Source organism: Ranitomeya imitator, chromosome 2, assembly GCF_032444005.1.
Source record: "Ranitomeya imitator isolate aRanImi1 chromosome 2, aRanImi1.pri, whole genome shotgun sequence".
Classification (NCBI taxonomy): Eukaryota; Metazoa; Chordata; class Amphibia; order Anura; family Dendrobatidae; genus Ranitomeya; species Ranitomeya imitator.
Genome location: NC_091283.1, coordinates 509,762,538 through 509,834,626, shown reverse-complemented (window position 1 = coordinate 509,834,626; position 72,089 = coordinate 509,762,538). Strand labels below are relative to the sequence as shown.

At 45.7% G+C, this 72,089-nt stretch overlaps 1 protein-coding gene across 1 annotated transcript; it reads left to right on the top strand.

The window, feature by feature from the left end:
• Positions 1-59,379: 59,379 nt before the first annotated feature.
• On the top strand, positions 59,380-69,573 carry RPL19 (ribosomal protein L19). The gene is made up of 6 exons (XM_069751673.1): positions 59,380-59,453; positions 60,819-60,925; positions 61,013-61,135; positions 63,466-63,586; positions 65,998-66,108; positions 69,378-69,573. Exons 1-6 carry the CDS (start codon positions 59,449-59,451, stop codon positions 69,502-69,504), a joined length of 594 nt encoding a protein of 197 aa, XP_069607774.1. The 5' UTR covers positions 59,380-59,448; the 3' UTR covers positions 69,505-69,573.
• The last annotated feature ends 2,516 nt before the right edge of the window (positions 69,574-72,089 follow it).

The following is a 72,089-nucleotide window of genomic DNA, read 5'->3' as shown; positions in this document are numbered from 1 at the left end:
AACACAACTTGTCGTGTTTGGAGGAAAAAGAATACTGGGTTGCATCCATCAAACACCATACCTACTGTAAAGCATGGTGGTGGAAACATCATGCTTTGGGGCTGTTTCTCTGCAAAGGGGCCAGGACGACTGATCCAGGTACATGAAAGAATGAATGGGGCCATGTATCGTGATATTTTGAGTGCAAACCTCCTTCTATCAGCAAGGGCATTGAAGATGAAACGTGGCTTGGTCTTTCAACATGACAATGATCCAAAGCACACCGCCAGGGCAACGAAGGAGTGGCTTCGTAAGAAGCATTTCAAGGTCCTGGAGTGGCCTAGCCAGTCTCCAGATTTCAACCCTATAGAAAACCTTTGGAGGGAGTTGAAAGTCCGTGTTGCCAAGCGAAAAGCCAAAAACATCACTGCTCTAGAGGAGATCTGCATGGAGGAATGGGCCAACATACCAACAACAGTGTGTGGCAACCTTGTGAAGACTTACAGAAAACGTTTGACCTCTGTCATTGCCAACAAAGGATATATTACAAAGTATTGAGATGAAATTTTGTTTCTGACCAAATACTTATTTTCCACCATAATATGAAAATAAAATGATAAAAAAACAGACAATGTGATTTTCTGGATTTTTTTTTCTCAGTTTGCCTCCCATAGTTGAGGTCTACCTATGATGTAAATTACAGACGCCTCTCATCTTTTTAAGTGGTGGAACTTGCACTATTGCTGACTGACTAAATACTTTTTTGCCCCACTGTATATATATAATATGGGCTGAAAGTGCACACTCCCAGCTGCAATATGATAGTTTCCACATCCAAATCGGAGAAAGGGTTTAGGAATCATAGCTCTGTAATGCATAGCGTCCTCTTTTTCAAGGGACCAAAAGTAATTGGACAATGGACTCTAAGGGCTGCAATTAACTCTGAAGGCGTCTCCCTCGTTAACCTGTAATCAATGAAGTAGTTAAAAGGTCAGGGGTGGATTCCAGGTGTGTGGTTTTGCATTTGGAAGCTGTTGCTGTGAGCAGACAACATGCTGTCAAAGGAACTCTCAATTGAGGTGAAGCAGAACATCCTGAGGCTGAGAAAAAAAAAAAACCATCAGAGAGATAGCAGACATGCTTGGAGTAGCAAAATCAACAGTTGGGTACATTCTGAGAAAAAAGGAATTGACTGGTGAGCTTGGGAACTCAAAAAGGCCTGGGCGTCCACGGATGACAACAGTGGTGGATGATCGCCGCATACTTAATTTGGTGAAGAAGAACCCGTTCACAACATCAACTGAAGTCCAGAACACTCTCAGTGAAGTAGGTGTATCTGCCTCTAAGTCAACAGTAAAGAGAAGACTCCATGACAGTAAATACAAAGGGTTCACATCTAGATGCAAACCATTCATCAATACCAAAAATAGACAGGCCAGAGTTAAATTTGCATAAAAACACCTCAAGAAGCCAGCTCAGTTCTGGAAAAGTATTCTATGGACAGATGAGACAAAGATCAACCTGTACCAGAATGATGGGAAGAAAAAAGTTTGGAGAAGAAAGGGAACGGCACATGATCCAAGGCACACCACATCCTCTGTAAAACATGGTGGAGGCAACGTGATGGCATGGGCATGCATGGCTTTCAATGGCACTGGGTCACTTGTGTTTATTGATGACATAAGAGCAGACAAGAGTAGCCGGATGAATTCTGAAGTGTACCGGGATATACTTTCAGCCCAGATTCAGCCAAATGCTGCAAAGTTGATTGGACGGCGCTTCATAGAACAGATGGACAATGACCCCAAGCATACATCCAAAGCTACCCAGGAGTTCATGAGTGCCAAAAAGTGGAACATTCTGCAATGGCCAAGTCAATCTCCAGATCTAAACCCAATTGAGCATGCATTTCACTTGCTCAAATCCAGACTTAAGACGGAAAGACCCACAAACAAGCAAGACCTGAAGGCTGCGGCTGTAAAGGCCTGGCAAAGCATTAAGAAGGAGGAAACCCAGCGTTTGGTGATGTCCATGGGTTCCAGACTTAAGGCAGTGATTGCCTCCAAAGGATTTGCAACAAAATATTGAAAATAAAAATATTTTGTTTGGGTTATGTTTATTTGTCCAATTACTTTTGACCTCCTAAAATGTGGAGTGTTTGTAAAGAAATGTGTACAATTCCTACATTTTCTATCAGATATTTTTGTTCAACCCTTCAAATTAAACGTTACAAGCTGCACTTGAATTCTGTTGTAGAGGTTTCATTTCAAATCCAATGTGGTGGCATGCAGAGCCCAACTCGCGAAAATTGTGTCACTGTCCAAATATTTCTGGCCCTAACTGTATTAGACTCTAGATGGTATATGCCAAGGTGGAAAGATAATGTCACGGACGAATATTATCTTATTGAACGCGGAGTAGGTTCAGGAATAGACCTTGCATATTCAGAGTCTAGTGAGGACTCAGATCCAGATGTATGAGGAGTATATAGCGCTTGTGGTTGGAACTGCATTGTTCATAGTGATCTACTTTTTCAGGACAGTGTGCATCGGCATCAGGACAGAACAGTGAGTTGCGGTTCAGCTTATTGCTTTGGAAGCAGGATTGCTGGCTATCATAGTAGACCAGTGGGATCCAGCTTATACATAGCAAGGCTGAAGATAGGGGTCCCTACCTTTGACAGCTGTTATGGGTGATACATTAACCAGGTCAGGATAGATTACGGATCCGAGATATAAGATAAAGGACCTGGTGGGAAATAAAGCAGATAAGGATACCGCTAATAATTCTAGAAAAGGCAGGAATGCCAAAGGAATGGATGTTTGGATGCTGAGAGATGGAAGCATTTATGTAAGAAGCATGCCACATGGACTGATAAATATGACTATGGTATGCAAGTTGCAGTATGGATCAGAACCTCTGAACGACATGATTCATATTTTAATACTGAGATGAATGAGGAACGTGATGAAGTTACAATGTGAGCATATATGAGAGGCGATTTGCAGCATTCCCCCCGCAGGCACAGGCAGCCCCCTTACTGAGTTCAGTGTCTGTGCAGCTCTTTCCGCCCCTGTAACAGGGGGGGATGAGATCAGCCCCCTTCCAGCAGCAGCCCAGTAAAGAGTGAGACTGCATGGGAAAAGGAAGGTTGATTCCAGCGTCAGTCGCAATGCAAATGCAGGCAGGCTTCCCAGCATACGTTTCCTCTCCTCCTATGCATTTAACTACAAACCAATACCCTGGGCTGCCAAAAGGATCCCCGGATAGTTTTTCCACTCCAGTAAATAGTCCTAGACAGCAGCAGGAAGCCCTTACCTAAGGAAGTGAGGACAGGTTTCACTTACAGACTACCCCATACACCTCCTCCGGGTGACAATAAAGCAGAGTAGACAGTGAATGGAGGTGTATAGGAGATGACCAGTCCAGTGAGGGGTTGATGGGGCTACAGAAAGTAGTCCCACACACCCACAACCCCCAGTACATGCAGGCAAGCCACAGGATAGGCAGAGGGATAAAAGAGCCATGGGATCCACTACCTGGATCTGTAATAAAACAAGCCACAAGATAAAGGAAAAACCCAATGTGACTTCTGTGCTATGACAGAGGGGTGACACTGCAATAGCACTCCCTGTAATAACACAGATCACTAGTAAATCACAGGGGAACAGGTGGAGAGAAAAGGAAAGATGGTTGGAGTTCGCCAAGAGAAGAGTAAACAAAAATAGTGGTCCCCACAGGATGGCAATCACTTTCACACAATTATAATGCCTGATTGATACATGGGCGAGTCATACTGATATAAGAAAATGGATATGCCACAACGATTCATGACAGTGAAAACAGTCCAGGGTGTAGGGACAGATGGGGCAGTCCATCCCTTGCATGAAACAGAACCCAAGAATGTGTGAATAGCATGTACCACAGACTTGTGTGCCCAATTGCTGGTCTCAGATAAATGTCCTAAGCTCGATAGGTGCTGATATCCTGAGTGCAATGAATGCAGTTATTAATTGTTTGGAAGAAGAATATTACTGTTACAGGCCCATTGTCTGGAGCAACCCTCTCCACTATGATGTTGCTAATTTAGCTACATGATGAAAAACTGCAAATTGACAAAGATGAGGACATTCAGCAAATGATCGAGCAAACAGCTGCAGTATGGGTAAAGGATAAGAGAGATGTTGGTTTGTTAAGGATAACACAAGTATCCATCAAATTCAAGCCAGGTACTGTACCGGTGTGTATTAGACAATATCCCCTGAGCAGAGAGCAACCAGGTATGTCTAATTGAAAATAGATTCTTTGCTAATCTTTTTGTACCACGAAGGATGTAAGGTTTAAAAAAAAAAAAAAAAAGAGGAAAAAGGTGGTTTTCTTGGGTCGCTAAGTGGGTGGGGGGCCATGGGTACACTGGGACCATCGCTAGGGCTGATCGGTTACTGTAGAGAATGGATTCCCTCTGCATCATAAATCATGCACCCTCTATTTGATGTGTTATCAATGTGAAACAAGGGTCAGCCATACCAACTGACCACAGAAGCAAAAGAGGGGTTTAGGGACCGGAAGGAAGCCATTCTCTCAGCCCCAGTGCAGCGCCCCAGAGACCTGGTCGTTGCAGTAATGTTGCTCTGCCGCTAAGGAGGGTGATGTTATGTCTGATTGCACTAAAGGAGTTCACCTGACCAGGTATCACAAGCACACATTACACTTCACACTCCGGCCACTAGGGGGAGCAAAAGGCACTATGCATTAGGCCACTCCTCACACTGGTAAAACTAGGGGTCGGATAGGACGTTAGAACAGAAAGCAGCCTGGGAGAGTCCAGGGAGGACCTGTCAGGGGTGGGTTCCTGACAGGGGCCTAGCAGAACGATTAGAAAGCAACAGAACCGCGCCTGCACTACCTTGCGGCGGTATCCTAAGAAAGGACAAGAAGAGAATGATATTGTGGACAGTGTGAAACGAGATCAAGCACAAAGGACAGCCAGTAGGAGTCGTGCCCCGAGAACGGCAAGTTCCTACTGAGGCGCGTAGCCGGTGACCGGAACACCGAGGAAGTAACTGACTTTATGCCTTACTTCAAATACCGCAGGACAGTTAATTATAGGTTGGCTGTCTACCATACATCACCTAAGCAGACATAGGGGGCAAGCGTGGAGAGGGGCGTCTCTAGGTCCCAGAATAGCTCCGAGCCTTCCCGTCAAAGGGGTGCGTCCTATCCAGATAAACTTGGGGGACGGAGAGAGAACGACAAAGAACGAGAACAGAAGTTGTGAGGACTATCCCGAATGCTCAGCAGGGAAGAACTACAACACACAGGCGCTAGTGGTAGGCAACGATTTCAGCCTGCAAAGGGAACTCTGGATGTGCCTTCGGACCGGCCGGTCTCAGACAGCCCAGTTGACAGTGCTCTGGATTAAGGATCGCGAAGCCTTCAGTAAAAGGTAAAGAGACTGCAACCCTGTGTCCTCGTTATTGACTGCGCCACACACCATCGCCACCTACGCTACCGGGAAGCCCTGGGGATATACTTCACCTGTGGGAAGGTATACCATCTAGCTGCCATCACATCACCCCAGTGAACCCCAAGCAGCGTCGGTCACCCTGACCGAATACCACAGGTGGCGTCACGAAACCTTAGCCGACTTTCACCACCCCTTTTATTGGATGCCCCTTAGCAGGGTCACGGACCGGGTCCAGCCACCGTGACAACCCTAGAACCGAGACAGAGAGGACCGGTACCGCGTAACCCGCGGCCCTGCGTCTGGGGGCGCTCCAACTTGGCGTCACGAACAGGATCCTACTTAAGCCTGAAGAAACAGGTCATGTGTGCCTTGGAACTGTGTTGGAATTGTGCTTGAACTGTGATTTATTGCAAAGACTGTGCATTGCTGATTGCCGCAGAGATTCCTGCCAAAACCACCGCCATTGCCGCGCCACGAGGAGCGCAGGAGAAGAAGGAGGGCGTGCCATGGGAGGAGATCGCGAAAGCAGCGCCAAAAGCAGCATCCGCCCCCTCCGACTACGGCTGCAGGATGACAAGCTCAGGAATGCAGGAGCTCACACCCCAGAAGATGGAGGAACCTCGTGTGTGTGCCGCCGCAGATCAAGAAGTAGAGACGGCGACCAACGAGTGCCTGAACCGCGACGAAGTAGCCCAGGACCCTCTCAGCCCACCGAAGGCGAGTCAGAGCCTGCCGCTACTGGAGGCGTCCGACCTCCCGACTCCGGACGTGGGGTTGGCGACGGCGAAGAAATGGAAGTCGGAGCTGTGCAAGAAGATCGCACAGGGAGAGCCATGGTCAGAGCCGCCGCAGACTCCAGTGTCCTCGTCAGTGGAGCCGATTGACATCGGTGGAACCACATCAGACGCAGGTACCAAAAGCGACCCTGCCCCACCGACCGATCCTGCTCCAGTGACCGTTCCCCGTCCCATCTATGACTGGTCTGCCGAGATTGTGGTGGCAGCCCTTTACACCATGAAGGGAATACTGCCCCAGCTACCGGCATCTATGGGCGAGCCATTAGACGTGAGTCACAAGGGGGTGATCTTTGAATAGGATGCTCCAAGGATCCAACTAGACGGGTCCAGACAGGAGGGCTCTTATGTCGTTGGGCTCACCTGGGAGCAGTATCGATGAAGCTTAATTTCACAGTGGAAAGACCGAGAACGAACAGAACAGACTGCCCGACCAGAGGTACGGATGCCCCTCATCAACTGCTGCCCTGAGAGTTTGGTGAAACGGGATAGTGCTGGCCTTCCACCTGAGAAGGGGTTGTGGCTTTATACTGGAGCCAGGGCTGCCGACTGAAGTCTTTGTGACTAGCTGTAATGTAGAACCCCAGTCCTACAGTGTACCTCCTACCCGGAACTTGTACAGAGGGGACCATGTGACTTACATTCGCCGCTGGAGTGAGCGAGGATGGTATGCCAAGAGAGTCCAACGATGCGCGCTTGTGGTCGCGCCATCTACGATCACGACCGAAACTGGTGACGGTACTCCGCCGACCCTCGACACCGCAGGACCCAGCACTACTACTCCGGCGTGTGGTGTCCTGCTTGCGGAATCTGCCACCGGCACCGCCGTTCGTACCCAGACCACTACTGACTTGATGCCTGAGAGACAATCCAAAGACGTTAAGACAGTGTTGGACGACAGCACGGAGCCAGACCTTCCCGGGTCAGGAAGTGGTCACTACCGGCTGATGTCTTGTCACCTGCTATAGAAATAAACCTCGAAACCCTGAAACCTGTATATAGTTAACTAACTCTTCCCTCCTCCTTTTGCTACTTGAACCCATCTAGGGTTAATCCCTAAAGGGGTCCCTTCGTTTACCCGGGATCCCTATTGTTTTACTTTGCACAAGTTATCATTGCTTTCAAGGACTGCCGAATCATGGACGGTGAATGATTCACAAACTGTATTGTAAATAGTTTGCACCTTCTTAAAGGTGCCCTCTACTGGTTTTACAAGGAAAGAAGACTTTGCGAAGAGACACTCCTGATGACGACGTGGAGGTTTCTTGTGTCTTGCAGTTCCTTAAGTGACTTGATGAATGTTTGAACTACCTCAGAGAAGACTGATTCTCCCTCTTAAAGGGAATATTATTTGTTGCCTTTTGATAATGATGCCTTAGATAGTAAGATAGTGATAATGTTTGCATAGTAGATGTCATGTAGCTAGAAGAGCTAGAAAGTGAACCCGTAGGGGTTAGTGAGTCTGAGAACCATAGAAAGATGGTTGCTGTGGACTTAGAAGAAGAGAGGCAGTAGGCCCAGATGAGTAGCCAGGCGGTCCTGCATCTGAGTGAAGTTAGAAGTAAAGAAAACGTTAGATTTGTACTGTAATGTTTTATAGTAAGCCTTTAGTGGGTTCAGCTTATACGCCCTTAAAGGAGAAGTTAAATTATTGTTCCAAAGATTTGCACTTAGTAGAATACCCGGCTGGGTAATAGGAATTATTTATAGTCAGTAAGATAGAATGTTATTTAAAATATTTAAACCTGTTTCTGTTTGTAACATTCAAGTGACCTCACCTCCCATAAAGGGAAGTATTGTAATGTTTACATTGTTCAAAGCATTTAAAAAATGTAGTATGTCCTTTTCTAATAACTATTGTTGTTCTTCTTTTCCCAGTCCGGGAGTACTGGATTTAACCGGGGGGGTGTGCAGCGCCCCAGAGACCTGGTCGTTGCAGTAATGTCGCTTTGCCGCTAAGGAGGGTGATGTTATATCTGATTGCACTAAAGGAGTTCACCTGACCAGGTATCACAAGCACACATTACACTTCACACTCCGGCCACTAGGGGGAGCAAAAGGCTCTATGTATTAGGCCACTCCTCACACTGGTAAAACTAGGGGTCGGATAGGAAGTTAGAACAGAACGCAGCCTGGGAGAGTCCAGGGAGGACCTGTCAGGGGTGGGTTCCTGACAGGGGCCTAGCAGAAGAATTAGAAAGCAACAGAACCGTGCCTGCACTACCTTGCGGCGGTATCCTAAGAAAGGTCGAGAAGGATATTGTGGACAGTGTGAAACGAGATCAAGCATAAAGGAGAGCCAGTAGGAGTCATGCCCCGAAAACGGCAACTTCCTACTGAGGCGCGTAGCCGGTGACCGAACACCGAGGAAGCAACTGACTTTATGCCTTACTTCAAATACCGCAGGACAGTTAATTATAGGTTGGCTGTCTACCATACATCACCTAAGCAGACATAGGGGCAAGCGTGGAGAGGGGCGTCTCTAGGGTCCCAGAATAGCTCCGAGCCTTCCCGTCAAACGGGTGCGTCCTATCCAGATAAACTTGGGGGACGGAGAGAGAGAGAGAACGAGAAAGAATGAGAACAGAAGTTGTGAGGACTATCCCGAATGCTCAGCAGGGAAGAACTACAACACACAGGCGCTAGTGGTAGGCAACAATTTCCGCCTGCAAAGGGAACTCTGGATGTGCCTTCGGACTGGCCGGTCTCACACAGCCCAGTTGACAGTGCTCTGGATTGAGGATCCCGAAGCCTTCAGTAAAAGGTAAAGAGACTGCAACCCTGTGTCCTCGTTATTGACTGCGCCACACACCATCGCCACCTACACTACCGGGAAGCCCTGGGGATATATTTCACCTGTGGGAAGGTATACCATCTAGCTGCCATCACATCACCCCAGTGGACCCCAAGCAGCGTCGGTCACTCTGACCGAATACCACAGGTAGCGTCACGAAACCTTAGCCGACTTTCACCACCCCTTTTATTGGACGCCCCTTGGACCGGGTCCAGCCACTGTGACAACCCTAGAACCGAGACAGAGAGGACCGGTACCGAGTAACCCGCGGCCCTGCGTCTGGGGGCGCTCCACCAGCACTAGGAATCCCAAGTTGTGACCTCCCTTTCCGTTTGTACTGTCATAAATCCGGGGGGACATGCTATGGATGTACTGTTTTAACACAAATACTTGCCAATATGCAAGAGCCACCAATCCCTAATGTAAATCTAGAGCTTTATGTAAATGGGTCACAGGTTTTTTTTTTTCAAAAAAGACATAGTACCTCATAGAGGTTGTGCAATAGTTGATCAACATGAGGTGGTAAAAAGTGAAGCTATATGTTCTAGGATGTCTGCTCGGGAAGCTTAATTGAGAGCACTCGCTGAGGCATGTATAATGGCAGAGCATTTACTGATAGTGCCACGCATTCGGCATTTTCCATGATTGCGGTCCCATGTGGAAGAGCAGAAAGTTTATTGGTTCTTCTGGTAAACCCGTTAAAAAAAGCAGAGTTGGTAGCTCAGCTTCTAAGAGCACTGGAACTGCCCAAGAGAGTTGCAATAATTAAAGTGCAGGCTCATACTAAGGAGCGCACTAGAGAAGCTGAAGGCAATAATAGAGCTGACATTGCGGCAAAGGCTGCTGTGCTGCTACCTCTCCCCGCAGAGATATACACGGTGCAGGTGTCCGGAGGGATGGACCTATAACTACTCCAGAGCCTGTAGATCAGGCCTCTGCAGCAGAAAAAGAAGGATGGCAAAGGCACTCAGGTGCGAAGGAAGAAGATGGACTGAGGAGAGCGGACAGTAAGTACTGCCTTCCTAGGGCACTGTTCCCCATTATGTGCGCGCTCTCTCATGGACTATCCCATCAGTCCAAAGACGAAATGGTAAGTCAGGTAAAAGCTAATTGGGTGACCCAGAATTCCGTTGTGCTGCTGCTAGATTTGTATAGGGATGCGTAGTCTGTGTATGCCTAAATGTGGGAAAAGTGCACCGCCTGACCATTGTACCTGTTCCAGCTACCTCAAATTAATTTCATACAGCTTCTAGAGGTAGGCATCTATGAATATGTGTTGGTATGTACCGACTAGGTGACATTTTTGATAGTATAACTGATTATTTATTTGATGCTCTAAATGTTGAATCAGCCTACATGAAACATCTTATAGTTATTATTAATCATCATTCGGTAGTACATAATTATCTCACAGCCTCTCAAGGAGGATTCTGTCAGGTGGTAGGACTTGCCTGTTGCCGCTATATAGATCCTTCCGGACTAATGAGAGTTACTCCTGATACAGAATAACTTGAAATGATAAAGGGAAGGGGTGAGAAAAGCTAATTCACTGGATGATTTACCCCTCCATGAATGGCTCTTATGGATAAACCCTGTGAACCAGTTCAAAGGAATAAGTTGATGGATATCCGGTGTAATTCATGTCCTAATTCAAGCAGTTTTAGTGATACTAATCATTGCAGGGATGATAAAGTTATTTGTTATGCAATAAAGAAAATTCTTAGTTCTAATTACAAATGTTTTCCAGGTAAACGTAAAGCTAAAATCGATACTGACTCTGAGATAAGGCAAACTCAAGTGATGACTACCTCAATAACTGCACTCCAACCTGAATGCATATTCTGCAACAAGCAAACTTCAGTAGACTGGGCGGATTGTATTTCAGAAGACCAAAGGTCTGATAAAAGACAAAGAACCCACAGAGAACTTACAAAGACACATTGACAATATGGACTCTATGAATTATACTAACAAACAAAAACTATATTCTATTTTCTAACACATATTTTAATATATTAATATAAATGTCTATATTTCTCTGTCATAAAAATGTATCTATATCATCCCCTTATAATAATCCCTCAATAGAAATAGGGTTAGAAGAAACAGAAGGTCTGACCCACAAGAATAATTTGAATGGATACACAGCATGTCGGTATCCCATGATATACACTGGATAAGCCATGTATTTCGTGAAGTAGGGTTATCTTGCAGACCTGAGTAATAGGAAGGGATCAGCTAGGGCAAGGTAGATCAGATGATAAAAAGAAATGGTTAATCTTCATTTTGTTAAATATCAGAAAGAATGGCCGAAAAACAAAGTATTGCACAAGATTATCATCTGAGTCTCATTTCCCTGATATCTTACATAGTAGTGGTCAGAATTTCCCAAAATCCAGAATGTTCAGCCAAAATCTAATAAAACTGCAGACATGCGCAACAACTCCCCGCATTCTTTCACCTCATCCATCTTGTATCCCAGGATGTTTTTTTCAACTTATTGTATAAGACATTCATTTGTGCCAATTTATTATGTAACTCTACATTTCCTTTTGATCTTGAGCCTTTATAAGCCCAGCCCGAAAAATAAAAGACCAGAGACTATTTGGACAGACAACGAGTGTGTGTCTCTCTGATTATTGCTTCATTGCGTAGGTACCTAAAGACAGAACACCTGAGTAGGTTGGAAATCCCTTCTCTAACATAGGTGAATGCAGAGAGACAAAGAAAACCCTATATTAAGGGTCACCAATCTAGCCCAAAAAGAGGTGCAAAACCGGCTAAATAAGATTAAAAGAGATAAATCTCCCGGTCCGGATGGCATGCAACCACGAGTACTAAGAGAACTAAGTAATGTAATAGACAAACCATTATTTCTTATGTTTAAGGACTCTATAGCGACGGGGTCTGTTCCACAGGACTGGCGGATAGCAAATGTGGTACCAATATTCAAAAAGGGCTCTAAAAGTGAACCTGGACAATATAGCCCAATAAGTCTAACCTCTATTGGTGGTAAAATATTTGAAATGTTTCTGAGGGATGTTATACTGGGCTATCTCAATGAGAATAACTGTTTAACTCAATATCAGCATGGGTTTATGAGGAATTGCTCCTGTCAAACCAATCTAATCAGTTTGTATGAAGAGGTAAGCTATAGACTGCACCAAGGTGAGTCATTGGACGTGGTATATCTCGATTTTTCCAAAGCGTTCGATACCATGCCACACAAGAGGTTGGCACACAAAATGAGGATCCTGGGTCTGGGGGAAAATGTGTGCAAACGGGTAACTGGCTTAGTGATAGAAAGCAGAGGGTGGTTATAAATGGTAAATTCTCTAACTGGGTCGCTGTGACCAGAGGGGTACCGCAGGGGTCGGTGTTGGGACCTATTCTCTTCAACACATTTATTAATGATCTGGTAGAATGTTTACACAGTAAAAATATCAATATTTGCAGACAGGTTCGGACTGCCCACAGGGTAACAGGGGATTCCCCCGGTGGGCCCATGTGTAGATCTGGGCCCACAACCCCAAAGTATGGGCAGTACTTGGCATAATTCACTTGATTCACTCTGTACAGAAAAAAACAGCATCTCATCATTCATTAAGCACTCTACCCAGTTTATTATTATATAGAGATATACTGTAGGTAAATTTGTGAATGAAGGTAGCATAATATTTGCATGTAGGTGAAAAGTTGGTCCCCCCAAAGTCAATGTTATTGGTGGGCCCTTGTCACCCCGGTCCGACACTGGTTGTACGGCTTGCACAAGTGCTGTGACTCATTCTAACAGCACTTGTGCTGATCTTTATGGGGTGTGAAGAGTCCCACTGATCTGATAATACTGGCCTATTCTAAGTATCAATAATCTAAACCTCAAGGCACCAAGTCAGAAATTACTACTGGCAGATAACTGCTATTTATTCTGTAAAATTGTGAATGCAGCTGTTGGCTATTAACAGCCTGTAATCGAAGATGAGTATAAGATAGAGTAAAGAAATATTAGATCATTTTCACTCATCCAATATTCTCATTGTTCTATCCATTAAAAACAAGTACTCATTATTGTCTATGGGCATGCTCACAAGTCCAGCTTTTTTATACATACTGTAAATTGACGCTATCCGTGTGGCATCATAATGCTGTCCACTTTTCACTGTCAAATAGGTAGAAATTGGAAAATGTTGATCTTTTTCAATCCTTTCAAACAAAAGCCACACTAATGGTAAAAATGTACATCGTGACCAAAAAAATGACAAAAATCATTGACCAAAATGTATCCATATAAGGGGTGTGAGATAGCGCTCACTAGCGTATTGGGGAATACTCGCTTGTCAGCAGGATAAACGTAGACAGGCACGGTTTTTCACATAAATAGTCCATGTGGTTTATTATCCACTCAGCATAAACCACAGAAGGCCATGTTCCACATCACAGACCTCACATAATACTTAGCACTTCACAATATACGGTTTTGAAGCACAGTCAGTAAACCTGCAGGACCTTACTTTGTCCAGTTGTCCTGGGTGACTGCATGCCACACAGTTCAGTAACTGACCTTCATTTAAGGCCCCTTCACATTAAGCGACGCTGCAGCGATACCGACAACGATCCGGATCGCTGCAGCGTCGCTGTTTGGTCGCTGGAGAGCTGTCACACAGACCGCTCTCCAGCGACCAACGATGCCGGTAACCAGGGTAAACATCGAGTAACTAAGCGCAGGGCCGCGCTTAGTAACCCGATGTTTACCCTGGTTACCATCCTAAAAGTAAAAAAAACAAACAGTACATACTTACCTACCGCTGTCTGTCCTCCAGCGCTGTGCTCTGCACTCCTCCTGCACTGACTGTGTGAGCACAGCGGCCGGAAAGCAGAGCTGTGACGTCACCGCTCTGCTTTCCGGCTGACCGACGCTCACAGCCAGTACAGGAGGAGTGCAGAGCACAGCGCTGGAGGACAGACAGCGGTAGGTAAGTATGTACTGTTTGTTTTTTTTACTTTTAGGATGGTAACCAGGGTAAACATCGGGTTACTAAGCGCGGCCCTGCGCTTAGTTACCCGATGTTTACACTGGTTACCAGCGAAGACATCGCTGAATGGGTGTCACACACGCCGATTCAGCAATGTCAGCGGGAGAGCCAGCGACCAAAGAAAGGTCTGGCCCTCTAGCCCCGACCAACGACATCACAGCAGGATTCTGATCGCTGCTGTGTGTCAAACTAAACGATATCGCTAGCGAGGACGCTGCAACGTCACGGATTGCTAGCGATATCGTTTAGTGTGAAGGTACCTTAAGGCACATAATCCTTTCCCCAGACCCAGGGTTACCTCGTAGGAGCTCCTACTCCACAGGCTGACTCCTCGTCAGTCCATGGTAATCACCACAGGTGACCTGTCCGGGTGATCTTCAGGATGTCTGTCACCCGGCTGGGACCGTCCAACACCCCAGGCCACCGGTACCAGAGTCCCACCATGTGCTCTCCAGGGAATCAACACTCCCAACACTTAGGCTTCCAGGACTTTCCAGCACAGCACTCAGGTCCACACTCAGAGAGCATACAGGAATGCTCTGTAGTGTCCTGCCTGGACACATGGAAGTCTGTCCATCCTGACAGACTCACCGACACTCACTCCATGTGCTAACACACCTCCTTTAGGTAGCCTCTAACCACACCCACAGGTGAGGTAGCATCACATGCACTGGTCACAAGATCAAGACATCACTGCAGGGAAAAAGATACAGTGAGCACCCCCACTCAGAGAGAGGTACAGTATGTGGGTAGCCAGACCCTCCCATCTCTCATAGCTACCCGCAACCCGGACCCAGGTGCACTAAATGACATCTTCAGTGCTCACGTGCTCTAAAGACAAGATACTCCAGGTTGCATCGCAGGAAGCATCCATCCCTGTGACACATACTTCCCATTAACCACAATGCCAGACACTGTCTCACTATCACATCCATGCACACAACTGCCACGCACTCTCACGGCCTCAATACGCCTCCGTGCGCATACTGGGGAGACCATCAGTGGCGTAGGAAGGGGGGTGCGGGGGGGGGGGCGGTCCGCCCCGGGCGGCACAATGCGGGGGGCGGCCGGCGCTGCAGGAGAAGAAAAAAAAAAAAAAAAGACGCCCCTTTAAATCTTCGGGCGGCGCCGTCCGCCGCCACGACCAGGGCCAGCTCCCCCCACCACCGGGCCCCGCCCCCGCCCCCCGCTCTAAGGCCGGCGTCACACTTGCGAGTTTTACGGACGTAAGAGCGCAGAATCTACGTCCGTAAAACTCGCAAAAAATACGGCACAATTATTCTCTATGCCCCTGCTCCTATTTGCCGTATTTTACTGATCAGTATTATACGGCTTTCTACGGCCGTACAAAATCGCAGCATGCTGCGTTTGTCACCGTACTGCGCAAGAAATACGCCAATGAAAGTCTATGGAAGCGTGAAAAATACGGATTACACACGGACAAGCAGTGTGACTTGCGAGAAATACGCAGCACTGTTAGAGAGAAAAGCCGGCAATTCAGTGCGGTGTACAGTAAAATCACACTGACAGCTTACAGTCCAATAGGTAGAATAAATGTGTACACATAGAATAGGTATATATATATATATATATATATATATATATATGTCAGTGAGACACATATATGTATATATATTAATATTTATTCCAGCGCTATACAGCTTGAAAGCCGGTAATTCAATTACCGGCTTTTTCTTTCTCCTTCCTAAAACCCGACATGATTTGAGACATGGTTTACATACAGTAAACCATGTCTTCTCTCCATTTTTTTTGCAGATTCCACACTACTAATGTCAGTAGTGTGTATCTGCAAAATTTGGCCGTTCTAGCTCTTAAAATAAAGGGTTAAATGGCGGAAAAAATTGGCGTGGGCTCCCGCGCAATTTTCTCCGCCAGAGTAGTAAAGCCAGTGACTGAGGGCAGATATTAATAGCCTGGAGAGGGTCCACGGTTATTGGCCCCCCCCTGGCTAAAAATATCTGCCCCCAGCCACCCCAGAAAAGGCACATCTGGAAGATGCGCCTATTCTGGCACTTGGCCACTCTCTTCCCATTCCCGTGTAGCGGTGGGATATGGGGTAATGAAGGGTTAATGCCACCTTGCTATTGTAAGGTGACATTAAGCCTAATTAATAATGGAGAGGTGTCAATTATGACACCTATCCATTATTAATCCAATTGTAGTGAAGGGTTAAATAAAACACAAACACATTATTTAAAATTATTTTAATGAAATAAAAACAATGGTTGTTGCAGTATTTTATTCAACGCCCAATCCAGTCACTGAAGACCCTCGTTCTGTGAGTAAAAAAACATAATAAACCAACAATATACTTACCCTCCGCAGATCTGTAACGTCCAACGATGTAAATCCTTCTGAAGGGGTTAAAACATTTTGCAGCAAGGAGCTGTGCTAATGCAGGCTGCTCCTCGCTGCAAAACCCCAGGGAATGAGGCTAAAAATAGATCAATGATCTATATTTAGCTTCATTTGCGGTGAGGCGCCCTCTGCTGGATGTTCATAGATCGTGGGAAATTACCTAGAAAGCTCCCTGGCTTTCTAGATAATTTCCCACGATCTATGAACAGCCAGCAGAGGGCGCCTCACCGCAAATGAAGCTAAATATAGATCATTGATCTATATTTAGACTCATTCCCTGGGGTTTCGCAGCGAGGAGCAGCCTGCATTAGCACAGCTCCTTGCTGCAAAATGTTTTAACCCCTTCAGAAGGATTTACATCGTTGGACGTTACAGATCTGCGGAGGGTAAGTATATTGTTGGTTTATTATGTTTTTTTACTCACAGAACGAGGGTCTTCAGTGACTGGATTGGGCGTTGAATAAAATACTGCAACAACCATTGTTTTTATTTCATTAAAATAATTTTAAATAATGTGTTTGTGTTTTATTTAACCCTTCACTACAATTGGATTAATAATGGATAGGTGTCATAATTGACGCCTCTCCATTATTAATTAGGCTTAATGTCACCTTACAATAGCAAGGTGGCATTAACCCTTCATTACCCCATATCCCACCGCTACACGGGAATGGGAAGAGAGTGGCCAAGTGCCAGAATAGGCGCATCTTCCAGATGTGCCTTTTCTGGGGTGGCTGGGGGCAGATATTTTTAGCCAGGGGGGGGCCAATAACCGTGGACCCTCTCCAGGCTATTAATATCTGCCCTCAGTCACTGGCTTTACTACTCTGGCGGAGAAAATTGCGCGGGAGCCCACGCCAATTTTTTCCGCCATTTAACCCTTTATTTTAAGAGCTAGAACGGCCAAATTTTGCAGATACACACTACTGACATTAGTAGTGTGGAATCTGCAAAAAAAATGGAGAGAAGACATGGTTTACTGTATGTAAACCATGTCTCAAATCATGTCGGGTTTTAGGAAGGAGAAAGAAAAAGCCGGTAATTGAATTACCGGCTTTCAAGCTGTATAGCGCTGGAATAAATATTAATATATATACATATATGTGTCTCACTGACATATATATATATATATATACCTATTCTGTGTGTACACATTTATTCTACCTATTCTACTGTAAGCTGTCAGTGTGATTTTACTGTACACCGCACTGAATTACCGGCTTTTCTCTCTAATATATGTGTCTACTGACATATATATATATATATATATATATATATATATATATATAGACAGTATATATATATTTTCTTTTCTTTTTGGGACACATGGATCATTTCTATAGCGGTATGTTGGTTTTGCTAGCCTGCGAGAAAACCACGCAGTACGGATGTCATACGGATTACATACGGAGGATGCCATGCGCAAAAAACGCTGACACACCCTGCCTACGGAGGAGCTACGGACCACTTTTTTCGGGACTTTTCAGCGTATTACGGCCGTAATATACGGACCGTATTGTTTTACGCTGTGTGTGATGCCGGCCTAATACTCACCTCTCCTGGTTCCTGCGGCTTCTGCGTCCTCTGACTCTGCGACGTCTCAGGGCAGAGGGTGCGATGACGTCACTACTGTGCGCGCCGCTCTGCCTCTCTGTCCTGAGCGTCGCAGAGCCAGAGACGCTGACTGGCTGCACCGGACCTGCGCTAGGAACGGGAGAGGTGAGGATTTTACTTTTTTTTTTTTTTCTTTATGTCTGACTGTCTGGGGGCAATGCTGGACACACTGGGGCAATACTGGAGACCATGGGGCAGATTGCTGGACACACTGGGGCAGTACTGGAGACCATGGGGCAGAATGCTGGACACACTGGGGCAGTACAGGAGACTATGGGGCAGATTGCTGGACACACTGGGGCAATACAGGAGACCATGGGGCAGATTGCTGGACACACTGGGGCAATACAGGAGACTATGGGGCAGATTGCTGGACACACTGGGGCAATACTGGAGACCATGGGGCAGAATGCTGGACACACTGGGGCAATACAGGAGACCATGTGGCAGAATGCTGGACACACTGGGGCAATACAGGAGACCATGGGGCAGATTGCTGGACACACTGGGGCAATACAGGAGACTATGGGGCAGATTGCTGGACACACTGGGGCAATACTGGAGACCATGGGGCAGAATGCTGGACACACTGGGGCAATACTGGAGACCATGGGGCAGAATGCTGGACACACTGGGGCAGTACAGGAGACTATGGGGCAGATTGCTGGACACACTGAATACTGGAGACCATGGGGCAGATTTCAGGACACATTGAGGCAATGCTGGAGACCCTGGGGCAGACTTCTGGACATACTGGGGCAATACTGGAGACCATGGGGCAGATTGCTGGACACACTGGAGCAATACTGGAGACCATGGGGCAGAATGCTGGACACACTGGTTCAATACTGGAGACCATGGGGCAGAATGCTGGAAACACTGGGGCAATACAGGAGACTATGGGGCAGATTGCTGGACACACTGAATACTGGAGACCATGGGGCAGATTTCAGGACACATTGAGGCAATGCTGGAGACCCTGGGGCAGACTTCTGGACATACTGGGGCAATACTGGAGACCATGGGGCAGATTGCTGGACACACCGGGGCAATACTGGAGACCATGGGGCAGATTGCTGGACACACGGGGGCAATACTGGAGACCATGGGGCAGAATGCTGGACACACTGGGGCAATACAGGAGACCATGGGGCAGATTGCTGGACACACCGGGGCAATACTGGAGACCATGGGGCAGAATGCTGGACACACTGGGGCAATACAGGAGACCATGGGGCAGATTGCTGGACACACTGGGGCAATACTGGAGACCCTGGGGCAGATTTCTGGACACATTGAGGCAATGCTGGAGACCCTGGGGCAGACTTCTGGACACACTGGGGCAATGCTGGAAACTGGGGCGGATTGCTGGACACACTGGGGGTAATATGCTGGACACACTGGAGCAATGCTGGACACTGGGGGTAATATGCTGGACACACTGGGGCAGACTGCTGGACACACTGGGGAAAGGCTGGACACTGGGGCAGATTGCTGGACACACTGGGGGCAGTGCTGGACATACTGGGGCAGATTGCTGGACAACATGGGGGTAATATGCTGGACACACTGGGGCAGATTGCTGGACAACATGGGGGTAATATGCTGGACACACTGGGGGCAGGACTTGAGGCATGGGCAGAATGTAGATACGGGGCATGATTGGAGACACGGGGCAGGATTGGATCATGGGGCAGGACGGATACGATGGAGGCTGGTGGGGCAGGATGGGGAGATCATATGGGGTAGAATGGATACTCATGAGGGCAGGATGCGAGAACATATGGCTGGAGCCAGGAATGAGATAAACGGGGCCAGGGTGGGGAATAGTGTTACCATAGGGGATAATTAAGGGATATTATTACTGCAGTGATGTATTTATTTTATTTTTTGAGTATACTGTTTTAAATGGGGGGGCGGTCCTGTTACTGTGCAGAGTGACACTATATCACCTTTTTTTCTTCATGTGATGTAATGTAGAAGTTGTGAAAAATTAAGTAATGAGTTCTGCAAGCGGAGCTCGAGATAACTGTGTTATTTCCTGCAGAAACGAGTCCTGGCTGGAAGGAATGATGGCGATCTGTGCTGGATGAAAGATGAAGGACTTCACCTAGAGACGTCATTGGTGAGTCAGTGTTACCTATACACTGACACTATACACTGTATACTATATAGAGGTCCTGTGTATAATGTCACCAGTGATCTCTGTATTACCTCTACACAGACACTGCATACTAAGTACAGATCTCCTGTGAATACTGGCACTTATGGTGATAGTATTGTGTTTTTTTTTTTTATTACTGATCAGTATTGTAGTATTCAGTCACTATGTGGTGGTAATATGTGGTCTGGAAATGGTGCGGTGGTATTTGTCCCTTGTATGTAGTATTATTCGGTCACTATGTGGCCTGGTCATGGTGTGGTGGTATTAAGTCACAGGTGTGGCATGTGGGGGTGACACCATTAGGCCCAGTTTAAGTTCTACAAAACAGGAAAACCATTTTTGGTAACCTTTGTGTGTATTGAGCCGGGGGGGGGCGCCAAACTCGGGAACAGCCCCGGGCGGCAAAAGCTCTAGCTACGCCTCTGGAGACCATGCAGCGCCCCCTACCTGTTACAGGGGTCACTGCATCACAGGGGATAGATATGATTTCTCATTCCAGTTCTTGAAGAGAAACACATCTTATGAGCCCAGTTTCCTACATGAACCAGACATCTAAATAAACTCTAGAAGAAAAGCTATAATATCTGACGGCATCACAAAATGTGTCAACTGAAGGAAACTAAATTTTAAAACGCACTCCTCTTAATATATTGCAATCATTATATTATACGGCACTGTGTACTTACAATTGCTCATTTTCCCCTTCTGCCCTTCATTTTCCCTTCTTCCCAGTTAATTATTTTCTTTTCTATTAGGTTTATGACATCACGTGAGTAAAACAGACTAGCTGAATCCTTCTAAGCTCTATGTAGAAACAGGAAGCCTCTCTTCGTTGCATGAGTCATCATTAGAACTACAATTCTACATCACGTGATATAGAGCTAATGGAAAAGAGAAGAATTAGCTGGGTAGAAAAGCAAAATGAGCAATTGTAAGTACACAGTGATATGCAATATGATGTATTAGGATTTGGAAGAGAGAAACCCAAGAAGTGGACCCTCTGGGTCACAGCTACAGAGCTTCCGAGGACGAGCGGACCAGATAGAGCCACCCCCTATACAGGGAGTGTTTGGAACAGGCCCAAGGAGAATGAAGCCACAACTGCTGGAGCCAAAGGGGCGACTAAGGACTAGCCAAGGAAGAGGAGAAGACGGGATGATGTCAGGGCCTCAAAGGTGACAGAAACAGCAGAGGCACAGGACCGACAGGGACAGTAGAGAACACGGAGGTGGCAGGAGCGGCAGAGACACTGGACTGGCAGGGACGGCAGAGACACTGGACTGGCAGGGACGGCAGAGACACTGGACTGGCAGGGATGGCAGAGACACTGGACTGGCAGGGACGGCAGAGACACAGGACTGGCAGGGACAGCAGAGACACAGGATTGGCATGTACGACAGAGACACAGGACTGGCAGAGACAGCAGAGACGCTGGACTGGCAGGGACGGCAGAGATGCTGGACTGGCAGAGATGGCAGAGACACGGGCTGAAAGGAATGGCAGAGACAATCAGTATGGAACCAAAGCAGAGTCACAGCAGAGAAAACAGAGACAGGGAGCCAAAGGAACCTAAAGAAGCGCAAGCCAAAACTAGCGACAATAATACACACTAAGGCGTCTTACCTGGTAGATGCAGGGAAGAAGTACCCGACGGGCGCTGCCATATTGGGGCGGAGCCACCGGGTCACGACCTCCCAGAAGCCCCAGCGGTGAGAGGAGCACGTCTGCGCATGTGCGGACCGCTGAAAGGGACGAGCACCAGTGAATTTGGACAGAGGAGAGCGAGGAGGGGCGTCAGGAGCGCGCCGGCCGGATGATATTCTCTAGGGGTTTTGTTATGAACTGGTGGTTTAGGAGCAACATGGGACGAGCTCTGAAGGAGGTGGTACCTGTACTGATCGCAGTCCCTAAGCTCAACACAACACTAGAAGTAGCCGTGGGATGCTCCTGTCACTCCCTAGGCACCTCGTCACAGCCTGAGAACTAACTACCCCTAAAGATAGAAACAGGAAAACTATCTTGCCTCAGAGAAAATCCCCAAAGGATAGATAGCCCCCCACAAGTAATGACTGTGAGTGGAGAGGGAAAAGACATACACAGAATGAAACCAGGATGTAGCACAGGAGGTCAGTCTAGCTAGATAGATAAGACAGGATAGAATACTGTGCGGTCAGTATTAAAAACTACAAAAATCCACACAGAGTTTACAAAAATCTCCACACCTGACTAAAGGTGTGGAGGGTAAATCTGCTTCCCAGAGCTTCCAGCTAAACTGAATTAATCCATACTAACAAGCTGGACAAAACATAGAATGCACAGAACGAATAAGTCCACAACATGTGGACAGAAAAGAGCAAAGCAAGGACTTAACTTTGCTGAACTGGTCAGGATATCAGGGAAATCCAAGAGAGATGTGAATCCAACCAGGAACCATTGACAAGTGGCACTGCCGAAGGGAAGAGCCAGGCATAAATAGCCGAGCAGAAAGACAACCAGTGGAAGCAGCTGCAGACTGCTAACTCCAAGGAGCAGCCATACCACCCAAAACCACCGGAGGGAGCCCAAGAGCAGAACCCACAAAAGTGCCACTTACAACCACCGGAGGGAGCCCAAGAGCGGAATTCACAACAGTACCCCCCCTTGAGGAGGGGTCACCGAACCCTCACCAGAGCCCCCAGGCTGATCAGGACGAGCCAAGTGAAAAGCACGAACCAAATCAGCGGCATGGACATCGGAGGCAACAACCCAAGAATTATCCTCCTGGCCATAACCCTTCCACTTGACAAGATACTGAAGCCTCCGCCTCGAAAAATGAGAATCCAAAATTTTCTCAACCTCATATTCCAACTCTCCCTCAACCAACATCGGGGCAGGAGGGTCAACCGAGGGAACAACGGGCACCACATATCTCCGCAACAAAGATCTATGGAAAACATTATGAATGGCAAAAGAGGCTGGAAGAGCCAAACGAAAAGACACAGGATTGATAATTTCAGAAATCTTATAAGGACCAATAAACCGAGGCTTAAACTTAGGGGAAGAAACCTTCATAGGAACATGACGAGAAGACAACCAAACCAAATCCCCCACACGAAGCCGGGGACCAACACACCGACGGCGGTTAGCAAAACGTTGAGCCTTTTCCTGAGACAACGTCAAATTGTCCACCACATGAGTCCAAATCTGCTGCAGCCTGTCCACCACAGAATCCACACCAGGACAATCAGAAGGCTCAACCTGCCCCGAAGAAAAACGAGGATGAAAACCAAAATTACAAAAGAAAGGTGAAACCAAAGTAGCCGAACTAGCCCTATTATTAAGGGCAAACTCGGCCAACGGCAAGAAAGCCACCCAATCATCCTGATCAGCAGACACAAAGCATCTCAAATAGGTTTCCAAGGTCTGATTAGTTTGCTCAGTTTGGCCATTAGTCTGAGGATGAAACGCCGAAGAAAAAGACAAATCAATGCCCATCCTAGCACAAAAGGCCCGCCAAAACCTAGAGACAAACTGAGAACCTCTGTCAGACACAATATTCTTCCGGAATGCCATGCAAACGAACCACATGCTGAAAAAACAATGGAACCAAATCTGAGGAGGAAGGCAACTTAGGCAAAGGTACCAGATGGACCATTTTAGAGAACCGGTCACAAACAACCCAGATAACAGACATCTTCTGGGAAACAGGAAGATCCGAAATAAAATCCATGGAAATATGCGTCCAGGGCCTCTCAGAGACCGGCAAAGGCAAAAGCAACCCACTAGCGCGGGAACAGCAAGGCTTGGCCCGGGCGCAAGTCCCACAGGACTGCACAAAAGCATGCACATCGCGCGACAAGGAAGGCCACCAAAAGGACCTAGCAACCAAATCTCTGGTACCAAAAATCCCAGGATGACCAGCCAACACTGAACAATGAACCTCAGAAATTACCTTACTTGTCCATCTATCAGGAACAAACAGCTTCCCCACTGGACAGCGGTCAGGCTTATCAGCCTGAAATTCCCGAAGCACCCGCCGCAAATCAGGGGAGATGGCAGAAAGAATCACCCCTTCCTTAAGAATGCCAACCGGCTCAGGGACTCCAGGAGAATCAGGCAAAAAACTCCTAGAGAGGGCATCAGCCTTAACATTCTTAGATCCCGGAAGATACGAGACCACAAAATCAAAACGGGAGAAAAACAGGGACCATCGAGCCTGTCTATGATTCAGCCGCTTGGCCGACTCGAGGTAAATCAAATTCTTATGATCAGTCAAGACCACAACGCGGTGCTTAGCTCCGTCAAGCCAATGTCGCCACTCCTCAAACGCCCACTTCATAGCCAACAACTCCCGATTGCCGACATCATAATTGCGTTCCGCAGGCGAAAACTTTCTGGGGAAAAAAACCCCACGGTTTCATCAAAGAACCATCAGAATCCCTCTGAGACAAAATGGCCCCTGCCCCAATCTCAGAAGCGTCAACCTCAACCTGAAAAGGAAGAGAAACATCCGGCTGACGCAACACAGGGGCAGAAGTAAATCGGCGTTTAAGCTCCCGAAAGGCATCAACAGCCGCAGAGGACCAATTCGCCACATCAGCGCCTTTCTTAGTCAAATCAGTAAGGGGCTTAACTGTTATGGACCTGGTGGTTAGGAGCACCCGGCACAACCTGATAGTTAAACTGACACAGGACAAGCTCTGGGATGTGGGAGCTCTGCTGACCGCAACCCCTAATCCTATCACAACACCTAGAAATAGCCGTGGAGCGTTCCTGACTCTCCCTAGACGCCTCTTCACAGCCTAAGAGCTAGCTAGCCCTAGAGATAGAAAATAAAGCCTACCTTGCCTAAGAGAAATTCCCCAAAGGAAAAGGCAGCCCCCCACATATATTGACTGTGAGTAAAGATGAAAGTCACAAACGCAGAAATGAAACAGGTTTCAGCAAAGGGAGGCCAGACTTACTAAACAGACAGAGGATAGGAAAGGTATCTTTGCGGTCAGCACAAAAAACTACAAAAGACCACGCAGAGTGTGCAAAAAGACCTCCGCACCGACTAACGGTGCGGAGATGCCACTCTGCATCCCAGAGCTTCCAGCTAGTAAGGCAAAATCAAGATATCCAGCTGGACAAGGCAACAATGAACAAATAATAACTGGCAGGAACTTAGCTTCTGCTTGAGTAGACAGGTCACCAGAAAGATCCAAGAGTGAACTGAACAAATGCAGGAACATTGACAGCTGGCATGGAGTAACGATCTGAGTGGAGTTAAATAGAGCAGCCAACCAAAGGATAAATCACGTCACCTGTGGAAGGAACCTCAGAAGCAGCAGCTCCACTCACAGCCACCAGAGGGAGTCCATGGACATAACTCACCTAAGGCTACGTTCACATTAGCGTCATGCGACGCAGCGTCGCCGACGCAACGCACGACGCATCGGAAACGCACGCAAAAACGCACCTTTTTTGACGCAAGCGTCGGACGGATGCGTCGTAAAACGCAGCGTTTTTGGTGCGTTTTTGTTGCGTTTTTACAAAAAACGCAGCGTTTTACGACACATGCGTTGTCAAACACTGATTAGATCTTTACACACAATTTAGTGTCTAGACACTAGATAACACCACCAATGAATAGAAGAGGGTGGGTCTAGTGTCTAGACAATCGATAATGCCACCAATGGGTAAATGGGGGTGGGTATTAATGTAATATTGGTATATATACCCTGGCATAGATTATTTCCAACCATAGAGCATCAAGATGGATCGTTCCATGGAGAGTATCTACCTCAATTTTCAGCTGGAATTAGCCCTTGCTATTGCTTATGCTATTGCCTGTCATGAACAGAGGAAAAGAGACAAACTACGGAGAAGGAGTCGTCGGCGTTTTCCCTATAGTGGAAGTCCGAGAGAGTCGTGGAGCCTACCATTGTCTGTTTGACGAATTAAATGAGAACCAGGACAAATACTTTGAATACACCAGGATACCAAAAGACAGCTTCCGATATCTGCTGCGTCTGGTGGAAGGAACCATTTCCAGGCAGGACACGCAGCTCCGTAAATCGATTTCCCCTGAGGAACGTCTGCTGGTGACTCTACGGTACGTAATGGAATGTGAAGGATTTATATGTTCTTGCAATTTTTTAAAGTAACGTGTTTTTGTTTTGTGGGGTGGGGGGATTGTTATTAAAAATGAAAAATTCTTTCATAACAATTTTATTAATTATATTTATTTATTTTTCTTCTTGTCAGTTTCCTGGCTACCGGAGAGACATTGAGATCACTGCATTTCCAGTTTCGGATTGGAGTCTCAACACTGTCGGGTATTATTGCCGACACTTGCCGCGCATTGTGGGACAACCTCCGGGAGGAATTTTTTTAAATTATAAAAAATACTTTTCCACCGTGCTGATGGCAATTGCAGGTGCGGACTGCAGGTTTCTCGCTGTGGACATTGGAGCGTTTGGTCGTGCAAATGATTCACGGACATTTAAGGAGTCTGATATGGGCCGAAGATTGTACAATAACAATTTTAATTTCCCCCATCCACGACCTCTTCCCAACACCGACGGCCCGGCCCTGCCATTTGTTGTTGTTGGTGATGAGGCTTTTCAAATGAGTGGCAACCTACTTAAACCTTACTCAAGTCGTGGGTTGGACCGCACCAAAACTATATTTAATTATAGACTGTCCAGGGCCAGAAGAACTGTGGAGTGCGCCTTTGGCATCCTGGTCTCCAAATGGCGTATCTTAGGATCCGCCATAAATTTGAAAATTGAGACAGTGGATGAGGTGGTGAAGGCGTGTGTGGTTCTCCACAATTTTATTATTGATAAAGAAAGAGTCAACGTGGAACTCGATGAACCCATACCAAATCCATTGCCTGATTATCAAGCTCATCCTCTGCGGACAACTTTGGAGATTGCTCATATGAGGGACCAATTTGCTGCATACTTTGTTTCTGATGTTGGCCGTGTTTCATGGCAAGATCAAATGGTTTAATTCTTCGTGTTATTATGATGTCATGTAAACACTGTGTAGTCCATGTCATTTAACCATACTATGTATGGTTATTATTAAAATGTCCCCTGATTGTATAATGCGTTGTGTTTTCAAATAAAGTTCTTGTGCCTTTCCGTTTTCACCAAACAAATCTCCCATACGTTTTTCCATAGTAATAGAATTGTAAAATCCAATTTTATTGAAAGTAATGTGTGTCACACAAAAATTGTGTGTTCCATAGTTTTGACGTATAATTACATAATCGGCTCCCACCTTGTCAACCATTTTTAATCCTGCAGACTATTTGCATATGGAACCAGGCTAGACAAGGAGGGAGACGATCATGTTTGCAAAACTCTACAGAGTTAACACTATTGCACTCAGGATGATAGAATTTGTCCAGAGTCAAATAGTGGCGACACTGTGAACATTGCTTCCACCTCACCTGACCAATATTCTTAAGGTACATTAACCCCTTCCCGACCCATGACGCCACGTAGGCGTCATGAAAGTCGGTGCCAATCCGACCCATGACGCCTATGTGGCGTCATGGAAAGATCGCGTCCCTGCAGGCCGGGTGAAAGGGTTAACTCCCATTTCACCCGATCTGCAGGGACAGGGGGAGTGGTAGTTTAGCCCAGGGGGGGTGGCTTCACCCCCTCGTGGCTACGATCGCTCTGATTGGCTGTTGAAAGTGAAACTGCCAATCAGAGCGATTTGTAATATTTCACCTATTATAACTGGTGAAATATTACAATCCAGCCATGGCCGATGCTGCAATATCATCGGCCATGGCTGGAAATACTAATGTGCCCCCACCCCACCCCTCCGATCGCCCCCCCAGCCCTCCGATCTGCCCGGTACACTGCCCCGCTCCCCTCCGTCCTGTGCTCCGCTCCCCCCCGTGCTCTTGTCCGCTCACCCCCGTGCTCCAATCACCCCCCCGTGCTCCAATCACCCCCCCTGCACTCCGATCCACCCCCCCCCGGTGCTCCGTTCCACCCCCCCGTGCTCCATTCCAGCCCCCCCGTGCTCCGTTCCACGCCCCCCGTGCTCCGTTCCACCCCTCCCGCGCTCCGATTCCCCCCCCGTGCTCCGATCTCCCCCCCCGTGGTCCCCCCCACCCCATCATACTTACCGATCCAGCCAGGGTCCCGTCCGTCTTCTCCCTGGGCGCCGCCATCTTCCAAAATGGCGGGCGCATGCGCAGTGCGCCCGCCGAATCTGCCAGCCGGCAGATTCGTTCCAAAGTGCATTTTGATCACTGAGATAGATTATATCTCAGTGATCAAAATAAAAAAAAAATAATAAATGACCCCCCCCCCCCCTTTGTCACCCCCATAGGTAGGGACAATAAAAAAAATAAAGAATTTTTTTTTTTTTACACTAATGTTAGAATAGGGTTAGGGTTAGGGGTAGGGTTAGGGTTAGGGGTAGGGTTAGGGTTAGGGTTAGGGGTAGGGTTAGGGGTAGGGTTAGGGCTAGGGGTAGGGTTAGGGTTTCGGTATGTGCACACGTATTCTGGTCCTCTGCGGATTTTTCCGCTGCGGATTTGATAAATCCGCAGTGCTAAACCGCTGCGGATTTATGGCGGATTTACCACGTTTTTTTCTGCGCATTTCACTGCGGTTTTACAACTGCCATTTTCTATTGGAGCAGTTGTAAAACCGCTGCGGAATCCGCACAAAGAAGTGACATGCTGCGGAATGTAAACCGCTGCGTTTCCGTGCAGTTTTTCCGCAGCATGTGTACAGCGATTTTTGTTTCCCGTAGGTTTACATTGAACTGTAAACTCATGGGAAACTGCTGCGGATCCGCAGCGTTTTCCGCAGCGTGTGCACATACCTTTAGAATTAGGCTATGTGCACACGGTGCGGATTTGGCTGCGGATCTGCAGCGGATTGGCCGCTGCGGATTCGCAGCAGTGTTCCATCAGGTTTACAGTACCATGTAAACCTATGGAAAACCAAATCCGCTGTGCCCATGGTGCGGAAAATACCGCGCGGAAACGCTGTGCGGATTCCGCAGCGTTTTACACCTGTTCCTCAATAGGAATCCGCAGGTGAAATCCGCACAAAAAACACTGGAAATCCGCGGAAAATCCGCAGGTAAAACGCAGTGCCTTTTACCCGCGGATTTTTCAAAAATGGTGCGGAAATATCTCACACGAATCCGCAACGTGGGCACATAGCCTTAGGGTTAGGGTTGGAATTAGGGTTGTGGTTAGGGGTGTGATTAGGGTTATGGCTACAGTTGGGATTAGGGTTAGGGGTGTGTTGGGGTTAGTGTTGGAGTTAGAATTGAGGGGTTACCACTGTTTAGGCACATCAGGGGTCTCCAAACGCAACATGGCGCCACCATTGATTCCAGCCAATCTCGTATTCAAAAAGTCAAATGGTGCTCCCTCACTTCCGAGCCCTGACGTGTGCCCAAACAGTGGTTTACCCCCACATATGGGGTACCAGCATACTCAGGACAAACTGCGCAACAATTACTGGGGTCCAATTTCTCCTGTTACCCTTGTGAATCTAAAAAAATGCTTGCTAAAACATAATTTTTGAGGAAAGAAAAATGATTTTTTATTTTCACGGCTCTGCGTTGTAAACGTCTGTGAAGCACTTGGGGGTTCAAAGTGCTCACCACATATCTAGATAAGTTCCTTGGGGGGTCTAGTTTCTAAAATGGGGTCACTTGTGGGGGTTTCTACTGTTTAGGCACACCAGGGGCTCTGCAAACGCAACGTGACACCCGCAGACCATTCCATCAAAGTCTGCATTTCAAAAGTCACTACTTCCCTTCTGAGCCCCGACGTGTGCCCAAACAGTGGTTTACCCCCACTCATGGGGTATCAGCGTACTCAGGAGAAACTGGACAACAACTTTTGGGGTCCAATTTCTCCTGTAACCCTTGGGAAAATAAAAAATTCTGGGCTAAATAATTATTTTTGAGGAAAGAAAACGTATTTATTATTTTCACGGCTCTGCATTATAAACTTCTATGAAGCACTTGGGGGTTCAAAGTGCTCACCACACATCTAGATAAGTTCCTTTCGGGGTCTAGTTTCCAAAATGGGGTCACTTGTGGGGGGTTTCTACTGTTTAGGCACATCAGGGGCTCTGCAAACGCAACGTGACGCCCGCAGAGCATTCCATCAAAGTCTGCATTTCAAAACGTCACTACTTCAATTCCAAGCCCCAGCATGTGCCCAAACAGTAGTTTACCCCCACATATGGGGTATCACCGTACTCAGGAGAAACTGGACAACAAATATTGGGGTCAAATTTCTCCTGTTACCCTTGGGAAAATTAAAAAATTCTGGGCTAAATAATTATTTTTGAGGAAAGAAAACGTATTTATTATTTTCACGGCTCTGCATTATAAACTTCTATGAAGCGCTTGGGGGTTCAAAGTGCTCACCACACATCTAGATAAGTTCCTTTCGGGGTCTAGTTTCCAAAATGGGGTCACTTGTGGGGGGTTTCTACTGTTAAGCCACATCAGGGGCTCTGCAAACGCAACGTGACGCCCACAGAGCATTCCATCAAAGTCTGCATTTCAAAACGTCACTACTTCACTTCCGAGCCCCGGCATGTGCCCAAACAGTGGTTTACCCCCACATATGGGGTATCAGCGTACTCAGGAGAAACTGGACAACAACTTTGGGGTCAAATTTCTCCTGTTACCCTTGGGAAAATAAAAAATTGCAGGCTAAAAGATCATTTTTGAGAAAATATTTTTTTTTTTTTTTTCATGGCTCTGCGTTATAAACTTCTGTGAAGCACTTGGGGGTTCAAAGTCCTCACCACACATCTAGATTAGTTCCTTTGGGGGTCTAGTTTCCAAAATGGGGTCATTTCTGGGGGATCTCCAATGTTTAGGCACACAGGGGCTCTCCAAACGTGACATGGTGTCCGCTAATGATTGGAGCTAATTTTCCATTTAAAAAGCCAAATGGTGTGCCATCCCTTCCGAGCCCTGCCGTGCGCCCAAACAGTGGTTTACCCCCACATATGGGGTATCAGCGTACTCAGGACAAACTGGACAACAATATTTGTGGTCCAATTTCTCCTATTATCCTTGGCAAAATAGGAAATTCCAGGCTAAAAAATCATTTTTGAGGAAAGAAAAATTATTTTTTATTTTCATGGCTCTGCGTTATAAACTTCTGTGAAGCACCTGGGGGTTTAAAGTGCTCAATATGCATCTAGATAAGTTCATTGTGGGGTCTAGTTTCCAAAATGGGGTCACTTGTGGGGGAGCTCCAATGTTTAGGCACACAGGGGCTCTCCAAACGCGACATGGTGTCCGCTAACAATTGGAGCTAATTTTCCATTCAAAAAGTCAAATGGCGCGCCTTCCCTTCCGAGCCTTACCATGTGCCCAAACAGTGGTTTACCCCCACATATGAGGTATCGACGTACTCGGGAGAAATTGCCCAACAAATTTTATGATCCATTTTATCCTACTGCCCATGTGAAAATGAAAAAATTGAGGCGAAAAGAATTTTTTTGTGAAAAAAAAGTACTTTTTCATTTTTACAGATCAATTTGTGAAGCACCTGAGGGTTTAAAGTGCTCACTAGGCATCTAAATAAGTTCCTTGGGGGGTCTAGTTTCCAAAATGGGGTCACTTGTGGGGGAGCGCCAATGTTTAGGCACACAGGAGCTATCCAAACGCGACATGGTGTCCGCTAACGATGGAAATAATTTTTCATTCAAAAAGTCAAATGGCGCTCCTTCCCTTCCGAGCCTTACCATGTGCCCAAACAGTGGTTTACCCCCACATGTGAGGTATTGGTGTACTCTGGAGAAATTGCCCAACACATTTTAGGATCCATTTTATCCTGTTGCCCATGTGAAAATGAAAAAATTTAGGCTAAAAGAATTTTTTTGTGAAAAAAAAGTACTTTTTCATTTTTACGGATCAATTTGTGAAGCACCTGGGGGTTCAAAGTGCTCACTATGCATCTAGATAAGTTCCTTGGGGCGTCTAGTTTCCAAAATGGGGTCACTTGTGGGGGAGCTCCAATTTTTAGGCACACGGGGGCTCTCCAAACGTGACATGGTGTCCGCTAAAGAGTGGAGCCAATTTTTAATTCAAAAAGTCAAATGGCGCTCCTTCCCTTCCAAGCCCTGCCGTGCGCCCAAACAGTGGTTTACCCCCACATATGAGGTATCAGCGTACTCAGGACAAATTGGACAACAACCTTCGTGGTTCAGTTTCTCCTTTTACCATTGGGAAAATAAAAAAATTGTTGCTAAAAGATAATTTTTGTGACTAAAAAGTTAAATGTTCATTTTTTCCTTCCATGTTGCTTCTGCTGCTGTGAAGCACCTGAAGGGTTAATAATCTTCTTGAATGTGGTTTTGAGTACCTTGAGGGGTGCAGTTTTTAGAATGGTGTCACTTTTGGGTATTTTCAGCCATATAGACCCCTCAAACTGACTTCAAATGTGAGGTGGTCCCTAAAAAAAATGGTTTTGTAAATTTCGTTGTAAAAATGACAAATCGCTGGTCAAATTTTAACCCTTATAACTTCCTAACAAAAAAAAATTTTGTTTCCAAAATTGTGCTGATGTAAAGTAAACATGTGGGAAATGTTATTTATTAACTATTTTGTGTCACATATCTCTCTGGTTTAACAGAATAAAAATTCAAAATGTGAAAATTGCGAAATTTTCAAAATTTTCTCCAAATTTCCGTTTTTATCACAAATAAACGCAGAATTTATTGACCTAAATTTACCACTAACATGAAGCCCAATATGTCACGAAAAAACAATCTCAGAACCGCTAGGATCCGTTGAAGCGTTCCTGAGTTATTACCTCATAAAGGGACACTGGTCAGAATTGCAAAAAACGGCAAGGTCTTTAAGGTCAAAATAGGCTGGGTCATGAAGGGGTTAATAAAACTATTACCCAACGATACCGACCAGTGATACGACTGGACCGAGATCGTTGTTTAGTTGTCGCGTGGTTGCTGGAGAGCTGTCACACAGACAGCTCTCCAGCGACCAAAAAAGAGCAAGTCCCGTGTAATCTGGGTAATGTTATGAAGCGCTTTGCCACACTCACGATGTTTACCATTGTAAATGTAATTTAAAAAAATACAAAAAACCCTCACACTCCGGTGTGTGAAACGTCCATCGCCGTCAACTTCCCGTACTGTGGCAGCCCTAAAGCACAGCACAGCGTTTATTATTAAGTCAACAGTGTGCTCAGCTTTACGGGCGGGAATCACAGTGTCAGTGCGGAAAGATGACGGCGAGGGACGTGGTAGACACCTTTTTATATTTGTGGGGTATTGTTCACTTTTTATTTGACTGTTTAAAACAGTGCGCTAGTAACCCAATATTCCCTTGTTTAAAACAAAGACATCGCTGGATCGGTCGAAACTCGCCGATCCAACAATGACAGCGTCTGATCAGTTACCCAAAAAAAATTCAAAATCATTCGCTGACACCAAAAAACTCACAGCAGGGGCTCAATCGTTTTACGATTTCAGAAAAGATAACGTTGGTTACACACAAAAACCAACTTTATACTGAAATTGTGGTGTGATGGTACATTGTAAACTTGACATATTGAGCAATGCTGTTTGTGTTTGTAACATCTGAGTACAATGAGCGACAGCCCTATAAAACAATGAAAAAAACAAATTGATAAATATTGTCAGACATTGCACATCAGGTGTTACAAAGACAAGATTTGTGTATACGGCGCAAGGTGTGATTTGGTGCAAACTTTATTTGAGACAATAAAAACTAATTTAAAAAAAAAAAAAAAAACATTTATTTAGGGTACAAAAAAAAAAAATTGGGAAATGTTATTAGGGGGTACCAACATCCGCAATTAAAGGGGATTGATATCCCACACTTTTTGGGGGTGTTGAGGAGACCGAGGAGGAGGACGAGGGGGAGGAAGCAGCATACTCTATCACACTAGACGGGATGCCGACATCAATCCAGGTAGTGGATGGTGGCGAGATTAGCAAAGCAGGAGGTGAGGGAGGAGGAGGGACGACCAGTGTCCTTGGCTGGCTACTCCGGCTCCGGGTAGACCCAGGCTGTGATGGTGTACTCCTTGTAGACCCAGGCTGGGTACTGGGTGTACTCCGTGTAGACCCAGCCTGGGTACTTGGTGTGCTCCGGGTCGACCCGGGGTGTTTTCTGGTGGTACTTTTGGGAGCAGCCATAGCCAAGGTCGTAGTACTTGTCGTCGTCGTCTTCTTCTTCTTTTTCCTCCTCTCTCCCTCTGGGTGTGGGTCGGCATCCCGTCTGTGTCCCCTTGAAGGCCTGTCAGGCTCTGAACTTTGGGGCTCTGTTCTGTGGTGGCGGTGGCGGTGGCCCTCGGCACGCGGAGCTCTGTGGTGGTGCTCTGCAGCAGGAGTCGGAGTCATGGCAGCCAGCGATGGTACTGCGGGCATATTTGTCGCTGACTGCATGACCCGAGCCTGCTGCAGAGCACTGACATATACATTGTTGCAGCCCTGCATGACCGAAATCTGGAGTTCCGGCGTAAGATGTTCAACCATGCCGTTGTGAATGGCAGTAAAAAAATGTTTGGCCGGCCTCGAGAGATCCGTTTCGATGTTTTCAAGACGCCGTTCGATATTGCACATTTTATCGCACAGCGCCTTGAAACCATTCTGAAATACGGTGCTCAGATGTAAAAATTCGGGCATGGGCGCCCTGTCCGAGGCCCGCTGACGCTGTCGGGAAGACCCAAAGGAAGGAGCGACAGAGGCCTCGGCCAGGGGAACATCTGATGGACCGGCTGCCGGTTCGCCAGATTGTGGTGGTGCAGACCTGCTCTCGCTGTGGGATGGCTGCGACTGTGCAGATGGCGCTTCACAAAGGACCGCTCCAGAGGGTCGGACAGTCTCGCGGGTGCTGCTGTGTGTTCTGTGAAAACATAAGGAAACCATTAGTATACTAAATATCACATTTCACATGCGTCATTAATTAACTTTACCGCCAGGTATCCATTGCCGCCATTAATATTAACCTATTTTTAATATTGACACTGCATATGCACCATAAATATTAAAAAAAAAGGTATTTATTTAATTCACAATAGTCACCCATGGTTGTGGTTTGCAACGCCAGACAATTATGCTTACGTTGGAACTGCCATGACGTCACGGTCATGTGACCGAGACGTCATCACAGGTCCTGCGAGCTGATCAACCATGGGAACATAACCTGCTTTGCAGTGGAATGTATGCCGTATCTATTATATTTTACTTTTTTGTGTATAAAAAATCTGGGATACACCTGGATAGCCACTATACTATTACACTATTAAATATTGGCTGGGCATGGCCAATCTACTATCTTTCTGTGTTCTGTATACTTCAGATTTCAGTGAAATTGCTAGTAAGTCAAGCTCAACATTGTAGTAATCCCAGAAGGCTCGGAGCACAGAGCCGCTGTGTCAAGTGTGAGAAGACCAGAAATGAATAAAAAATTCTAGGTCAACGAGGCGTGAAAAGTAAAAACAAAATACTTTATTCACTTCAATCATAAGCAGAGGATGAAACATCTGCACAATACAATAAAAACACTATCTACGCGTTTCAGGTCTGATGTTCCCTGTCACCTGAAACGCGTAGATAGTGTCTATCGTATTGTGCTGATGTTTCATCCTCTGCTTATGATTGAAGAGGATAAAAGTATGTATTTTTTATTTTTCACGCCTCGGTGAGCTTTCCTTTTTTTCTTCATTTCTATACTTTGTACTTGCCAAAATAAATGGCTGGGCAATAAGCTACGTGGCTGGAATGTAGTATGTGAATATGCATGTTGTAAAAACTAGGTGTGTGCATAGGTACTATACTTACTCTCTGCTTTCAAGGACCGGTCGCAGGAACTGCAGTATACGGTTATACTTGTACACCGAGGTCCTTGAAGCGGCAGCACCACTACGAGTCTGTCCCTCCTTTTTCAGGCCCCTCCGGAAGCGGTCCTTCATGGAGCGCCATCTGGTCTTCAATTGTTTAACTGTGTATAAATTGAAAAAATAAAAAAGGTTTTAGATAATATATTGAAAACGATTACGCAACCGTGTGCAATCCCAATAGAAGACATCACTGACGGTTGTGTAATCCTGGCATGATGGGTCACAGCAGCATTTTGTAAATACTTACGGAAACTAGTTTTGGCCTTTGGTGAAGCGCTGTCGAAGCCATCCCACAGCGATTGTGCCACCTCTATCCACAGACGCCGCAATATGCCCTGGTCCGCGTGCCGGGGGTCACGGCTGTCCCACAACGGGCCCCGTGCTTCAATGGATGCCACCATCATGTCAATATTGAGTGGTTCATCCAGGGCCCGTTGTGAAACCTAGAAAAAATGGGAAATATTAATGTTTGAAAGATAAAAACAATGGTCCCTACCTCCTCCACCGCCACCTACTACACACAACACCACAACCTCCCACCACCCCCCATAACCGCAAAAACAAAAAAAAAAAAAAAAAGAAAAGGTTTGAAATAAATACTTACTCTCCGTCCTGCAGCCACAGCTTGGCCCCGTGGTCCCTGCTGCTGCTCCCTCTCTTCCTCCTGGTTCTCCTCCTCACTTGAAGAAGCCTGCAAAATAGTTGACCAAAAAGTTGAGTGACCCATCTACAAATGACAGCGAATATAGTAAGCAATAGTAGATCATGTACTCACCGGACTCCTCAGCGGTGGGGTGTGACTCGAGTCGCTGCCGCTGGCCATGACTAATGCAATTCTGAAATAAAGAACAAAATAACATTGATACTATGCTCCTATGCACAATCCAGCAATAAATAAAAATAAAAAAAATCATTTAAACCACAAAGAACATTGCACTCAAACTGAACTAAGGGTACCGTCACACTATAACATTTCGATCGCTACGACAGTACGATTCGTGACGTTCCAGCGATATCGTTACGATATCGCTGTGTCTGACACGCAGCAGCGATCAGGGATCCTGCTGAGAATCGTACGTCGTAGCAGATCGTTTAGAACTTTCTTTCATCGCTGGATCTCCCGCTGTCATCGCTAGATCGGTGTGTGTGACACCGATCTAGCGATCTAGCGATGCGATCCAGCGATGCGTTCGCTTGTAACCAGGGTAAACATCGGGTAACTAAGCGCAGGACCGCGCTTAGTTACCCGATGTTTACCCTGGTTACAAGCGTTAAACTAAAAAAAAAAAAACAGCACATACTTACATTCTGGTGTCCGTCAGGTCCCTTGCCGTCTGCTTCCAGCACTGTGACTGCCGGCCGTAAAGTGAAAGCAGAGCACAGCGGCTGTGCTTTCACTTTCACTTTACGGCCGGCAATCACAGTGCGGGAAGCAGAGACTGCAAGGGACCTGCCGGACACCAGAATGTAAGTATGTGCTGTTTGTTTTTTTTTAGTTTTACGCTTGTAACCAGGGTAAACATCGGGTAACTAAGCGCGGTCCTGCGCTTAGTTACCCGATGTTTACCCTGGTTACCCAGGGACCTCGGCATCGTTGGTCGATGGAGAGCTGTCTGTGTGACAGCTCCCCAGCGACCACACTACGATTTACTTACGATCACGGCCAGGTCATATCGCTGGTCGTGATCGTAGGTAAATCGTATAGTGTGACGGTACCCTAACGCTGAGCAAACAACACTGCCACATTGATTAAATTAAAGAAACAATGGCAGAGACAACCCAATGGCAGAGTACAAAAGCCTAAAGATTTGAAAACTAATCTACAACAGACCCTATGTAGTAATCCCAAAAGAGTGTTTTTTTTTTGTTTTTTTTAAAGTACAGTATGCATGGAGCAACCCAAAAAACACAATAGTTTTTTGAAAGTAAAAAATTAACAACCCCCAAAAATTTAGGGCAGAAACATTAATAACACACCATACTTTACAATAAAACCGACAGGGACGGAGACAATAAAAGGGCCATACAACGCCATACAGCACAACCAGAAACATACAACGATGTCTTTACACAACCACAGTGCTGAACATAATACACAACTTGCAATATAAATTATTACATTTAATAACAGGGCGCAGAATCATTCTATACCATAATTTACAATAAAACCGACAGGGACGGAGACAATAAAAGGGCCATACAACGCCATACAGCACAACCAGAAACATACAACAATGTCTTTACACAACCACAGTGCTGAACATAATACACAACTTGCAATAAAAAATTAATAAATGTAATAAAAGGGCGAAGAATCATTCTATACTACCATACTTTACAATAAAATCGACAGGGCCGGAGACTATTAAACGCCATCATATAACGCAAGAATAAAACATCACAACTGAATACAAAAAACACCACCAAACCAAAAAATGGAAACGAAAAATCTATCCTGTAACAGTAATCAAGGCCGCAGACAATGAAACGCCATCCTATACAACGCCATACATCACAACCAGACTAAAAATACCACAATATCTTTAACCACAGTGCAGAATATAATACACAACTTGCAAAAATAATTTTAAAAAACATGGAGAAAATGCACAGAATCATTCTATACTTACATCTCTGGACAGAGGATGAATAGTAGAAGTCGTCTGGTTTTCTGGTGTGATGCCTCTAGATATTCTGGAGATGTGCCTCTGGTGTCTTGCCTCGAGATGCTGCAGCAGAAGTGACAAACAATCCAACATTTTCTTTATATATGGGGGATGTTTTTCTCACTGTTTGCACTGTCTAGACACTGTCTAGACACTTTTTTGTTTCATTTTATCTAACGACGCATGCGTCGCACAACGCACGCACGACGCACACCCGCGACGCAAGTGCGTTGTCAATAGGTTTCAATGGGAAATTGAACGCATTGACGACGCACGAGCGACGCAAGTGCGACGCGTGCGTTTTTTGGATTCTAGAAAAATGCAACAAGGTAGCGTCTCCGACGCCACCCAGGTGCGGTGAAACGACGCATGCGTCGTGCGTTTTACCGAAAACGCACGACAACGCAACGCATGCGTCCCCAATGATAAAGATAGGGGCGCATGACGCATGCGTTGTCGTGCGTCGGCGACGCTGCGTCGCATGACGCTAATGTGAACGTAGCCTTAGTACGATTCACGACCACAGGAGGGAGTTCGACAACAGAATTCACAACACTTAACCACACTGGAAAAGTTGGCAATGAAACGGCGATAGAAATTAGCAAAGCCCAAACATTTTTGAAGGCTCTTCACAGATGTGGGTTGAATCCAGTCATGAATAGCTTGGTCACAGAAAAAAGCAGAGATGTTTTACCTGCTGAAGCCTCCAACCAAATGCACCAGCAGGGCACAGCGGACCCGATAAATGATGGCAAACACACAGGTGCAAAAAATACCGATGAAACAACCACTTTCAATCCAGTGTTGGCTGTTTGGCATTAGTGCACAAAAAGATAAAAGATACTAGTCTGTATATGGCATAATTCACACAAACAATGCAGAGCATCTGGTTTACAGCCTATTAGTAACGCACATACAGGCGGTGCATTTGGTTGGAGGCTTCAGCAGGTAAAACATCTCTGCTTTTTTCTGTGACTTTTTTTGAATTTTTTGGAGGATTTTTAAGTCCTCTTTTTGTGTCGGTGAGCTTTTATTCAATGTTTAGCGTTAGGACTGGCAAATTGTAAGGACCCTTGACGTGGGTTGCCAGCTTACGTATTGAGGCCCCAATATAAACTAATACCTTACATACATTGATATGTGGTTTTCTTTTTGCACTTTATCTTGCAGGGCGCAGTCGGACCAAGATGGCTCTGTAAACTATTGGCCCCTGTTCGCACAGCATGCATTTTGTAGCACTGGGCAGCCCGCCTGTATGTGCGTTACTAATACGCTGTAAACCAGATGCTCTGCATTGTTTGTGTGAATTATGCCATATACAGACTAGTATCTTTTATCTTTTTGTGCACTAATGCCAAACAGCCAACACTGGATTGAAAGTGGTTGTTTCATCGGTATTTTTTGCACCTGTGTGTTTGCCATCATTTATCGGGTCCGCTGCGCCCTGCTGGTGCATTTGGTTGGAGGCTTCAGCAGGTAAAACATCTCTGCTTTTTTCTGTGACTTTTTTTTAAATTTTTTGGAGGATTTTTAAGTCCTCTTTTTGTGTCGGTGAGCTTTTATTCAATGTTTAGCGTTAGGACTGGCAAATTGTAAGGACCCTTGACGTGGGTTGCCAGCTTACGTATTGAGGCCCCAATATAAACTAATACCTTACATACATTGATATGTGGTTTTCTTTTTGCACTTTATCTTGCAGGGCGCAGTCGGACCAAGATGGCTCTGTAAACTATTGGCCCCTGTTCGCACAGCATGCATTTTGTAGCACTGGGCAGCCCGCCTGTATGTGCATTACTAATACGCTGTAAACCAGATGCTCTGCATTGTTTGTGTGAATTATGCCATATACAGACTAGTATCTTTTATCTTTTTGTGCACTAATGCCAAACAGCCAACACTGGATTGAAAGTGGTTGTTTCATCGGTATTTTTTGCACCTGTGTGTTTGCCATCATTTATCGGGTCCGCTGTGCCCTGCTGGTGCATTTGGTTGGAGGCTTCAGCAGGTAAAACATCTCTGCTTTTTTCTGTGACTTTATTTGAAATTTTTGGAGGATTTTTAAGTCCTCTTTTTGTGTCGGTGAGCTTCTATTCCATGAATAGCTTGGACCTTAACAGGATCCATTTCCATAGACGAGGGAGAAAAAATAAAACCCAAAAAAGAGACCTTCTGAACTCCGAATAGGCACTTAGACCCCTTCACAAATAAAGCATTATCACGAAGGATCTGGAATACCATCCTGACCTGCTTCACATGAGACTCCCAATCATCGGAAAAAATCAAAATATCATCCAAATATACAACCATGAATTTATCAAGATAATTGCGGAAAATATGATGCATAAAAGATTGGAACACAGATGGAGCATTAGAGAGCCCGAATGGCATCACGAGGTATTCAAAATGGCCTTCGGGCGTATTAAATGCAGTTTTCCATTCGTCCCCCTGTTTAATATGAACAAGATTATATGCCCCTCGGAGGTCAATCTTAGTAAACCAACTAGCCCCCTTAATCTGAGCAAACAAATCAGAAAGCAAAGGCAAGGGGTATTGGTATTTGACCGTGATCTTATTAAGAAGACGATAATCTATACAGGGTCTCAAGGAGCCATCCTTCTTAGCAACAAAAAAGAAACCCGCTCCCAATGGTGACGAAGACGGCCGAATATGCCCCTTCTCCAAAGATTCCTTAACATAACTCTGCATGGCGGCATGCTCTGGCATAGACAGATTGAAAAGTCGGCCCTTAGGGGACTTACAACCTGGAATCAAGTTAATAGCACAATCACAGTTCCTATGTGGAGGAAGGGAACTGGACTTGGGCTCATCAAATACATCCTGGAAATCCGACAAAAACTCAGGGACCTCAGAAGAGGGGGTAGAGGAAATTGACATCAAAGGAACGTCACTATGTACCCCTTGACAACCCCAACTAGTCACAGACATAGATTTCCAATCCAGCACCGGATTATGTTCCTGTAACCATGGAAAACCCAGTACAACAACATCATGCAGGTTATGCAACACAAGAAAACGGCAATCTTCCTTTGCTGTTATGAACTGGTGGTTTAGAAGCAACATGGGACGAGCTCTGAAGGAGGTGGTACCTGTACTGACAGCAGTCCCTAAGCTCAACACAACACTAGAAGTAGCCGTGGGATGCTCCTGTCACTCCCTAGGCACCTCGTCACAGCCTGAGAACTAACTACCCCTAAAGATAGAAACAGGAAAACTATCTTGCCTCAGAGAAAATCCCCAAATGATAGATAGCCCCCCACAAGTAATGACTGTGAGTGGAGAGGGAAAAGACATACACAGAATGAAACCAGGATGTAGCACAGGAGGCCAGTCTAGCTAGATAGATAAGACAGGATAGAATACTGTGCGGTCAGTATTAAAAACTACAAAAATCCACACAGAGTTTACAAAAATCTCCACACCTGACTAAAGGTGTGGAGGGTAAATCTGCTTTCCAGAGCTTCCAGCTAAACTGAATTAATCCATACTAACAAGCTGGACAAAACATAGAATGCACAGAATGAATAAGTCCACAACATGTGGACAGAAAAGAGCAAAGCAAGGACTTAACTTTGCTGAACTGGTCAGGATATCAGGGAAATCCAAGAGAGATGTGAATCCAACCAGGAACCATTGACAAGTGACACTGCCGAAGGGAAGAGCCAGGCATAAATAGCCGAGCAGAAAGACAATCAGTGGAAGCAGCTGCAGACTGCTAAATCCAAGGAGCAGCCATACCACCCAAAACCACCGGAGGGAGCCCAAGAGCAGAACCCACAAAAGTGCCACTTACAACCACCGGAGGGAGCCCAAGAGCGGAATTCACAACAGGGTTCCCAAGATCTCTCCTGAGGACCGAAACCCATCCAATCAATCAAATAAAAGGTTCTACCTCTAACAGATTTCCTGGTGAGAATATCCTTAATTTCAAAAGAATCATCAGTAGTACTGGGTAGAGGAGAGTGAGACGGAGCAGAATGAAAATGATTAAAAATTGCGGGTTTGAAGAGAGACACATGAAAAGCATTGGGAATGCGCAACGAAGTAGGCAACTTTAACTTGTAGGCTACATCATTAATACGGCTAGAAACCTCAAAGGGACCGATGTAACGTGGACCTAACTTTTGAGAGGGAATCTTGAGTCTGATGTGGCGTGAGGATAGCCAGACTTTCTCGCCAGGACATCTAAACGCCTTTTATCAGCATATTTTTTCATTCTGTTACTAGCCTTTTCAAGCGCCTCTTTAGTCTCATGCCAAATTTTGGAAAATTCCAAGGACAAGAAATCTGCCGCCGGTACACCTGAGGTAGGGAGTACAGGGAGAGGAATGCCGGGATGTTGCCCAAAAACTATAAAAAAAGGAGACTTAGACGAGGATTCACTAGTGTGATTATTATAGGCGAATTCTGCCCAGGGAAGAAGAGACACCCAGTCATTTTGATGAGCATTGGTGAAATGCCGAAGATAAGACGTGAGAATTTGATTTACACGCTCCAGCGATACTTTCATAAGTCCACAAATGGCTCTCCAAAAACAGGAGATCCCGAAGGTAGCTGCTCAGGAACATTGTTCCTGGCACACGAGGAACAGGAAGCAACAAAATCCAGGACATCTTGACGAAGCGAAGACAACCAATAATGGCGAGAAATCAAGGAGAAAGTCTTCTTGCCCCCAACGTGTCCGGCAAACCGGGAAGAATGACCCCAACGTAAGACTTTCATCTTGTCATGATTTGACACGAAGGTCTTTCCTGGAGGAGTGATCACGTTCAGGGGTGCTATGGAGACCATCTTAGCAGGACTGACAATATGCGCAGGTCTCTCCTCTTCATCCAGCGGTTGAAAAGCCCTTGATAGAGCATCAGCCCTGATGTTTTTATTACCAGGTCGAAAATGCAACTCGAAATCAAAACATCTGAAGAACAAGGACCATCTGGCTTGCCGAGGATTCAGCCTTCGGGCGGACTGAATGTAGGCCAGATTTTCGTGATCCGTAAAAATGATGATAGGGTGAACGACCCCTTCAAGAAGGTACCGCCACTCGTCCAAAGCCAATTTAATGGCCAGTAATTCCTTGTCCCCAATGGAATAATTACGCTCAGAAGAAGAAAATGCTTTAGAGAAAAAGCCACAAGAGACTAAACGACCCAAGTTAGACCTCTGTAAAAGTACCGCTCCAGCTCCAATAAAGGACGCATCCACATCAAGAATAAATGGTCTATTGGTATCCGGTCGATGAAGCGCTGGTGCAGAAGCAAATTCTTGTTTCAAGGTTTGGAAGGCGACCTTGGCCTCCGGAGGTCAGTGATTAGGATCGACCCCCTTGTGAACAAGAGCTGAAATTGGTTTAGTAAAGGAGGAGAAATGAGGGACAAATTGCCTATAATAATTGGCAAAGCCAAGAAATCGCTGAATAGCCTTCACTCCGAGAGGACGTGGCCAATTTAGAACGGCAGACACCTTTTCAGGATATATCTTTAGGCCATCCTTAGAGACGACATAACCCAGGAAGGGCACGGAAGACTGTTCAAAGACACATTTCTCAATATTTGCGAAGAGATGGTTCTCCCTTAAACGTAGTAAGACTGGCGCATGTCTCGTCGATGAGTAGATAAATGTGGAGAGAAGACGAGGATGTCGTCTAAGTAGACTACCACACTGGTATAAGGCAATCTCGAAAAATATCATTAACGAATTCTTGGAATACAGCAGGAGCATTGCACAGACCGAATGGCATAACCAAATACTTGTAGTGACCATCCCAGATGTTGAATGCGGTCTTCCACTCGTCTCCTGCACGGATTTGGACCAAGTTATAGGCTCCTTGAAGGTCAAGTTTAGTAAAAATTCGTGCTCCCCTCAGGCGGTAAAAAAGTTCTGGAATGAGAGGCAATGGGTATTTCTTCTTTACAGTAATATTGTTTAACCCTCTGTAGTCAATACATGGATGAAGAGTCTCTGCAGGAGAGAGGGGATAGATTCTTCCTCTAGGAGGAGTGGTACCAGGAATGAGGTCTATAGGACAGTCGTAGGGACGATGTGGTGGAAGACTCTCAGCCTCCTTCTTGTCAAAAACATCCGCGTGGGAGGAATAAACAGAGGGCAACCTGGAAGAAATGGAGAGGGAACAGGGGACACCAACAGGACGCACCGGCAGCAGACAACGAGTCCGACAGTAATCTCCCCAATGCAGAATATTTCCTTTATGCCAATCTAAGAAGGGTTCATCAACCTGCAGCCACGGAAGACCAAGAAGAATCGGATGAAAGATATTGGCTAAAACAAAAAACGAAATTCTTTCCCTATGAAGAGCCCCTACCTGAAGCTCTACCAACTGCGTGACTTGGGTTACGGTCTCTTGCAGAGGCTCTCCGTCGACGGAAGCGAGAAAAAGAGGGTTCTCTAGAGTCCTAACAGGGACAGGAAATTTAACAACCTCCTCTAGCCTAATAAAATTTCCTGCAGCGCCCGAGTCTACATAGTCCTCCAGAGAAAAACGATTATCAAGAACATGCAACAAAACAGACAGAGTGAGGGGTAGAGAGGTTTCACTTGCACCCAGGGAGGCCTCTCTTACCTGTCCTAGGTGGAGCAGTTTTTTGGACGCTCAGGACAGGCTCGGAGATGAGAGGAGCTTCCACAGTAAAAACAGAGACCCTGGGTGCGTGTCTCCTTGTGCCGTTGTTCATAAAGTTTTAGATTATCAACTTGCATCGGCTCTGGCACTGATACAGAAGCAGAGGCTCTGAGACATGGGCTGGGAGGTCTATGAGAAGATGCAGAAGGACGAGGAAATCTTCTCTCCTGAGCTCGCTCCTGAAAGCGAAGGTCAATACGAGTGGCCAAAGAAATTAAATCCTCCAAGATAGTTGGAGTATCTCGACCAGCTAATTCATCCTTGATACGAACGGATAGCCCCTGCCAGAAAGCCCCTACTAACACTTCATTATTCCAACCAAAGTCAGAAGATAAGGTCCGAAACTGAATAGCATATTGCCCAACAGTTAAGGATCCCTGCTGTAAATTAAACAAAGCCTCAGTAGTAGAGGCCAAGCGACCCGGTTCATCGAATACTCGACGAAACGTCTCCAAAAATGGAGTCAACTGAGTGACCAAGAGGTCATCCCGCTCCCAAAGAGGATTAACCCATGCTAAGGCATGACCTTCCAAGTGCGAAATAATAAAGGCCACCTTGGCTCAATCAGTAGGGTATTGCAGAGGAACGAGTTCAAAATGAAGATGGCATTGATTAAGGAAGCGATTAGAGAACACGGCACTCAGTAAATATGAGGATTGGCGGTGCTCAAGTAGGGTGTCCACCCCGTAGATAACAGATGAATAAAACTTGGCACTTAAGTGCCAAGTTTTATTCATCTGCTATTGATTAAGGAAGCCCCGACATAGTTTGGGATCTCCATTAAATCGAGGAGGCTTGGACAAATGGGGAAGATGAGGAGCAGAAACAGGTGTAGGACCAGACTCAGCTGACTGTAAAGAAAGAAGTCGGCTGTCGCCGGATGCCATATAACCCAGGATATGGGACTGGGTATCCCGCTGCTGTGCCAGTTCTTGTTGTAAACTGGCCAGCTGGGAGGCATTCCCCGGATCAGAGGACTGAAGAGCGGAGAGACGAGAGTCCATAGATTTCATTAAGGACATCATCCGGGTCTGATTCTCTCGTAAGAAAACAAGTTCTTTCTGGGCAGCCAAGGCTCCAGCGGGATCCATGGCCTTAGTGTACTATTAGGATTCGGAAGAGAGAAACCCGAGAAGTGGACCCTCTGGGTCACGGCTACAGAGCCTCCGAGGACGAGCGGACCAGATAGAGCCACCCCCTATACAGGGAGTGTTTGGAACAGGCCTAAGGAGAATGAAGCCGCAACTGCCGGAGCCAAAGCGGCGACTAAGGACTAGACCAAGGAAGAGGAGAAGACGGGATGGTCAGGGCCTGAAAGGTGACAGAAGCAGCAGAGGCACAGGACCGACAGGGACGGTAGAGAACACAGGTGGCAAGAGCGGGAGAGACACTGGACTGGCAGGGACGGCAGAGACACTGGACTGGCAGGGACGGCAGAGACACTGGACTGGCAGGGACGGCAGTGACACTGGACTGGCATGGACGGCAGAGACACAGGACTGGTAGGGACGGCAGAGACGCTGGACTGGCAGGGACGGCAGAGACGCTGGACTGGCAGGGACGGCAGAGACACAGGACTGGCAGAGACACGGATTGAAAGGAATGGCAGAGACATTCCATGCTGTCCATGCTGCCATCAGGACACTATGTAGGTTTGTTATGTTTTACAAATTGCATTTCTTGCATCAATGAAGTAACTCCAGATGGGTTCTCTATGTACCTGATTTAAATGCATGGGTAATTCAATTCCCCTGTGTTACACCCTTCCCAATTTGCTATCCAGGAAGGAGGCGCTGATGCCTCTTGCCCACAACCTGCAGTTGAACAGGCACAGCAGTCAGCAACCACGTCCAGTCCAGCGTTCAGTTATCCTTTGTCAGCATATATGTCTGTTCACAAACTGTTAGTTAGATTGGGCATATATATTTGTTAGCACTTTACATTGTCCGGTGCTGGACAAAGACCATTGCTGGCTTCTAGAGGATCCTAATGAAGACTTGTGTCTCTTTACTAAACTGTCACTTCTCTTAAATTTTCTAAATTTTAGTCGAAAAAAAAATGTTATAGGGGTATTGGCCAGTATCTGTACATTTTAAGCAGCTCTAAGAGTCTGGGTTAGCCACTAGAGGAGGGCACTATAGCACACTGAGAATAGAGATAGGAACTCAGGAACAGTAAGTTAACTTAGGGGGGCCAACTGTGGGTAAGACAGGAGGATTTCCTGGTTTTGGGTCAGTCAGGCTAGGGAGCCCAGGTAGGTCAGCTGGGCCTGGGGGCCCCCAGCTAAACAGTGGGCCATGTAACCTTAATTGTGAAGCCCAGTCATCCAGGACAGCAGAAGTGAGAGCAGCAGGACAGCAGAAGTGAGAACAGCAGAAGTGAGAACAGCAGAAGTGAGAGCAGAAGTCACCGCAGAACAGAAACGCAGGTCGCTCCAAATTGTGGCAGCTCTCTACTTGGGCAGATGCCCTTATGTCTGTTGCAAAACGGACAAGGGAACACCTGAATGTAGCAAAGCTGAACAGGGAGGACGCTGCAGTACCGGTCGAGACGGGACAAACCGGGTACGACCTAAAGGACATAGGGAAGAGCACAGGGAAATCGAAGGATGTGAATGGTGCAGAACTCTGTGTTGATGCTGTAACTGATGTGGACGTGCTGCGATTGGAAACAAGCAAAGTTATACATTTTAAGTTGGAATTGGGCTCTGTCTCTTTATGTGAAGAAGTGTCCCTGCGTCTAAGGGAGGCCTCTGAGAACCAGGCAAGTGAGACAGTGGGACTGTATATATGTGATGCTGGTGGTCAGGGCACACACAGGCTAGTTTCACATTTGCGTCTATGTGCGCAGCGTATCATCCGCAACCACAAATGCATGCAAAAACGCATGCAAACGCTTTTTTTAGCCGCATAAGCTTACGCATGACGGCAACAAAAAAAAGCAGTGTTTGCATGCGTTTTTGCTTGTGTTTGCGCTTTTTATGCGCATGCGTTCGATATTTCCAGGAGGGCGTTGTTGTGAATTCTGTTATCAAACTCCCTCCTGTGGTCATGAATGGTACTTCGGCGAGTTCTGTCCATGGACTCCCTCTGGTGGCTGTGAGTGGAGCTGCTGCTTCTGAGGTTCCTTCCACAGGTGACTTAGTTTATTCTTTGGCTGGCTGCTCTATTTAACTCCACTCAGATCGTTACTCCATGCCAGCTGTCAATGTTCTGGTACTGGTTCAGTTCGCTCTTGGATCTTTCTGGTGACCTGTCTACACCAGCAGAAGCTAAGTCCCTGCTAGTTAATTATTTGTTCATTGTTTTCTTGTCCAGCTTGCTATCATGATTTTGCCTTGCTAGCTGGAAGCTCTGGGATGCAGAGTGGCACCTCCGCACCGTGAGTCGGTACGGAGGTCTTTTTGCACACTCTGTGTGGTCTTTTTGTAGTTTTTTGTGCTGACCGCGAAGATACCTTTCCTGTCCTCAGTCTGTTTAGTTAGTCTGACCTCCTTTGCTGAAACCTGTTTCATTTCTGTGTTTGTGACTTTCATCTTAACTCAGTCAATATATGTGGGGGGCTGCCTTTTTCTTTGGGGAATTTCTCTGAGGCAAGGTAGGCTTTATTTTCTATCTCTAGGGCTAGTTAGCTCTTAGGCTGTGAAGAGGCGTCTAGGCAGAGTTAGGTACACTCCACGGCTATTTCTAGTGTGTGTGATAGGATTAGGGGTTGCGGTCAGCAGAGCTCCCACTTCCCAGAGCTTGTCCTGTGTTAGTTTAACCATCAGGTCGTTCCGGGTGCTCCTAACCACCAGCTCCATAACAGGGCGCGTCTCAATGGACGTGTCTCAAAACAGTTCCTGGACATGAGCAGTCTGAAGTACACAAGCGTATCGAACGCCTGTGTACGCATGTCCTTGCGTACGCATGCGTTCCCATAGACGGTAATGCGTTTTATAATGCACTCATCCGCATGCACATGCCTGCGCATATTTGACTGATTTTGACACTTCCAAAAATGCAACATGTTGCTTTCGCCACGCCACACATCATGAAAAAAATGCATGCGTACGCAAAAGCATGCAAACGCATACAAACGCATGTCCATGCATACACCATGTTAAAGATTCTTAGCTGGACAATATCATAATTTAGAAGGCAAATTCTCTCCCATTGGAAGCAGACTTGTCCCTCATCTCCCTTCTCACAATCAGTGAAATTACCCTCTAAGGCTATGTTTCTACGATGAGTATATGGTGAGATTTTGACGCTGTAGATTTCCTGCAGTATTTCATTCTTCAACTTGCCAGATTAGGTTATTTGTGTTTCTTTGTTGCCTTTTGAGTGTTTTTTTTTTACATGTTTCTATTGCCTTTTTTTTCAGTTTCGCTGTTGCTTGTTTTTGAATATAATTTTTTTTTATTAAAATTACTTTGTTTTGTAAACCTCCTGTTTGCTTTGATAATGATTTATTGATAACGTTATGTGTGCATGTGGATTACCATTATCCATTTTTTTGCTGCTGAAATGTAATAAAAACTCATATGAATTTTTTATATGCGAAAATTCAGCATCTCATTAAAGTGTATGGGGAAATCCCGCAAATAAAACACATATAATTCGCAAGATTTCAAAAATTCAACGCGCCTCAATTATTGTAATCTTAATAAAAGTAAACAAGTCCAAGAACGGTAAAGGATTCAGCTTCTAGAATATTTTTTAATTTAATCCATTAAAAAAGTGAAAAAATATACAAACTTTGCAAAAGGTTGACGTGAACACTTTCTATAAGAACCAACAAGTTTCAAACGTTACAACGTTCTTAGTCCTGGTTCGAAATGCGTCGGTTTTTATGAAGGGTATTCAGAAAGTGAAATCTCTGTTCCCCTGTACTTTACACACTCTCCCCTGCTCCAGGGCTGAATCTCCGGTGCCACCCATGGTATCTGTGATTGTCTGCAGCGCTGACTTCACATCGACAGCGCTGCAGGCAATTAGGCTACTTTCATACTAGCGTCGTACGACGCACGTCGCAATGCGTCGTTTTGGAGAAAAAACGCATCCTGCAAAGTTGTCTGCAGGATGCGTTTTTTCCCCCGTAAACTAACATTAGCGACGCATTGCGATGCATTGCCACACATCGCAACCGTTGTGCGACGGTTGCATCGTGTTGTGGCGGACCGTCGGAATAAAAAAACGTTGCTTGCAACGTTTTTTTTGTGTCGTGTCCGCCATTTCCGACCACGCATGCACGTCCGGAACTCCGCCCCCTCCTCCCCGCAACTCACAATGGGGCAGCGAATGCGTTGTAAAACTGCATCTGCTGCCCCCGTTGTGGTGCGTTGTCACAGGATGCGCTCGGTACGTCGGCCTGACGCACTGCGACGGGCCGACGCTGACGCTAGTGTGAAAGTAGCCTAAGATGTCGACTTAAGCAGAGTCACTGAGCTAAGTTACTGACTGCAGCGCTGTCATCGATGTAATGATAAAGTCAGTAAGGATTTACAGCACTTTTACATGGCGATATTTTGCATCAATATTTGTTAACAGACTCTAGGAGTGGATCCAAAACACAGAAGAGGTGAAAGTCATTCAGTTATTATTTTTCTCAGTGTTTGCTCCAGTCTGTTTTTTTAGCTGACAAATACTGATGTAAAATACTGGCCAAAATACTCACTGTGTGAATGAGGTGAGGAAGCTGCTTGTAATCCTGCTGTAATATAAGTCCTTATTTCAATGATGATTGCACACTTGCTAGTCTTCTCTGCTCCATGATGTTCAGCAAAGCAGGAGCAACACCTGGGGCAAAACTGTGGCTGGCAGATTTCTGACCCTATGACACAGTGACATGTGATGGACCCCGACTCCCAAACAAAATGAATCACACAGACGCACCCAAAATAAATACACAAAGCATTGTAATTAGATGTAAAACGTTCTCAATTTTATTTACATTCACATGACATAAAAAATGGCACAATCCCCGACTCACGAAGAGTCACCCTCCAGCACTCAGGAGAGGAAAATCCCCATGGTGGAGACCTCTAGGAAACCATGGCTGCAGGATCGGCCTTCCCTTGGGCTTAGAGAGTTAGTGCCGATATATAACAGATGTAATAAGTTTTAACATTTGTACATTTTACCAGATTTACAGAGAACGACATAACAAACACAGACTATAAATGTGATAAACCGGATGTAGGAGAGATCTGACTGTGATATCGGTCACCACATTGGTTGTTAGATTTAGTTGATCTGATTGCCCAGATGGATGAACCATTTTTTCCTTACAGATCCAGGTCCACCTCTCATAAATTTAGACTTTTGGTTGCAGCGATTGTCAAATAATGGCTAACCCCTAGTAGGAAAAATACCCCCTCCCCGATCCCAATTTATCACCGATTAAAGTGATAGGTGCTTCCATGAACTCCCAAAGGAGAGCAGCTCTTTTTAGAGGGTAACAGAAGGGTTCCTGTGCTGGGGACCCCCCTCGGTTACCTTCCCATGCTCTGGGGGTGTCTAAAGCAGACAAACCCTTTCCCTGCTAGAACCTCCAAATTTCGGTCGGCACATTACGTGGGGTGGTCAAGCTCAACGTCCTCAGGCGCATCAGTAATGGCGCTGATTGTGGCAGCTCGATCTTCTATTATGGAATCTTCTTTATCACACTTGTTTATGACCTCATAACAGTTGTCATGGTTACTGCAAGGGCTATTACTGATGCAGGACCCAAGTATTAACCCTTTCATCATTGGTAATTCACTTCATTATAGAGGCAAATAACTGCACTTGTTACCAAGCAGGCGCCTATCATTAAGGCCCCTTCACATTAAGCGACGCTGCAGCGATACCGACAACGATCCGGATCGCTGCAGCGTCGCTATTTGGTCGCTGGAGAGCTGTCACACAGACCGCTCTCCAGCGACCAACGATGCCGGTAACCAGGGTAAACATCGGGTAACTAAGCGCAGGGCCGCGCTTAGTAACCCGGTGTTTACCCTGGTTACCATCCTAAAAGTAAAAAAAACAAACACTACATACTTACCTACAGCCGTCTGTCCTCCAGCGCTGTGCTCTGCACTCCTCCTGTACTGTCTGTGTGAGCACAGCGGCCGGAAAGCAGAGCGGTGACGTCACCGCTCTGCTTTCCGGCTGACTGACGCTCACAGCCAGTGCAGGAGGAGTGCAGAGCACAGCGCTGGAGGACAGACAGCGTTAGGTAAGTATGTACTGTTTGTTTTTTTTACTTTTAGGATGGTAACCAGGGTAAACATTGGGTTACTAAGCGCGGCCCTGCGCTTAGTTACCCGATGTTTACCCTGGTTACCAGTGAAGACATCGCTAAATCGGTGTCACACACGCCGATCCAGCGATGTCCACAGGAGATCCAGCGACGAAATAAAGTTCTGGACTTTGTTCAGCGACCAACGATCTCCCAGCAGGGGCCTGATCGTTGGTCGCTGTCACACATAACGATTTTATTAACGATATCGTTGCTACGTCACAAAAAGCAACGATATCGTTAACAATATCGTTATGTGTGAAGGTACCTTTATGGCTTCCCTTAGGCACCAATAAGAAAAACAGATTAAATGTGCAAGTGTTTCAGGAGTGTTTTGCACTTTTTAAATTCAGAAATTGGATTTATACCTAGCACTTTACACAGAAAAAAATAAGGGGAAATTACTTGTAAAATAATATAGGAAATTACATTTCAAGCATTTTCTTAATGTACAGTTCACATAATTACATAGGTTGAAAAAAGACCTAGGACCATCAAGTTCAACCTATCTTCAAAGTTATATATTATATATTGCTAAATTATTTATAACTCACAATGTCATTATTTGTTAAAAAAGCATCCAGACCTTTTTTAAATGTTGTTATAGTAACTGCCATTATTAGCTCTTGTGTTCGCCATTTCAGTCTGATTGTTCTCACTGTAAAGAACCCTTTCCTATTTAGATGCCATAATTGTCTTTCCTCCACGTGTAACAAACAGGCTCGGGCTGGCCCACAGGGTAACGGGAATCCCTCGCTGGGCCCCTGTGTAGATCTGGGCCCCCAACCCCACTGTATGGGCAGTACTTGCCATAATTCACTTAATTCACTCTGTACAGAAAAAAAGCAGCGTCTCATCATTCATTAATCCAGAAAAAATATACCGTGTCTGTCCCATAACATGGACCTTCATCCGATACAAAAACATGAAAATATGTACAAAATCATTATGAGGACTGCAAGGCGTGTAATACACAAATCCTTCTTTATCGTCTTGGGCTGCAATAACCCCAAAACACTGAAAAACCTTTATGGGTTAAAACAGCTGTGAAATACATAACTGGATCTGTGCCCATTTCTTCTTTACTTTCCACTGCTAAGAAGCTAAATCCAAAGGCCGACTGCTTTTATACAGCAGGCCTTGCTAAATAACGCAGAATCAGGCATGGGAGAGAACCGCCACGCTGTGACAACATTATCATAATGAATGCTAACACCCCCCTTCCTTAATCTACTATATATATCCTAATATATATATGTTACAAATAATCATAATAAAAAAAAAACGTTATGCTCACCCTCCAACGTCGCGCCCTGTCCTCGGGAGTGCAAGCGGCAGGTTCTGGTGGCAAGCATGCTATGTGAGAAGGACCTGCCATGATGTCACGGTCATGTGACCGTGACGTCACCACAGGTCCGGCGCTCATACCAACCCTGGGACCGGAAGCTGCCACGTGCACCGCACACAGCCGCCAGGACTACAAGGGGCCCTCGGAAGGTGAGTATAGGTTTATTTTTTATTTTAAGTCTTTTTTAACCTGTTACATACATGGCTGGGCAATATACTACGTCGCTGTGCTATATACTACGTGGCTGGGCAATATACTACGTGACTGGGCAATTTACTACGTGCTCTGTGCTATATACTATATGGCTGGGCAATACACTTCGTGGCTGTGCAATATACTACGTGACTGGGCAATATACTACGTGGCTGGGCAATATACTACGTGGCTGGGCAATATAGTACGTGACTGGGCAATACACTACGTGGCTGGGCAATACACTACGTGACTGGGCAATATACTACGTGACTGGGCAATATACTACGTGGCTGAGCAATATACTACGTGACTGGGCAATATACTACGTGACTCGGCAATATACTACGTGGCTGGGCAATATACTACGTGGCTGGGCAATATGCTACGTGGCTGGGCAATACACTACATGACTGGACAATATACTACGTGGGCTGGGCAATATACTACGTGACTGGGCAATATACTACGTGACTGGACAATATACTACGTTGCTGGGCAATATACTACATCGCTGGGCAATATACTACGTCGATGGGCAATATACTATGTTGCTGGGCAATACACTACGTCACTGGGCAATATACTACGTGACTGAGCAATATACTACGTGACTGGGCAATATACTACGTGACTGGGCAATATACTACGTCGCTGGGCAATATACTATGTTGCTGGGCAATACACTACGTCACTGGGCAATATACTACGTGACTGAGCAATATACTACGTGACTGAGCAATATACTACGTCGCTGGGCAATATACTACGTGACTGGGCAATATACTACGTCGCTGGGCAATATACTACATGACTGGGCAATATACTACGTCGATGGGCAATATACTATGTTGCTGGGCAATACACTACGTCACTGGGCAATATACTACGTGACTGAGCAATATACTACGTGACTGAGCAATATACTACGTCGCTGGGCAATATACTACGTGACTGGGCAATATACTACGTCGCTGGGCAATATACTACATGACTGGGCAATATACTACGTGACTGGGCAATATACAGTACTACGTGGCTGTGCAATATACTACGTGACTGGGCAATATACTACGTGGCTGGGCAATATACTACGCGACTGGGCAATATACTACGCGACTGGGCAATATACTACGTGACTGGGCAATATACTACGTGGCTCTGTGCTGAATACTACGTCGCTGGGCAATATACTATGTGGCTGGGCAATATACTACGTAACTGGGCAATATACTACTGAAGCGATGGCCGGGGGACCACCACGGTGCAGGGAGACTACTGTACACAAGATGAGGTGCAAACAACAAAGGATAGATTTATTGGGAGACAGGGAATGGAAGGGACAAGGAAGGTGCAAACAGGGGTTTACAATAACAAAAGATAATGCACATGAGTTATCTTGTCTGTAAAATAGCACTGTGCTTCAACAATTACAAACTCAGAATCTGTCTCACAAGCAACTTTACACAATAAAACAAATATCGATGCTACTCTGCATATAACCTCCCTGGCCTTTACTACGCAGGCCACACGGCTACCGTGCTCTAACTACTGAAGCCTGCACTAGGCCCTCACAGGTGCACCAAACAGGAACAAACTCACGTTGATTTTGGGGACAAAGGTCCGGTCCCAGGGGGCCCCCGAAGTCCAAAACGGTGGTGCGCACGGATTCCTGTCAGCTCTGCAAAGCGTGGTCTTCTCCTTGCTCCTGGAAACCGTAAGTCCCCTTCTCAGTATCTTCGTGGCTTCACAAACCAACACAGAACAGCCACCCTTTGCTGTAACCGGGAAAGTCTATTTAACAAACGCAGTTCATCTCAAGCTGTGTAATCTTTCTTGCAGCCAACGACTCTTCCTTGCAGACAGAACAGCACAAAGTTCTCCCAGTTCCCTCTGAAACTTTCCCTCCACACGCTGCTTCAGCTCCACCCCTGCACACAGCCCCGACCAGTTCATAGCAAACATAAGAGCAGGGGAGAACAGCAGAACATACCATCACACCAGACAAGGGGATGCAGCCTCTTAAAGTGACAGCGTGTTTCTTATTGTCCATAACAGCACCACCCTCTTACACTACGTGACTGGGCAATATACTACGTGACTGGGCAATATGCTACGTGGGCTGTGCAATATACTACGTGGCTGAGCAATATACTACGTGGCTGGGCAATATACTACGTGGCTGGGCAATATACTACGTGGCTGAGCAATATACTACGTGGCTGAGCAATATACTACGTGGCTGGGCAATATACTACGTGGCTGGGCAATATACTACGTGACTGGGCAATATACTACGTGGGCTGTGCAATATACTACGTGGCTGAGCAATATACTACGTGGCTGGGCAATATACTACGTGGCTGGGCAATATACTACGTGGCTGAGCAATATACTACATGGCTGGGCAATATACTACGTGACTGGGCAATATACGTGGCTGAGCAATATACTACGTGGGCTGTGCAATATACTACGTGGCTGAGCAATATACTACGTGACTAGGCAATATACTACGTGGCTGGGCAATATACTACGTGGCTGAGCAATATACTACGTGGCTGGGCAATATACTACGTGACTGGGCAATATACTACGTGACTGGGCAATATACTACGTGGACTGTGCAATATACTTCGTAACTGGGCAATATGCTGCGTGACTGGGCAATATACTACGTGGGCTGTGCAATATACTACGTGGCTGAGCAATATACTACGTGGCGGGGCAATATACTACGTGACTGGGCAATATACTACGTGACTGGGCAATATACTACGTGACTGGGCAATACACTACGTGACTGGGCAATATACTACGTGACTGGGCAATATACTACGTGACTGGGCAATACACTACGTGACTGGGCAATATACTACAGTAAATAAGGCAGCACACTGCAGCGCTAGAACATGCAAACTTGAAAAACGAAATTTGAACTGCATTACTGCACTAGAAATATGAAAAATGAGAGCGTTTAGCGCATAAAAATGGCCAATTGTATGTGTACCTGGTAGCCCCTTTACGGCATCTCTCTTATACCAGGTCCTACACTTGCCTTACCTCGCTGAGAATAAATGTCTCCATCTGAATGGGTACATATGAAACCTCTTCCTAGACCAAAATTCTCTCTCTCTGTGGAGGGGTATTGGACCTGCTGTAATTAAAACACCTGTGGCTAGGAGGCGGAGTGCACGATCAGAAGGCTAAAGAATACATTTCAAAAACCTGACCTGCACATCCAAACATAGACTAAGTGTGAACAGGTGCTGAACCTAGAGTCGCCAACTCGTATATAGTTAAGTAAATAAGGCAGCACACTGCAGCGCTAAAACATGTAAACTTGAAAACACGAAATTTGAACTGCATTACTGCACTAGAAATATGAAAAATGAGAGCGTTTAGCGCATAAAAATGGCCAATTTTATGTGTACCTGGTAGCCCCTTCAAATTTCGTTTTTCAAGTTTACATGTTCTAGCGCTGCAGTGTGCTGCCTTATTTACTTAACTATATACGAGTTGGCGACTCTAGGTTCAGCACCTGTTCACACTTAGTCTATGTTTGGATGTGCAGGTCAGGTTTTTGAAATGGGCAATATACTACGTGACTGGGCAATATACTACGTGGGCTGTGCAATATACTACGTGGCTGGGCAATATACTACGTGGCTGGGCAATATACTACGTGGCTGGGCAATATACTACATGGCTGGGCAATATACTACATGACTGGGCAATATACTACATGACTGGGCAATATACTACATGACTGGGCAATATACTACATGACTGGGCAATATACTACGTGGCTGGGCAATATACTACATAACTGGGCAATATACTACATGACTGGGCAATATACTACGTGGGCTGTGCAATATACTACGTGACTGGGCAATATACTACGTGACTGGGCAATATACTACGTGGCTGGGCAATATACTACGTCGCTGGGCAATATACTACGTGGCTGGGCAATATACTACATGACTGGGCAATATACTACGTGGCTGGGCAATATACTACGTGACTGGGCAATATACTACGTGGGCTGGGCAATATACTACGTGGACATGCATATTCTAGAATACCCGATGCGTTAGAATCGGGCCACCATCTAGTAATATATATTTTCATGCAGCAAACGTTGGGGTAGGGCAGGCGGGTGCACGCTCTTCCAGGTAAGATGGCCGACAGGTCCGTTGGCGCCACTGACCTCCTTATATACTGGCCCTACCACCATGCCCCAAATGTGATGCAGCCCTCTAAACTTCAGCGCTTTTTTAATTAACCCCTTCCGACTCCCTTGCAGTCATAGGACCTGTCTTCATTTAGTTCCGGCCCTGCTAAGGAAGAAATATGGATAGAATAGATGTGACTCAGGTAACTCTTCCTGGCAAGTGGGATTTGCTATACAATAGCAACATAGGGAAATTAATTTATATAGCACGCGTCACTTTATGGGAACGTCAGACAACGTATCCAGGCAATACAGTGCCGTGATGAAGAGGAGGCTCCAGGTAACTCTTCCTGGTTTTGTAATATGCCTAATTAAGGATGAATATAAGATTATATGCTGATGCTATATAAGTAAATATCATTGTTATCAATGATACATCACATATACAAGTAAAAATTTTTTTTTTTTAGAAAAACTCCTTGTTGCCCACAGCAACCAATCACGTCGCAGCATCCTAATTTCAACAGGATACAAAATGTGCTGTTGCTATGAGCAACAAAGACTTTTTTTTCAAAATGAGTTTCATGACGTCTGTTACTAGGACAGAAGGACTACATCGATCACGTGACAGACGGACACGCACAGCCACACTCTAACCCCTCCCTTTTAGCACACAAGCCCCGCCCTTGCATACTTCATTTCACGAGGTCGCCATTTTAAGTTTCCCATTTCTCCGCCCACGTGATTGTGAGCACCAGATGACCGAATACGCATGCGCGGATCTAAGACTAAACCACTTTCTCTAACACGGGGGTGCTATTTTACTAATAATTCACCATTACGGTTTGTTAGTGGAAATACATTTTTATACCTACTAGTTATACTTTCATATTATAGTCTCTTTAGTTGTATTTCAGGGCTAAAAAAAGCTGCGGCTTCAGACTGAGTTAAGCCCGTCCCTTTCTTCGCAGTGGGATCACCCCTTGTAATAATGGTATTGACCGAGCGACTTCCTTTCCTTTCCGAGCTGAAGCTGAGCAGCCGCCATGAGGTGAGGGGCCGGGGAGCCCGAGAAAACGGGCAGAGAACGTGGTCGTGGGACACGTAGGGTCATGGGCACGGCTCACAGGCGGCCGGTGCTGCTGACCGGGGCCGGTGCTGACCGTACTACCTGTGGCCTGGCCTCCCGAGGCAGGCCGCTGACTTGTGACAGGCTGTGGCCGCGGGACACATATATTAGCGGCCATGGTGTGCAAAAGAGGCCGGTAACGTGCTGTACGTGCCGTGTCCGTAGAGGATTTACACATATATGGACCCGGGAACAAAGCACAACCTCCATCCATGTCTGCCGTCAGTGAATGGTTAATGTAATGCACCCAGGGTGTGCTGCGGGGGCAGTGCCATCTGCGGCCTTCACATCCAGCCTTTACCACTCCGTGGGCCGCCCTCTTGGGGGGCATCGGACTTGCACAAGGGGTTCAGTCCTGAGTAAATGACTTGACCTGTTTTCCCAGTGCATGGGGCTGTCAGTGTAGGAACCCAAGCTGCGTGTTCAGGATCATGGTGCCCTGTGAACACCGGCCCCTGCAGACTCCACTAATTTGACATGAATCAATACATTTTCAGCGTTGTATGACGCTGACACACAATAGTGGTGATTTTTCCTAGTTATTTTGCATTAGCTGTGCCAGGGTTGCTGCTCTTTGCCATATTACCATCAGGTCGGTTTGATTTTTGCCAATTACCAGAATAAATGATCAGCCGTAATCACAGGGGTCCGACCTGCTTGTATTACAGGCTTGTGTGAATTCTATAGGATTGACTTCTTTATCTAAAACTGGTCATAGATGTGAGAGCACTGTCATCGGGCATCTCCCGAATTCACCCACCCCATACACCAGATCGATTGGCTCAACTGAGCATTCATCTGTTACATTTTTTTTTTCTTATACGTGAAGAAAGATGCTGCTAAACTGCTCCAGTCCTTCTATTCCCTGACATCTTTTGTATAAGGATAGTCATTAGACAGATTCGGATGACTTTTGTCTAATAGATTGGGGGTCTTAAGTCTTGGAGAGATCCGTCTTGTCGCAGAGATAGAAGTCACTGGCATAGACTAACATGTAGTCCTCTAGCTTGTGGTGTTGGTGTTGTAGTAACTTCTAAATGTTTTTACCTTTTTTTTCTGCTGAAAGGGAAAAATGGAAGCTGGACAGATATTTGCCTTCAGATATTTTCTCTTATAAAACTGAGAACAGTGGATACCAGTCACCTTTGGTGCTGATTGTCTTCACATTGACAAATGGTTAGGTTGAAACCTGGTGGCTTGATATGTGATAAATGCATGTGGATGAGTAGTTTCCCCTTAGGATCTTGTGAATCTGCTTTGATTAGTAACGTTCTTTCCTTTTTGTAGTATGCTCAGACTGCAGAAGAGGCTCGCCTCCAGTGTGCTGCGCTGCGGCAAGAAAAAGGTATGGCTGGATCCAAACGAAACCAATGAGATTGCCAATGCCAATTCCCGTAAGTGTCCTCTCTGGTGTCCTCCTTTTTGTGACCATATCTGATATGTGAGGTTTGCATGACCCTGCGTTTTTCTTACCCTTCTAGGTCAGCAAATCAGGAAGCTGGTTAAGGATGGTTTGATTATCCGTAAACCAGTGACCGTCCACTCTCGTGCTCGTTGTCGTAAGAACACCCTTGCACGTAGAAAGGGCAGACATATGGGCATTGGTGAGTATTTCAGACAGATTTATTGACTTAGGCCGGTTTCAAATGTTAGTTTATTGATAAAACGCTATGCATTACGCTGGCTATGCCCTGTTTTAATGGTGTTTTGCGACCTGAAGGGGAACCTGTCCATGGGCAGCATGCATCATACACTGGCTTTATGATTTCAGCCACATGTTTTCTCTGAAACACTTCAGTTTCAGAGGTAAGGCATACCGTATTTTCCGGCGTATAAGACGACTTTTTAACCCCTGAAAATCATCTTAAAAGTCGTGGGTCATCTTGTACGCCGGGTATGGTGTGTGCAGGGAGCGGTCCTGTATGGTTCCCAGGATTTGGAGGAGAGGAGACTCCTTCAGGCCCTGGGATCCATATTCATGTAAAAAAAAAATTGGGATATACTTACCCTCTGACGGCCCGCTGCTCTCAGCGGTGCAAGCAGCGGCCTCCGTTCCTAAGGATGCATTGAGCGCAGGACCTTCGATGACATCACAGTACCGCGAAGTAATCGAAGGTCCTTCGCTCAATGCATCCTTAGGAACGAAGGCCACCGCTGAGTCGCTGGCCGTCGAAGGGTAACTATCTCATATTATTTTTATTCATTTTTTTTTTTTTTTTTTTTTACATGAATATGGATCCCAGGGCCTGAAGGAGTCTCCTCTCCTCCAGGCCCTGGGAACCATCCGCACCGCACATGCCGTATAAGATGAATGGGCGTATAAGATGACCCCCCCATCTTATACGGCGAGTATATCCCAAACTCCATATTTTATATGGAAGAGTTGGGGGTCGTCTTATACACCAGAAAATACGGTGGTTTAAAAGCTGCAGATAAGACTAGTGCGACTGGGTTCTGGCAGTTTTTCCCCACCGCTGCACTGAAGTAACAGGTACCTCAATACATGTGCATGTAAAGCTGGAGTCACACATAACGATATCGTTGCAACGTCACGCTTTTGGTGACGTAGCAACGATCCCGCTAACTATCTCGTTGTGTGACAGCGACCAACGATCAGGCCCCTGCTGGGAGGTCGTTGGGGAATGATCAGGACCATTTTTTGGTCGCTGATCACCCGCTGTCATCGCTGGATCGGCGTGTGTGACGCCGATCCAGCGATGTGTTCACTTGTAACCAGGGTAAATATCGGGTTACTAAGCGCAGGGCCGCGCTTAGTAACCCGATATTTACCCTGGTTACCATTGTAAAAGTAAAAAAAAAAAACAGTACATACTCACATTCTGATGTCTGTCACATCCCCGGCGTCCACAAGGTTAAAACTGCTTTCGGCAGGAGCGCTTGTAATGTGTCAGCGTCGGCCGTAAAGCAGAGCACAGCGGTGACGTCACCGCTGTTACTGCCGGCGCTGACACGGTGCAGGGAAGCTCTCGGTAGCAGCGCTCTTGCCGAAAGCAGTTTTAGCCCTGTGGACGCCGGCAGGGGACATGACAGACATCAGAATGAGAGTATGTAGTGTTTTTTTTTTTTTTTTTACTAAGCGCGGCCCTGCACTTACTAGCCTGATGTGTACCCGGGTGCTGCAGGGGGACTTCGGCATCGTTGAAGACAGTTTCAACGATGCCGAAGTTGTTCCCCTGATCTTTGGTCGCTGGAGAGAGCTGTCTGTGTGACAGCTCCCCAGCGACCACACAACGACTTACCAACGATCACGGCCAGGTCGTATCGCTGGTCGTGATCGTTGGTAAGTCGTTTAGTGTGACTAAAGCTTAAAGGGACACTGTCACCTGAATTTGGAGGGAACAATCTTCAGCCATGGAGGCGGGGTTTTGGGGTTTTTGATTCACCCTTTCCTTATCCGCTGGCTGCATGCTGGCTGCAATATTGGATTGACGTTCATTATCTGTCCTCCATAGTGAAAGCCTGCGCAAGGCAAGATTGCACCTTGTGCAGGCGTGTACTATGGAGGACAGAGAATGAACTTCAATCCAATATTGCAGCCAGCGGGTAAGGAAAGGGTGAATCAAAAACCCCAAAACCCGCCTCCATGGCTGAAGATTGTTCCCTCCAAATTCAGGTGACAGTGTCCCTTTAAGAGACCAGTCAGTTGTAGCAGGGTGCAACCGCAGGGGACCAAGCTGCACAAAAGACTAGTCTCTCGTAGAGCTCAGTCCTTGGCGGCATTTTTTAAATGTTTTCCTAAAACACTGTAGCATTTAAAGAGTTTTTCATACATGCAGCCCAATCCACGAGCAGTGTGTATCAGATGCAGGCTGTATGATTTCAGCTGTCAAGTTTCCTTGATACTGTTATCAGTCATTGCTAGTACACCTCTTTCTGGATTACAAAACTGATATTTTTTTTTTTTTTTATACAGGTAAGCGAAAGGGTACTGCTAATGCTCGTATGCCCGAGAAGCTGTGTTGGATGAGGAGGATGAGAATTCTTCGTCGTTTGCTTCGTCGTTATCGTGAATCCAAGAAAATTGACAGGCATATGTAAGTCTTGCTTGATAAAGGTTTTCTCTTTCCATTTTTGTCCCAAATAACCTCACCTTTTAATATTATATAATTATTAAATATATTATTAAATATTATTATTATATTATTAAATATTATTATATTATTAAATATTGATTTCTTTTCCCATGTGATATCGGGTCACCATAGACTTCCACAAATTAAAAGCTTTGACTTTTGATTTGTCACACTATGGCCCTGATTCATGAAGAATGGTGTTTTGTACTCCAGCTTTAATGAAAGTTGTGCTGGAGTAAGGTCCATCAAATTCATAAGTCCTTAGCAGGCAGCGGTATACATTTCTGGCCTAAACTAACTAACTTTGTGCCACAAATTGTGATGAGTTTGGCAGCCGGCTTCATTGCACCTCACTTCGATCATTTTGAAACTGGTATAAAAAAATGCAGAGGCTTAGTGCTTTTTCCAATATTGAGTTGTGCAGAAACATTAAAACATTTCAAAGGAGTTTTATGCCATAAAATTGGCAAACTTTTCAATGAGTTAAACGGGTTTTCCCATCTCCAAGATCCTATCCCTATATGTAGTAGTAATACTAGCAAGTACTTCTAATTAGAAATGTAGTATAGTTTTTCTGATTCGCTATTCTTTCCTAATGTGCAGGACCGTAGGCGTCCATGGTTTTGATCACTGATATAGTGACAGCTAGTGGTCGTAACCATCCATACTTAAGGGGAACCTGTCACCTGAATTTGGCGGGACTGGTTTTGGGTCATATGGGCGGAGTTTTCAGGTGTTTGATTCACCCTTTCCTTACCTGCTGGCTGCATGCTGGCCGAAATATTGGATTGAAGTTCATTCTCTGTCCTCCGTAGTACATGCCTGCGCAAAGTAATCTTACCTTGCACAGGCGTGTACTATGGAAGACAGAGAATGAACTTCAATCCAATATTTCGGCCAGCATGCAGCCAGCAGGTAAGGAAAGGGTGAATCAAACACCCGAAAACTCCGCCCATATGACCCAAAACTGGTCCCGCCAAATTCAGGTGACAGGTTCCCTTTAAGGTCCTACAATGCCTGCACATGAGGAAAGTGACTTCGAGAATCAGAAACTATACTACATTTCTTGTTAGAGGAATTTGCTAATATTATCGCACCTACTACATATTGTGATAGGATCTTGGAGATGGGAATGGCCCTTTTAAACCTTATATTCTTTATAGAGCCATTCAAATCAATAGAAGTAATTAAAAAAAAAAATAGCTTTACAAGACAATCTACTACTAAAGATACATGATCAGGATCAGACTTCATCAATAAGCTCTTGCATGCATATGGGATTCGTGTTACTGACAGGGCTGTGCAATATTAGTCCGTGTCCATTTTGTTGGAGTTATAAAATACATTGGGTGCAGGATGTGTTGTAAATGTTTTCATAAGAATTTGGGAGAGTTCTGAAATAAGTGTCGGTTCTGATCTGTTCCTGATCTAAGGATCTCGGCTTGTAGTTGAGATGAATCTGTGCTGCACTTCATGTATGTGCTCATTAGTGAGACAGGGCTGTGAAGGGAGTCGGGGAAATTAAGGAGATGGTGGTTTGGTTTACCGACTCCACAGCCCTGGTTATTGGGTTTCTCCTTTGTGGGTGTTAACAAACGTTTCCTGTATAAAACTGAAACTATAGGTTACTGACGCTTTATTTAATTTTGGCTGAATGTGCCATAAATTTCCTGCAATGATTCACCTGCTGGGACCCATACGAATATCATGCCCAATAAATCAAGACTAGCGTTGTTGCAGTCCATGTTGCTTATACTGCTTCAGTTACAGGCTGTCACTAGTGATTTTGCTGAGTAATAAGTTTTCACCTTGTCTAATCAGATCCTTTGTGTGTGAATGCTTTGCTAGGTACTTGATGAAATGGCTGTTATCCATTTGACTTTCACTAAGTCTACGTTCACATTAGCGTCGCGGCGGCAACGCAGCGGCGACGCGTGCGTTTTGCGACGCGTGCGTCGTTTTTGACGAAAATCGGACGCACAGAAAATGCTACATGTAGCGTTTTCTTGCGTCCGACGCTAGCGTCGGAAACGACGCACGTGGCGAAAAACGCCACCAAAACAACGCACGCGTCCCCTATGTTAAACATAGGGGCGCGTCGCCGCTGCGTCGCCGACGCAACAGCGACGCACATTAGCGTAACGCTAATGTGAACGTAGCCTTATCCACAACTTATTGCAGTTAAATTGTAATGTTCCACGTTGGGAATAAGGATATGTTCACCTTGTCTAATCACTTCCAAAGGGGGAGAAATGCACAGATTTTGCTTTTACTTGTCTGCTATTCCAAAATTGCTTCTAGTACATGTGTATCACCCCCAAGGTGATGGTAACATTCATTTAATGGAGTTTTTTTTTTTTCCCTTTATATAGGTACCACAGCCTGTACTTGAAGGTCAAGGGTAACGTGTTTAAGAACAAGCGTATTCTCATGGAGCACATCCACAAACTGAAGGCAGACAAGGCTCGTAAGAAGATGTTGGCGTAAGTATCTGCTTTAGAAACTAGAAATGGTTACTGGATTGTAAGAGGAGAGATGATCATGAACACTTTTTTTTTTTTTTTTTTTGAGGATGCTTTGCCTTTGTGATCCTAAAGGTACCGTCACACATAACGATATCGTTGCTTTTTGTGACGTAGCAACGATATCGTTAACGAAATCGTTGTGTGACAGCGACCAACGATCAGGCCCCTGCTGGGAGATCGTTGGTCGCTGGGGAAAGTCCAGAACTTTATTTTGTCGCTGACATCGCTGAATCGGCGTGTGTGACGCCGATTCAGCGATGTCTTCACTGGTAACCAGGGTAAACATTGGGTTACTAAGCGCAGGGCTGCACTTAGTAACCCGATGTTTACCCTGGTTACCAGTGTAAATGTAAAAAAACAAACACTACATACTTACATTCCCGGTGTCTGGTCATGTCCCCCGCCGTCAGCTTCCCGCGGTGACTGGTGAGCGCTGGCCAGCCGTAAAGCAGAGCACAGCGGTGACGTCACCGCTGTACTTTCCGGCCGGCGCTTAGTCAGTGCAGGAAGCTGAAGGCGAGGGACCTGACCAGACACCGGGAATGTAAGTATGTAGTGGGTTTTTTATTTTTTTTACATTTACAACGGTAACCAGGGTAAACATCGTGTTACCAAGCGCGGCCCTGCGCTTAGTAACCCGATGTTTACCCTGGTTACCTGGGGACTTCGGGATCGTTGGTCGCTGGAGAGCTGTCTGTGTGACAGCTCTCCAGCGACTAAACAGCGACGCTGCAGCGATCGACATCGTTGTCGGTGTCGCTGCAGCGTCGCTTAGTGTGACGGTACCTTAACTTGTGTTTTAAGCTTCTGCTTGTAACACCCCTGTCTGGAACTGGTTTTTACACCAACCCCTCACTAACAGTAGTGAAAAATTGCAAGTTCTTAAACTTTGTACATCTGCCCAACCATGCCCACTTTCCCATTAGCATTATTTGATTGCCATAAAATGGTTAAAACTTGCATGTTTTTGCCTAAGCGTGGAAATAAAAGATGGCTGTTTCAAAATCAAGGCAAGTCGTTTAGATGCTGTTCTTAGTGATTTGTGCTGCAAATTACTGTTTGGCTTCAGTGTTACGTGGCATGGGTCATCCATGAATAACTGTGCAGCCGTGTCTCTCGTGACCTGATCTTGACAGCCTCAGACATGAGGCTGTCAAGTTTGGGCCAGGAAACCTGTGGAAAGTCGGTTTATCACGGTCTGTACTTGAACCGTGAAAAGTGTGAAGGCCCCCACAGATGTTCAGCTGAATCCATTAATGTTGGTTGACTGATCGGTATAGTGGCCTTCTGATGCACCCCAGAAAGATTTTTGGGATTTAAGGGTGTTGCAGTTTCAAATTTTAACACCTGATTTTTTTTTTTTTTAAATATATTTTGTTAAAGGGAGCCTATCTGCACAGACTGTTGAAACCAAGTACAGGTGCTTGTTGCACCCTTGTTGTGGCAAAACATTTAAGTGTACCTTTCCAGCTGCTTGTTTTCATCTATCTATGCCCTTCTCTGGTTACATAAAGCCAGAGCTAAAAAGGAAAACACGGAGATTGAAAAGTGCACTTAAATGTTTAACCATGTCATGGGTGCACCGTGTGCCTGTCACTTGGTTTGAACAGTCATTCTGAGCTGACAGCACGGTGGCGCAGTGGTTAGCACTACAGCCTTGCAGCGCTGGGATCCTGGGTTCTAATCCCACCCAGGACAACATCTGCAAAGAGTTTGTATGTTCTTTCCGTGTTTGCGTGGGTTTCCTCCGGGCACTCCGGTTTCCTCCCACATTCCAAAGACATACTGATAGGAATTCTAGATTGTGAGCCCAATCGGGGACAGTGATGATAATGTGTGTATATATATATATATATATATATATATATATATATATATATATATATATATATATATATATATATATATATATATATATATATATATATGTATATATATATATGTATATATAGCGCTGCGTAATATGTTAGCGCTATATAAAAATAAAGATTATTATTATTATTATTAAGCCACTGACAAAACTGTTAGGTAGTAACTTTTTTTTTCCGCACTCATTTGGTCATACTCATGTGTACAGGTCAGTCAGAAGAGATGGCTATCAGCTGAATGATCATTCAGCCAACAATTATCTATCTGTATGGGGTGCCATAAGATTTAATGACCACATAGATCATATCTACCGTATATACTCGAGTATAAGCCGACCCGAGTATAAGCCGACCCCATAATTTTGCCACAAAAAACTGGGAAAACTTATTGACTCGAGTATAAGCCTAGGGTGGAAAATGGAGCAGCTACCGGTTAATGTCAAAAATAAAAAGATACCAATAAAAGTAAAATTAATTGAGACATCAGTAGGTTAAGTGTTTTTGAATATCCATATTGAATAAGGAGCCCCATGTTATGCTCCATACAGTTCATTATTGCCCCATAGATGCTCCATATAAAGCTGTGCCCCATATACAATGCTCTGCACCGTTCATTATTGCCCCATAGCTGTGCCATATAGTGCTTTGCACCGTTCATTATCGCCCCATTGATGTACCATAGAAAGCTGTGCCATTGCTGCTGCTGCAATAAAAAAAAAGCCATGCTCCCCTTTCTTGCTTGCAGCTCCCGGCGTCTCGTCCCCGCGTCTCTCCGCACTGACTGATCAGGCAGAGGGCGCCGCTCACACTATATGCGTCATCGCGCCCTCTGACCTGAACAGTCAGAGCGCAGAGACGCCGGGAAGATGGAGCGACGCCCGGCGTGTGGATCGTGGACCGGTAAATATGAGGTACTTACCTAGTCCCGGCGCTCCTGACGCTGCCCCTGCCTGTCACACGGTCTTCGGTGCCGCAGCCTCTTCCTCTATCAGCGGTCACCGTTACCGCTGATTAGAGAAATGAATATGCGGCTCCACCCCTATGGGAGTGGAGTCCATATTAATTTTTCTAATGAGCGGTCCCACGTGACCGCTGAAGAGGGGAAGAGCTGCAGCACCTGAAGACCGTGGGACGGCAGGGGGAGCGCCAGGATCGCCGGGACTAGGTAAGTATGCCTCAGCGCCCTCTCCCCCTCACCCGCCGACCCTGCCACCCACCGTGACTCGAGTATAAGCCGAGAGGGGCACTTTCAGCCCAAAAATTTGGGCTGAAAATCTCGGCTTATACTCGAGTATATACGGTATGCTTATTTTGTAGTGTTAATCAGTACCTCAGTTTAATTGTTACTTTTTTTTATAGTGACCAGGCAGAAGCTCGCAGATCTAAGACAAAGGAGGCAAGGAAACGCCGTGAGGAAAGACTTCAGGCCAAGAAAGAGGAGATAGTGAAGACGCTCTCAAAGGAAGAGGAGTCCGGCAAGAAATAAATTATCTACTCCGTGACATGTATATAGAGTACTGCTCTGTGCAAGCTCAATAAACCATCCTCAACCCTCCAGGGTGTTGTCTGCATGTGGTTCATACAACTCCATCTGTCATCACTTTAGCGTCACACTCCCATCATGTATCAAATGGTTTTCAGGCAATTAAATATGACCCTACCCAAAATACCAACTTCCCGATTTGTGATTTCTTTGGCTAGTAGCACACCCTAAGCTTTTTATTTGTAATGGGTGTAAAAGTTTTTTTTTTATTAAGGGTTAACATACTGACACCTTTAACCCCTTAGTGACGGAGCCAAATTTTTGAAATCTGACCAGTGTCAATTTATGTGGTAATAACTCTGGAACGCTTCAACAAATCCCAGTGATTTTCAGATTGTTTTTTCGTGGCACATTATACTTTATGACAGTGCTAAGTTTAGTTTAATGTTTTTTGTGTTTATTTATAAAAAATATTAGAAATTTGAGAAAAATGTTACAAAATTAGCAATTTTCAAACTTTGAATGATTATCCCTTTAATTCAGATAGTCATACCACAGCAAAACATGAATAAATAACATTTCCCTTATCTGCTTTATATCAGCACCATTTATAAAATGTTCTTTTACTTTGTTAGCATTTTAGAAGGTTTAAAAATGTAGCAATAATTTTTCATTTTTTCAAGGAAATTTACAAAATTTATTTTTTACGAACTTATCCATGTTTGAAGTGACTTTAGGGGTCTCATATATTGGGAAACCCCCAAAAGTGATAACATTTTAGAAACCGCACCCCCTGACATATTGAAAACTGCTGTCAGGTAGTTTATTAACCCTTCAGGTGCTTATCAGGAATTAATGCAAAGTGGCATGACAGAAATGAAAATGTGTATTTTTACCACCTAAATGCCTCTAACTTCTGAAAAGATTACAACAGCCGGCGGACTCTAAGGCTGCTATTTGGTCGTGAATTGCCATGGCAAACATCAGGACCATGCAGTCAGAATCTGAGGGCAACAGATGGGATAAAGAGGAAGCCCCCATACTCTGGTAACCATTTATATTGATGTAGTCACTATTGACAGCAGCATCTAAGGGGTTAAACAGATTTGGACGGTGCAAACACTGATCATGGCTGATGCAGCAAGTTGTCAGCTATAGTGTACAGTCGACAGCTGCTGGATTGTCCCCTGTATGGGGAGGCTATTCTCTTATATCCCAGGTCAGTTAAGACGTATTGGTTGTCATTAAGGGGTTAATCGGCACCCTCCCTATAGCAATATATACACTGCTCAAAAAAATAAATAAAGGGAACATTAAACGCCCACATCCTAGATATCACTGAAATATTCCAGTTGTAAATCTTTATTCATTACATAGTGGAATGTGTTGAGAAAAATAAAACCTAAAAAATTATCAACGTAAATCACAACTAATATCCCATGGAGGTCTGGAGTTGGAATGATGCTCAAAGTGGAAAATGAAGTTACAGGCTGATAACTTCAGTGGAAATGCCTCAAGACAAGGAAATGATGCTCAGTAGTGTGTGTGGCATCCACGTGCCTGTATGATCTCCCTACAAGGCCTGGGCATGCTCCAGATAAGGCGAGGGATGGTCTCCTGAGGGATCTCCTCCCAGACCTGGACTAAAGCATCTGCCAACTCCTGGACAGTCTGGTGCAACATGACATTGGTGGATGGTGCTAGACAAGATGTCCCAGATGTGTTCAATCGGATTCAGGTATGGGGAATGGGCGGGCCAGTCCATAGCTTCAATGCCTTCATCTTGCAGGAACTGCTGACACACTCCAGCCACATGAGCTCTGGCATTGTCCTGCATTAGGAGGAACCCAGGGCCAACTGCACCAGCATATGGTCTCACAAGGGGTCTGAGGATCTCATCTCGGTACCTAATGGCAATCAAGCTACCTCTGGCAAGCACATAGAGGGCTGTGCAGCTTGAGTCCATCTCATGCTACCACGAGTGTGAAAGCACAACCAACATTCAAGTGACCAAAACATCAGCTAGAAAGCATTGGTACTAAGATGTGGTCTGTGGTCCCCAACTGCAGAACCACTCCTTCATTGAGTGTGTCTTGATGATTGCCAATAATTTCCATCTGTTGTCTATTCCGTTTGCCAACAGCATGTGAAATTGATTGTCAAACAGTGTTGCTTCCTAAGTGGACAGTTTGATTTCACAGAAAGTCTTGTCTACAAGACTGGGGAGTCCATCACTCCTCTGTGGGTCATTTGCATTTAAGCTGTTCCATCCTGCATGTCCACATGGATATTCCTTCTCTGAACCCTGCTTATACAGGTACTATACAGATGATCAGGTTTTAAATAAATCAGATCGGGATTATATACATTAGATAGGACTGCTCTATAAGGGTATACCTTGATGATTGGTGGAGCAGCTTAGGCCTCTTTCACACTTCAGTTGTTTGGCGTCAGTCTAAAACCGCCATTTTCCTCAAATAACGGATCGGTCTTTTTTTTTTTTTAACGGATCCGTTATTTTCCCATAGACTTGCATTAGCGACGGATTGTGACGGATGGTTGTCCGTTCTATCCGCCATGCGACGTAT

Excerpts from the sequence above, each read along its gene's own strand:
- RPL19 (XM_069751673.1), top strand. Across the intron at positions 61,136-63,465 it reads GGGCAGACATATGGGCATTG|GTAAGCGAAAGGGTACTGCT; the intron begins GTGAGTATTTCA and ends TTTTTTATACAG. Across the intron at positions 63,587-65,997 it reads AAGAAAATTGACAGGCATAT|GTACCACAGCCTGTACTTGA; the intron begins GTAAGTCTTGCT and ends CCCTTTATATAG.